Here is a 72,089-nt window from a genome sequence, read left to right on the forward strand (position 1 = left end):
ATCCAAAAGACCATTTTTCCCTCCCATTAAAACCTAAGTCTTTAATCACTGTAAGAGCATTTTGGTCATTGTTCCCAATTCCCGCTAATTCCTCGTGTGTCCCTAATAATTATCGCTTACACCCCGACACCTAGCTAATCACCAATTATTTCTCTCAATGTCAAATAGTCTCCAATATATTTCCCGAATTCCCAAAAATACCCCCAGGCTCCCCCGAGCAGGGTATAAATCCCCACCGTGACTTTTTCGCTAAACCGCTCACTAGGATCGCCTCGAGTCACAAGCTGCAAATATATCCACATAATAATGTGGTCTCAAAAATTTATCACAAATATTTATATTCATGCCCTCAACGGGCCAAAATTACAATATGCCCTTATAATCTAATCAGGGCCTACATACATACTAATACTCATAATCATTCATCTCATATATCCATATAATCATATAAGCATGCTTATCACATAATCATGTATTTAACCATTTAAATCACATATAATCCAGTTATGCCCTCCTGGCACACTAATCAAGGCCCTTAAGCCTTATTAGTAATTTTGGGTCGTTACACTATTGCTCGAGGAAAAGAGAAGGGAATTTCTATGACTTGGGATGTCCTCGGGGCCAAGGAGTTGGTGCCAGAGAACACCACTAGAGATTATGAACATCACTGGAATCTGGGAATTTTCTAGATTCCAATTGAATGCTTAGAAAGACAAAAAGTTCATCAGGTGTGCAGTAAGTCATTTTGGCCACTTCTAACACCAAAATACGCCTAAAAAGACCTATAGAAGGTTAAAATAGCCCCTCTAGTGCCACAAAAAGTCCATTCCTAAGCATGCACCTAAACTCTCAAATAAAACTCGACACAAACACAAAGCCAGTAGATACTTACTCAAGATAAAGTGTTGGTAGGTACTAAAATGAGTCCGGACTTTGAAGAATCATTTCCCGTTCACCCAGAAGTAAGAGGATTCTCCTCAACGATCCAAAATTATAGAGAAAACCCCATAATGGTTTAAGATATGGGAAGCTTAAGAAAGAAGAAAGGGTCTGTAAGTTTGGAAATTTTGAATTTCAAATGGTTAGGGTGAATCCTGAAGGGCGGTTCTCGAGTTTTTACACTCACAGAACTTAGAGTGGAAGAAACTCCACCCCAATTGTCGGATTACCTACGACATAGGTACTCGAGAATGATCCAACGCTCAGGATTCAGAAGGCATGGATCGTGATCATTAGCATTGCAAAAGGACGCCTCGGGTACGGGGTGAAGCGACACCTAGAGTACGAGTGGACGTTTTGGGTCACGGAGCTGACCCCTCTTTAATTACACAAATTGATGTGCCCAACAATAGGTAGTCAACATATGGCATGATTTTCCAGAGTGACGTTAGGGGAAGCCCAAACATCTCCCCCTGAAGACCTTTTTGAATTACTCTTCAGTCTAAGTCTCCACTGTCTGAAGACGAGTGAAGACTTGGGGGAAAAATGTTGTCTGTGTTTTCACCATCAGACACGTGTCAATTAGGAGTAATTGGTAACAAGGCAAGTTGTGAGGTTCTCGGAGTGTGAACTCTTCCAGTCAACTCAGTCCAGCCAAGACGTGGATGTCTCCAAGTGAGGTCACGCCCCGAGGCCTGTCCTCGAGGCAAGGATGTCTCTGGGTGAGGCCACGTCCCAAGAATGCCCTGAACCAATCTTTAGGTCATGGATGTCTCTTAGTGAGGCCATGTCCCGAGGTTTGTTCTCGAGGCGTGGATGTCTCCGTATGAGACCACGTCTCGAGAGGCTCTTCTTACTCACCCATCTCCCTAGTTTAGGATTCTGGTCCTCGGACCCAGAGTGGATACCAGGTGTCAGTTACTGCGGGTATGGGCCACCAGAAGATTTTCTGACAACTTTTGGTAAGCCTCGATTAGTGGAGTCGAGTTCGTACACTCGACAATCAGCATTTCCCACAACGCCGCCCGACATGAGAAAACGTGCGCCACACTCTGACAGTCATAGATGTTCCCCATAAAGCTAGTGTGTGGATTTCTGCAATGGGCCACGTGTAATCCGCCTGGGTCGTAGTGTTTATTTATTGCACCCCTTTTTGTATTAACTCAAGATTAATACGCCAGGATGGGGGAAATTGTATTAATGATATATGATTAATATTAATGACCCCAACCTCTATAAATAGGGCTGGGGTATCTCCTTGTAAGGGGTTCAGATTTTTAGAGAGAGAAAATCTGTAACTCGGTTCAATATATACGATGCCTGAACCACATAAAACCCTTGTGTTATTTTGTATTAATTTCTTTATACTCTCTGATAAGCGTACAAAATATACGCTTATTTATAACTTTTTCAGATTGATTTGGTTGTTTTTCTCAAGAGAAAGTTTCTATTTAATCTGTTTGGTGAACTTGTACAGTGTGTCGATATAATTCTGATTAGTACGAGAATTTGGATAAATATCTGTTTTAGTAGTCGAAATTGGTTAATATTTGGAGATGTGGTGCAGGCGATATATCGCTTGTAACAAGAAACACAAACCAATCTCACAATAATTCCCAAAAATCCGTCCAATGCCCAAAAGAAAACCTAAGTTCTTCAAATTTCCTCAATATATCATCAAACACATCAAAAGTCAACAATGTACCTTGAAAAGCTTGAATAGTATGAGGAAAATGGTCTTGAATCACAGCAATAGTTGGACCTTTGATGCTTGATTGAATGCTAGAGAGAGTGATTTGTTTGAGAGGAAAAATGGGATCCTTGAATGAATGCTTCGGTTCTAGAAGAGTGGGTCGAATTGGGGTTATTTTTGGGGGAAAATAACTGATATGAAGCGATCATGTGCTCCCCATGTGCCATTTTTTTTTCAAAAATTTCGAACAGGAGATATATCGCCTATATGTGGCGATATATCACCACAAGCAGTATAGTAAATGGCGTCTCTGTCCACCATGGCGATATTTCGCCTCGACCACCCCCAATATAGCGCAGCCCCATTCACTTGTGCCGATATATCGCCATTGGTAGGCGATATATCTCCTGGGCACCTGAAAAAAAAAATCCAAATTGCAAAATTCCCATCCAAATCTGTTGTCCAGGCGATATATCGCCTAAATGTAGTTTAAAAATATCAATTATTTTTTTATTTATTTTATTTTTTTAACGTTTTTCACGGTTCTATTACATTAAAAGAAATAATAAAGAAAATTAAAAATAAAAATAGAATGTCAAACGAAAACAAAAAAAATGTAAACTAACTACGAATTGTTCATAAATTTTAAAATTGAAAACAATTGAAAAGTAAAAATAATGAGATGCCTCTCAAATGCGCCGTCGTTAACGTCATTTAGCCGGACGCTTCTTTTCTTGACTTTAAGAATCCACCAGTGTAATATTGACCTTCTTCTCAATTTCGCCTCCATAGTAATGCTTCACTCGCTGTCCATTAACCTTAAACGGCGAAGAATCACCTTGTTGAATCTCCAACGCCCCGTATGGAAAGACTTTTGTAACAATGAATGGCCCCGACCATCGAGACTTTAATTTTCCCGGAAATAACTTGAGACGGGAATTAAATAACAACATCTTATCGCCCACTTGAAAAGTCCGATTGACAATATTATTGTCATGCCATTTCTTTGTCTTCTCTTTGTAGATTCTTGCATTCTCTTAGGAATCATGACGCAATTCATCTAGCTCATTCAGTTGAGCTAGCCTTAATGCTTTCGAAGCGACCAGATTGAAATTCAACTTTTTTAACGCCCACTGCGCCCTATGTTCCAGTTCAAATGGCAAGTGACAAGCTTTACCATATACAAGACGGTAGGGAGACGTACCAATTGGCGTTTTAAAAGCTGTCCGATAGGCCCATAATGTATCATCGAGCTTATTCGACCAATCCTTTCTATTAACTTGCACCGTCTTCTCTAAAATCAGCTTAATCTCACGTTTTGACACTTCCGCTTGCCCATTTGACTGGGGATGATATCCCAATGCCATCTTGTGTTTAATTCCATACTTGTCCATTAAGGAATAAAAAATCTTATTGGAAAAATGAGTCCCTTCATCACTTATAATAGCTCGAGGTGTGCCAAAACGAGAGAAAATATTCTTTTTCAGAAACTTGACTACCACCTTAGCATCATTAGTTGAAGTAGCTACTGCTTGAACCCACTTACTTACATAATCCACCGCCAACAAAATATACAAATTACCAAACGACGGTGGGTAGGGTCCCATAAAGTCAATACCCCAAACATCAAATAATCCAACCTCCAATATATTAGTGAGAGGCATTTCATGACATCTTGAGATATTACCTACCCTTTGACAACGATCACAGCGTTTCACATAGTCATATTTGTCTTTATACAAAGTAGGCCAATAAAATCCACATTCAAGGACCTTTGCAACAGTCCTTGCTCCCCCAAAATATCCACCAATAGGTGATGCGTCCGATTTTTGTGGGGCATTTGCGCGATACACAGGATTTAATGATTTTCCACAATGTCCTCTAGAATTGCGCCAACCATATCAACCGCCTCCCGATTCTGAAGAAGACAAGTGACTGTTCTGTTGTCAGGTTTTTTTATTTTTTATTTTATTTTTTTTATTATTATTTTCTTTTTCTTCTTTTCGTTAAGTTCCTTGGGATTTCATGCTACAATGAGGACACTGTTTATTTTAAGTTTGGAGGACTATTTATTTTTCTTTTGATTATTTATTTCTATTCTTAATGTTGGATGACTGTACGAAACTATTATTGACTAAGACAGGTGGGGCTTCAATGATGAATTATGCTAATTCTTTGATGTTGTTAGATTGATGTTTTGGATATGTAGACTGTGTGCTTAACCTGTCGATAATTGATCTGAGTATTGTCATTTGTTGTATTATATGTGTTTTATTTAATTTATGCTTTACACTATATAAGTTTATAAGTATTATGGGAACTGGTATGTTTGGTGGATATTGAAATAAGCTAGAACTTGCTTAGTTCATTTGTTGAGACGAAATTCTAAATGAAGTATTAAGTAGAGATGATTTAGGCAATTTTCTTTGGTAAACATTTGAGCCTTTCTAGCTAACCGATAAAAATTTATCCTTAGTTACCCTTTTTGAGCCTAAAACTTTGGTTATTGTTCTTGATTGTACTATTTGAGCCTAAATTTCCTAACTTTATTATTTTTCCTTTTCCTTTGTTATCATAAGCATATAATTTGTGGGAAAGAAGAATGGAAAATGGTGAAGTATTGGTATGATTTGAATGTAGTATGATTGTACAAAAAGGAAGAGAGAGAGAAGTTTTTGATTCTTTGAAAAAAAAAATGCACTTTGTCACACTCCTTGAAAAAAATATATATATATATGGAAAATATAAAGTTTGGGGGAGTGTGACTTGAAAAAAAAAAGTGATAAGTCTAGAAGAAAACATGATACAAAAAGAAAAGAAGAAAATGATGAAAGTGTTGTAATCTCTCTCTCATTGTATAAAAGGGTGATTTTTGGTGTGGTGAAGAGAAATTTGGTTGGTTTTGAGGTATATGCTTATGGTAATTTTGAGCCTAAATGACTATTTATCTAACTTTACCTAAGCCTAATGTTATGAGCCTATCAAAGTCCTTTTGATCTACTTGATACAGATTTTATATTAGTGGAGACAAGTTAATTGAGCAAGCTTATGGTGAATTTTGATGGGTTTGTGGTATGAATGAATGTTGATACTTGTAAAATTATGTTTTGTACGGTATTTGTTAAATGAAATGTGTATTTGCATGAATGACAATATTTGGAGAAATTATTGATATGTTGAAATTCTAGTCACATGATCTGAAGCATTGGTTGAACGATTGAAGAAGAATTGGAATTTTTGAGAAAAGTTATGCCCCTAGTCTAAGTTTAAATTTTTCTGTGAAGTTAATTCATCTAATAGTTTTTTTTAGTTTTGGATTGTTTCTTTGTTCTTTCTTTTGTTTGCTTGAGGACAAGCAACCAGTCAAGTTTGGGGGTGTGATAAGCGTACAAAATATACGCTTATTTATAACTTTTTCAGATTGATTTGGTTGTTTTTCTCAAGAGAAAGTTTCTATTTAATCTGTTTGGTGAACTTGTGCAGTGTGTCTCTATAATTCTGATTAGTACGAGAATTTGGATAAATATCTGTTTTAGTAGTCGAAATTGGTTAATATTTGGAGATGTGGTGCAGGCGATATATAGCCTGTCTTGGGTGATATATCACCACTTGAGGAATTTCAATTTTTGGCTTAGCAGAAACGACATTAGAAATTGCGTTTCTATCGAGTACATTCGGCAGGCGATATATCACAGTATTGTAGGCGATATATCGGCACAAGGGTATTTTCGGAAATTTTTATGGAAATTCGTAGGTTTTGGTTTTTTGGAAAAAGAATAAAAAGAAGATTGGAAGAAGGAGGAAAGGAGCGTTCTGACGGCAGGAGAAAGGAAACAGAGAAGAATCCATTTTTTTTTTTTTTTTTATGCTTTTGAATTTTAGATTATGTGATGAGGTTTAATATTATGAACTAAATTCTTATTTAGAGTATTTTAATGTAGTCACTGGATATTCTATTCATCTTTAATGCAATTTCTATGATTCTTTGAATTTATGTTTATCTATTGTTCTTATGTTTAATGCTTGTAATTGATTGGCCATCTTTTGCATGATTGTTGGTTTAAATTCAATATCTGAAAAGTGAGAATTGGAATAGTTTTAGGCAATAGACATAGATTTCAATTTAGAACGAAAGTATCAAATTGGTTTGTGTAGCAATTAGGATTTTGTTCTTAATGCGGTTTATGTGTAGAATTTATCATAGACATGTAGAGAATTCGCAGGTAAACTGAATATTTTATATCTTGAGAAAGAATAGAATTGCCAATAGTAAACTTGCTATAATCATAGATCAAAGAAACATACTAGTAGTATTATTGTTTGAATAGAATTGAAGGTTGATGAAATTAGAATGCTCTAATATTTCGCTTATATTAAATTTCGTTAATTAAATTTTATTTTTCTAGTTTATTGGTCGTTGTTAATTGTCATTAAAGTTTCATTAGTCAAATAGAAATAAAAGTTTGCTATTGGTAATTATTGGATCAATTCCCTGACAGAACGATACTGTATTTCCACTACTATTACTTGTTTATTCGATTGCGTATACTTGCGCAGTAAAATATCGCAACACTCTCTAATTTAGTTGATAGCGAAAAAGATAGTGAACAAAGTGCTTTATAGAGCTTAGGTCAACAACTACTCAATGAGCAAATGAGATTTGTTGACATGAGTTTTTGTCAACGAGAAGGGAATTAAGAAGCTAAAAAATAATCAAATAAGGTATTTTTATGTGGTTCTGTTGACTCGGTTTTTCGGCAATAGGAGATTTAGAAATCTGACAATAGAAAGATTAGGCTTTTCGTAAACCGAATGTATAAGAAATGGAAAAAAAAGAGTGCAAAATGCTCACACAATTTTACGTGGTTAAGTGGTTAAAATCCACCGAGCCCATGAGTAACTCTTATTGATTTGTTTAGGACTCTTGAAGAAATTGTTAAAGACAATTTCAGCAGAGTTTTTGCATACAGAAAGTCGATTCCTTTAACTGCCCATTCCTCTTGTATTTATAAAAGATTCTCATGGACAGTTTTGGGTAACCGTACATTAATATATTTAATTAACAAATTTGGGTAACTTCCCATTTACATAAATATATGATTACCTATTAAATTTATTTATGTTATATCGGGTAATAAATGTATAATAAAATATGGGCCTTTATGAGGCGTATAAAGAATCTGCAAGTCTTTTGGGATCCTTCACTGCGCGTCATGACCAGGCTGAACATTTTCTTCGAGCTGGGTGTCGTAGGACTAATCTGAACTAACACAGGTCGCGTTTAGAGTTTCATAGAAGCGATCTCGGCGATGCATATCTCGAACTAAGTTGTTGGTGCAAGAAGCAATCTGGAGACTATCTTGCTGTCGTAAGCTGTCAAGTTGACTCGAGCTGCTCACTCCAGAGTTAACAAGATGCTCTATATGTATGCTTTCTTTATACGCTTGTCTGCCAGCTGTACCCCGTGCTGAGTAATTCAACTCTTATTTTTGGGGTACAACAGGTTTAGTCGTTAATAAGACCTAGTCCGCAAGTCAATGTTATTGACTAAAAACTTGCAAAACTAAAGTTCTCTTTGATGTTATAATTTGGCAATATTTTGACTTGCTCAAGTTGTGTTGTGTCTTTACAATGAGTTTCAAGCCTTATTTATAGTAAATTGTGGATGCCTAGGGCTCTTTAATGAGAGTTGTTTACTTTGTTTTTTTTTTTCCTAATTACATGCTAATAACATGGCTTACATGAAGTAAATTAGAAAAAAAAAAAGCATTAAATGTGAAAGATACACTAGGTTTCCCTTGTTTAGCAAGTAAGTCAATCTACTCGTCTTCTTGAGTAGTCATATTTGGAGCTGATGATCAGGAGGTCTTGATTGTATGGAATACAACCACGTCTTGGGAAATGACAGACAATGTCAGGCAGTGCTTTTCCACTTCCCAAATATGATTTTGTTATTTTGACTACAATCCAAATTGTTAGTTCTACGGAGTAGACAACCACTCCTCCATGCAACCACCATGTTGTTAGTGGTAGGTGGGCACATGTGCTTTTGGGTCAGGACATGGTCCCCATGTTCTTTTTGTTTTTATCTGCATGGTCGTGACTTCTTCTATAAGCTTCTGGGACCCAATGAGCTAGTTAGGCTCCATTATGACTAGCAACCGAAACTACTACAAAATACCTTTTACGGGTCACCTTTTTTGGACACGCACCTAATTGTAAGTCCTAAAAAATGTCTTTGGACTTTTTAGGACTATCATTGAGAGTTCTTAAAAAACACATTTTAAGATTCGTAATGAGTGTCCTAAAAACATATGTGTGTCCTACAAACTTAAATAGAAAATGTAAGTGTATAATATAAGTGGTGACTTTTAAGAGCTCACTTTGGGTGTCCTAAAAGAGTATTAAGGGCTCCCAAAGCGTGCCCTAAAAACTTTTAAGTAAAAAATGATAAAAGTTTTGTATCATTTTTTAATTGGGGCTATATTAGGGAATCATATTTTTCTCATCAGCACACAAAGAAGAAGAAAACAAGGAGCAGCTGACTATTTCTCTGTCTTTCTCCCACCTACGACAATGTGAGGCCAGATTGCCGCCCTGCCGCCGTCCACCATCGACACACGCTGGACCAGGCGACGCAGAAGGTCGCTGACCTTTGACCCTCGCGAGCCCAGCCCCACACACGCCCTTCTCCTCCGCATAGATTCGTTCAAAGTCGCGGTGTATCTAAGTTTCTCAAACACTTTCAAGTGTTTTTGGACGTCATCGAGCCACCCTGACTCAAACGACCACCACCATTACATTCCTTGTGTTTTGGGCGTCAAAACACACTAAAGGATCAGACTTAATGGCCATCAGAATTGGAAGTCGACGTTTGCTGGAATCCATGGAAGTCTGAGAAATCATAGTGTAAATCTGGCTATTCTAGGTTGTTCCAAGAAGAACCACCACCACCACGACGCTCCCCGAGACTTGGGATTCGAAGCCCAGTCGTTGTCCTCCCGAACCACCACCGTGGAGTGGTGGCTCCACCGCCGACGCCGACCATTCTTTTAGGGCTCGCAATGCGAGTCCTGAAAATATTATTTTAGGGCTCGCAATGCAAGTCCTAAAAACCCTTACTTTTTAAGGCTCTCAAATAAAGGACTCGCAGAGGGCGTGCCCTAAAAATCTTTTTTGTAGTAGTGCGAGTAGCATTTGTTGCATACTTGGGGACATGGATAACTGCATGACAAGCTACTCGTTGAGGATTAAATTATCCATCTCAGATGTGACACATGTCCCTAGGCACATGCCTCCAAGACACCTCACGTGAGAGGTTTTGAAAAAATATAAGTAACAAGATTGATTATAGAAGATGAACATACTAGAAATGTATTGCCACAAAAAACAAAAAAAGATTTGAGACATAAGTGTAATAATGTTAAGAGAACATGAACGTTAGCCGCTAATTTTCCTTATTTATTTAATAAAATTGTAATAAATGATTATATTATAGATTTAGTACTACTTACAATAACAGAATACACAATTCTTAAACAATCCAATTTAATCTCATCTAATATTTAGTTCAATCCGATCTAATTTTATATACCAAATAGATCCAATTTTTAGAGTGATTTAATTAAAATATAAGAGAAAATAATTAAGATATACAATTTTGTTCAAATTTAAAAATGATTAAAAGAATTATGCCATCTCATATCTTTTCGAGTAGAGGAAAAATAACATTTTTCTTCTTTGATTTTATGTGGTGGGGAATAAAATTCCCTATAAATTGAACATGCGAGTCTCGTGGAAGCTAAAACGAACGTAAAGTCACTGTATATTAAAAAACATTTTAATTATTCATAACAAAATGTTAACAATATACTCATGGTGTGGTGGTCACTGATAACTCGAGTCTTGAGAGAGAGAGAGAGAGAGAGAGAGGGGGGTAGGGAAACTAGGGATAATGAAAGCATTGAATTGATAGCAGAATAGCAGCATGGCCACTACGTACGGAAAGTGATTAGTCCACATATATTATTACTATTTTTTAAAATATATATAAATTACCATAAAAGTAGTAAACAAATAATAAACAAAATACCAAAATTAGAAACGCTTCTTGAACTCCTTTACAAATTGAAAATTATGAAAACAAAAATAGTTAGAAAATTACACAAAATCTATCGACATATTTAAAATAGGAACAAAATGGATTTAGCTATAAAAGGAAGACCACAACTTCATTTCTCTAACAAGTCTTCTCCTTCCATTCTTTGAATGGTCTCTTTGGTTGCCTTAATCAGAATTACACAAGCTTGTGAACCATTACCTGCTGGTTTCCCAAGAAAAAAAGGTATCAAAACCCAGATATCTCTGAACTCTCTGGGTTTTCTTCAGATCCCATATGCCCTCTTGCCAATTATTATTATTATTTTTGAAATTGAATGGAGACCCCACTTGTTTATATCTTTACATGTATACATATATTCCAAGGTATATATTCCTTGCTTGCTCACATTTTTTTGTCTACATCACTTTTTTATTATTGTTATTCTTTTTAAGTTAGTACTAGCAGCATTTTGGAAAATAAACAAAGTTTCCGTACGTCTTGTGATTTGTGTTATATATATATATGTATTATCTACATGCATATAAATATATATTTATTTAGATCTTAATAATTTTTTAAATTAAAGAAAAGCAATTAATTACAGCAGAGAAAAATGGATCGGGAGAGGATAAAGATCAAGAAGATTGATAATGTGACGGCGAGGCAAGTAACGTTCTCGAAGAGGAGACGAGGGCTTTTCAAAAAAGCCAAAGAGCTCTCTGTTCTTACCGATGTTGAGGTTGCCCTAATCACATTTTCTGCTACTGGCAAGCTCTTTGAGTTTTCCACATCTAGGTTTTTTTTTTTAATTCCTATTTATTTTACTGCATTTAAAATGCATCAAAATCATGGCTTTAGATGTTAATTAATCATTTGGGAAGAAATTAAATATATTAATATACAGTGCTTTAATTTATATACAGTACTATATAGTACTTGGAGGAAAGGGGACTGGTTTAATTATCTGTACGTCTTAGCTAGTTTGTGTGTTTTTCAGTAAATTATAGTTCACTACTTTTTCTATTCACGGTAATATTACAAATAATTGTATTGAATTTATACAGCTATATTTGGAAAAAAATTCATGGTCAACAGTTATAATTAATTAAGCACAGTAATTTGCATAATTTAACTAGAAGCACTGCTAGTAATTTGGAAGCAGCCAGTAGATCACTGACACTCCTTGGGGTCATAGCTTAAGCTGCTCCTTTTATATATACTCCTCACCTTTTTAAAATATTCATGAAATTATTAGGATTTAGGATCAGAACTTCATGAAGTTTGTGGTCTTGATCGATCATAGGGTATACACCACAATACTACACAATATATATAGATACATACAGTATACATATATATATATATAGAGAGAGAGCGCATAATACTATACACACTAATTATATATATGAAAAAAGTTTGGTATAAAAAAAATATTTAATCATTATATGGTATTTTTTAGTATTTTTGGTAAATGGATAAGTTGTAATTTTATTTTTTTTACACGACAGTGTATAATGTAGTTACAGAAAATCTTATAATTTTTTAAGAAATTTTGAATAATTTAGAATGCTGAAATCATGATTCAAAAAATTTGTTGCACACAAGTATAAATATTGAAACAATTACGTGTGCAACAAACTATTTAAATTTTGATTTTGATATTCTAAATTATTTTAGAATTTTCTAAAATTTTGTGGGTAATCTTCTATAAGTAAAAAAAATTAGAATTGCACATTATCCATGTACTGAATATCCTTAAAAAATAATCACTTGGTACCTATATATATATATATACACCGATATATAGCCTACCTATGTTAGTGATAGAAAAAAGAAAAATATATCGTCTGATCATAAACTAATGGTTTGTATTGTTTAGTGTAAAAACAAAATATCATATATTATTTGGATTCGATGGCCTGTTCTACGAATTGGTTTTTAATTTATTAATTGTTCATTCATTTTCTACCCTATAAACACTTGTTCTTTTTTTTAATCTTTGTCTCTTCCAACAAGTCAAAATTTGGAAGAAAAGAAATTATAATTTTTTTCACATAATTAGAGAGGTTAATTAATGCGCTAGCCTCTCTCATGATTCTATTATTCAACTTTTACTAATAATGAATAATATAGAGATTAGCTTGTTGATATCGATTTTCTGCAAGCAGATCAAATAAATAAACTGTTTGATGTAGATTATTAATGTTAAGAAATCTATATACGAGATCAACACTTTTAGAAAACTAATGAACTTGATATTTGCTCCTTGTCCGGAACTTTGGTCCTATGCAAAAAGAATATATAAATGAATGTACTATTACTGGTAGTTAAACTATCTCTAAGTCAACTGTGCTCTAAATTCTATAATTAGGCGGTATATACAAAAATAATAATAATAACAACAACAATTTTATCCATAGCTCCCTTACCATTGATTCCAAAAACACTTATATATATATATATATAGCTAGCATACCTTTTTTGTTTAGCTTATTTTAAAAAAAAAAATCATGTTACCATTGCTTAATATATACCACACACAAATATATATACCGAATATATTAGGGAAAAAAACGATGTCTCTCTTTGCAAATTAAGCACATCTCTGTTTTTCCTTTTTAATATTTATAGCAAAAAAATTAAATGCACCATATCTCATACCTTCTTCTTCTAATTAATTAATTAATCTTTTTCTAAATATATTTTTTATATAAATATACGTAAGTATACTTATTTTTTACCATTAAAAACACTTCCATATAAATAAATAAATATATATATATATACACATTTTACAGTTATAAGTGCTGACATATATACCTTTATGTTGTCTAGTATGAATGATCTACTTGCAAGGTGTGTTTCTCATGATCAGCATAATAATCACAACAACAAACTGGGCCAAGCTCCCTTTCTTGATTTGCAGGTATTATAATATTTCATACATCACATTTTCGTCCTACTTTTTTCTCAAGTCTAATGATCCATTTTCATATATCTCCCTTTATGGAACTATTTTTTCATTTTTTCCTTATAAACTTTGATTAAAAAGTTTTTGTTAATGGAAATGGTCTGAATCCTTATGGATGCATTGTTTTTTTTCTCTATGAAGGTACGTAGGTATTAACGAGACATTCTTATGTCTTGTTTGTATCTTTGACTTTGGCTTGTCGGTTGTAATAATTTTCTCTTTCATGTACTTTGGCGTTTTGATTTTCTTTATTAATAGATTTAGTTTTGGATGTTTCATTAAAGAGCATATTTATACGTCGTTTTGCAACAGTCTTACTTCAAATAATAACAAAATAAAGAACCTATTTAGAATGACTGTGCTTGATGAAAAGATATGAAATCAACAATTCCTATAATGTAGGGTGTCTAGCTGTGATGGTCTAGAATATTATGTGATCCCTAATTATAGGAAATACTCATTGTAATTGATTTGGAATAATTTTTCTGGAATGAATTGTGTGGTCCTCACTTACTCGTGTAATGAGCTAAGGCTCAAAGTATTCTTGTACATTTTCTATATAAAGAAATGATATACCTCAGCATCGATTGAGTTGAGCAATATTCTCCTTCCAAAAATCCAAATCTTCTCTTGGTATCAGAGCAATAGAGGCCCTCGCCGCCACCATGTCCGACAAAGACGACACCACCACACCCAGCTCCGGGAGCACACCTCCAGTCTCAAAAGAGAGCACATCGGCGGTCGTTTCTTCAGGGGGTATGCACTCTGCTACCACCCAAATGGGGTCAAGCTCCAATGCTGCCACCACAATCACATCTCTAATCCCTTCAAATCTTTTCAAGAGCACTCTCAGCCAGCCTTTCATGATGAAACTGGAGAAAATAACTTCACCCTGTGGCGCACGATGGTTTCTACCATCATTTGAGGACATCGCCTAGATGGGTTCCTGAATGGCACCAGACACCCACCACTAGAGTTCATCCCTTCTAGTCTCAGCTCTGACGCATAAGAAGACACCGCCGGCAATACATAACTCATGAGCAACCCAACGTATGAAAATCGATCGTTAACGATCAGCTCCTCATGAGATGACTCTATGGCTCTATGACAAAGACCATAGCCAGGGAAGTAATGGGCTGTCATACCGCAGCAGAGTTATGGAGGTCTCTTGAGACACTCTATGGGGCTCACTCAAAGGCAAAAATGGATGAGACACGTACAAAGCTACAGACCACTAGGAAATGAGCCATGAACATGACTGACTATCTCCGACAGATGCGCACCTAGGCCGATGTGCTTGCTATAGCAAGTAGTCCATATCCTGAATCTCAACTTGTTACTAATGTTCTAAATGGTCTGGATGCAAAGTATCTCCCTATCATGGTTCAAATCAAAGCCCGCAAAAACATCACCTCGCAGGAACTCCAGGACACTTTACTGAGTTTTGACAGTCGTCTCGATCGTCTCAACCTTACTAGTAAGACCAACAAGGATTTGAGTTCTCCATCAGCCAACTTTGCTAACAAAAACTCTTCTCAACCACCACACAAACACAATACCTCTTATTCAAACTCCCCAGGAGGTCGTGGTTACTCACAGCAAGGTCCAAGGGGACATGGTTCAGACAAAAGTGGACCTGGCCGTTCACGAGGCCATGGTGGCAGAGGAAGTAACACTCGACCTACTTGTCAATTATGTGGAAAATATGGGCACTCGGCTGTTGTTTGCTACAATAGATATGATGAAACTTACATGAGGAAAAATCTGAATCAATCACAGAAACCTCCCTTTGCTTTCGTTGCTTCTCTTGAAGTGGTCGACTCTGATGCGTGGTATGCTGACACTGGAGCCAGCAACCACCTTACTTCTGATGTGAACAATTTGAACCAACAAGCTCCGTATGGTGGAAGGAACGCCTCACAGTAGGTGACGGTAATACCATTCCAGTCTCTCATATTGGCACAGGAAGTTTATACACTAAATCATATCATTCTCTTGTTTTAAATGACCTGCCACATGTCCCTAAAATTGCAAAAAACCTTATTAGTGTTTCTAAGCTTACCATTGATAATAATGTGTTTATTGAGTTTGATGCCAATTATTTTTTTGTGAAGGACAAGGCCACAAGGAGGGTGTTGCTCCAAGGGAAACTTAGGGATGTTCTCTACCAACTCAACACCAACATCAATCGGTCTTTTTCTGCTGAAAAAACAGGTTCTTCTTCGAGTCCTTTTATTGCTGCCTCTTTTCTGTCAAGTTCCAAAAATAATGTAAATTGGTCAGTGACTGATGAGTCTTTACTTTCCAAGAATGATGCATGGCACAGGCGTGTAGGACATCCATCTCCTAGAATTTTACATCAAATTCTAACTGCCACTAATGTAAAACTATTGAGAAATGAGAAGCAATTTTTTTTATGCATGCCAATATGGAAAATCTTATTCTTTACCTTTCCCATCATCAAACAACAAAGATTCTCATGTTCTAGATTTGATTCATACTGATCTTTGGGGGCCAGCACCAACTATGTCAAATACTAACTATATATTTTATATTCACTTCATTGATGATTTCAGTCGCTACACATGGCTCTACCCTCTCAAATTCAAATTTGATGCTCTTGTTGCCTTCACTCAATTCAAAACATTGGTAGAAAACCAAATCGATAGGAAAATTGAAACACTAAGGAGTGATTAGGGAGGTGAATATCAGTATTTCTCAACCATTGTCAAGAAAGTGGCATTCTCTTACAACACTCTTGTCCACACACATTTGCCCAAAATGGGTGTATTGAACGCAAACATCGCCACATAGTGGAGATGGGACTTACACTCTTGGCACAAGCTGCCATGCCACTCAAATATTGGGTGGATGCTTTCCAAACTTTTGTATACTTAATCAATCGATTGCCAACACCTATTCTTCATCATGTTTCACCCTTTGAGACTCTCTTCCACAAAAAACCAGATTATTCTCTTCTTCGTGTCTTTGGCTCTGCTTGTTTCTCGTGTCATCACCCATATCAAGAACATAAGTTCAGTTTTCGCTCCATGAAATGTGTCAATTTAGGCTACAGTGATTTTTTCAAGGGATATAAATGTTTAAGCTCCACTGGTCGTATTTATATTTATTGTAATGTGACTTTTAATGAGCAGGATTTTCCATTTAAAGCAGGTTTTCTTAATACTCATCAGCCCCCAAAACAGGTTACTCTCACTCCCACAGCTTGTTCCAAATTCTTGTGCCTCCACTCACTTTGTCCACACCTGTTTCCACTTCCAGCTCGCCTAATTTTCTAGCTCAAGTGTCTGTTACAGCAGCACCAGCCACACACGCCAGTTCTTCACCTAACAATGATCAGGTATCTTCTCTTGAACACTCACCTTTGATTACTAAAACTATTGATCATGCTACTGTGTCCAGCCCTTCTAGTATAGCCTCTAGTTGTGATGTTGCTTCTTCTCCTCATGATGACACGGCCAACAGCAGCACTCCTGCAGTTACCACCAAAGACTGCTCCTAAACCATCTCATCCAATGATCACTCTGGTAAAAGATGGAATCTATAAGCCTAAAGTGTATCTCAATCAGTCCTAATGGTCTCCTATCACCGAGGAACCTACTTGTGTTGAAGATGCCCTTGGAATTAAGGGGTGGCGTAAGGCAATGTAGGAAGAATTAAGTGCTTTACAAGCTAACAAGACCTGGTCCCTTGTTCCAAATTCTCCTTATTATAATCTTGGTGGTAACAAATGGGTGTTTAAGATAAAGAAAAATGCAGATGGTTTTCTCCAACGACTCAAAGCACGCTTGGTTGCCACGGGATTTCACCAACGTCTGGGGATAGCTTTTGGTGAAACTTTCAGCTCCGTGATTAAGGCTTCCATTGTCAGAATTGTCTTGACCATAACTGTCTCTAGAAACTGGCCAATACGACAATTGGACATCAACAATGCCTTTCTAAATGGCTATCTCAAAGAGGATGGATTCATGGTTCAACCTCGAGGTTTTGAAGACAATGATAGACCTGACTATGTGTGCAAGTTGCACAAGTCATTGTATGGTCTAAAACAGGCACCACGGGCCTGGTTCAAGAGACTAAAAAACACTCCACTGACTTGGAAGTTCACAAATTCAAGATCAGAAAATTCCTTATTTCCTTATAATCAGGACAATGTGATTTTGCTAGTACTGATCTACGTGGATGATATCATAGTTACTGGTATCAATACTAACAAACTAAATTAGTTCATAGCAGCCTTGAATAAGAGCTTTACACTCAAGGACTTGGGACCACTACACTTCTTTCTCGGTATTGAAGTATACAAAGATGAAACAGGGATCTACTTGACACAATCTAAATACATTGAAGAGATACTTGACAAGTATAGGATGAAAAATCTAAAGTCGTGCCCGACTCCCATTATAGCAGGCAAACCAATGTCTATTAATGAGGGACAAAAACTGATGAATTCTTTCATCTATAGAAGTGTAATGGGTGCTTTACAATACTTATGCCACACTCAATCAGATATAGCATATGTTGTAAATAAACTTAGCCAATTCCTACAAGCACCTTCAACAGTTCATTGGAGTGGAGTCAGGCGAGTGTTGAGATATTTAAAAGGGACAGTTGGACATGGATGCCTAGTGATCGGTTGAGTATAACAGGTTATTCAGATGTGGATTGGGCATGTTGCCCAGATGATAGAAAATCAATTACTGGTTATTGTGTCTAGTTTGGTGACTCACTTGTGTCATGGTCATCGAAGAAGCAAGCAGTGGTAGCATGATCAAGCACTGAATCCGAGTATAGAGCTTCGGCTCATGTAGCTACTGAAATTACGTGGATAGAGTCTCTACTGAAGGAACTAAAGTTTCCACTGGCAGCCAAATCAATTACATGGTGTGATAATGTGAGTGCTGGTGTATTGGCTTCTAATCCGGTGTATCATGCAAGAACGAAACATATTGAAATTAATATGCACTTTGTGAGGGACAAAGTGCTCAGGAAAGAATTACAGGTTAGATACATGCCATCATCGGATCAAGTGGTTGATTGTCTAACAAAGGGGCTGTCTCACTCAAACCTTCGAATGCTCATAGACAAACTCGGTGTGCAAATATCACCCCTCCGGTGGTGAAAAGATATGAAATCAGCAATTTCTATAATGTAGGGTACCTAGCTGTGATAGTCTAGAATATTCTGTGATCCCTGATTATAGGAAATACTCATTGTACTTGATTTGGAATAATTTTTCTGTTTTGAATTGTGTGTTCCTCACTTACACGTGTAATGAGCTAAGCTCAAAGTATTCGTGTACATTTTCTATATTAAGAAACGATATACCTCAGCATAAATATATATATATATATATATATGATAAAACAGAATTAATTGATGCGTTAGCAACAAATGTAATTTTTTTTAATTAAATTCATATACAAATAACTTGAAGGGCTTGATGGTTAATTCTATGCAATTAAGCTATACCCCTTTTATTTGTATATATGATCCATTGTTCGTATGTAGCTGGACAATGAGGCCAATCGCATGAGGTTGAGAAGGGAACTTGCACATAAGAGCCTCAAGCTAAGGTACTGCTATATATATATACTGTAGCAGTTGTATTCAAATATTTGGTAATTATGTCTTATTATATTCTTTCTATTTGAATCTAAATATATCTGTAGTAGTTGTATTCAAATATTTGGTAATTAGGTCTTATTATATTCTTTCTATTTGAATCTTAATATATATATACATGTATATTTGCCTACATGTTGACGTACGACACTTATGCAGGCATATGATGGGAGTGGATCTTGAAGGGTTAACGATGGAAGAACTAATAGACTTAGAGAACAAGCTTGAATCTGGACTTATCCGTGTGCTCGAGACTAAAGTATATATATAGTATTTATCTTAATCAATTACGTACTTCTAGCTCGAAAATTAATCATACATGGTTTTAGCTTTACATTAATCCCATGCATAATTCTCTTTCAGGAAGAGCGATTTGAGACTGAGATTGCGGCACTTGAAAGGAAGGTTTAACTTTTGTTTCCCCCGTGATATACATAGTCATGATGAGTATCAATATATCATTTATATAATGAATTGCATATTGTATATAATTTTGATTGTAATTTGTTCTTATCATCATCGTCGATGTGTTGTCCAAATCATTATTAAAGCTGGTGCGTGGTAATTTCTAATTTATCAGTATTAGTTGTTTTTATACAAAAATATTCTTGGTATTTACATGTGTATTGTCGTTCTCAAAAAAGTAAAATTAATATGCATGTAGATGGATATAATTTCTATTTTTTTTTATTTATTTTTGTTGGGGTGGTTTTCCTAACCCAATAGTTAGGTCTGGAGTGGTTCTAAAGCCTATTGTGAGCCCATTTAGGCACTTATATGGATTAAGAATGGGTCCTGGCCCATAATTGTTGGACTCCCCTGGAGCGAATTGGTTATTCTCTAAAATGCTAACTTTGCAGCTTCAAGGTGTGCCCTGCGCAACTCGAGGATTGCTTCTTCCTCATGGTGGCCTCCTCGACCCTATGTTTGTCAACTTTTGGTTAGCGAGTCAACAACTAAGGCTCTAGGAGTAAGGAACACTATGGAACAGTTTGGAGGCTTGACCCCAGGCCACCAGAGAAATAATGTTGCACACTATCAAATTGCAATAGGATAACATTCCTCATGTTCCATATGGTTCTCCTCCTTCGTCTGGTGTGCGTATTCATGCTCCTTCGGCCTCTATTCCATCACCTTTGTCTTCCACGCCTACTGGTGTAGCTTTTGCTTCTCTGCCACCCTCACGTTCTCTAATTGTGCCTCCTCTACAACCATCTTGTCCTCTGGCTCCTACTACTGCAACCCCTTTTGCTGGTGACTCTCTTCCTGAGGTGTCATCACCTAGTCTTACTTCTTCTTCAGGTATTGTTGCTCCTACTGCAGTTCATTTAGCTGAAGTTGTTTCTAATGATGTTCCTATGGCTTCTATTCAAGAGGATTCAAATGTTCACCCAATACTTACGCGGTCTAAAGCTGGGATTTTTAAGCCTAAAGTGTTTCTTACTTCGAAAAAGCCTACCTCTTTTAAGGATGCACTTCAACATCAACATTGGAAAGATGCCATGGCTGAGGAGTTCTTGGTTCTTATTCGTAATCACACTTGGACCTTAGTTGAGTTACCCCCTGACCGCAAGGCCATTGGCTGTAAGTGGGTTCTCAAGGTTAAAGAGAACCTCAACGGTTCTATTTCCAAGTATAAGGCTCGTTTGGTGGCTAAAGGTTTTCATCAACTGGCTGACTTTTAGTCATGTTGTGAAGCCTACTACGATCCGTATTGTTCTTACCTTAGTCCTTGTTCGTGGCTGGTCTATCCAACAATTGGATGTTAATAATGTCTATTTGAATGGTGATTTGAAGGAAGAGGTGTATATGGTGCAACCTCCTGGTATGGAAGATTCTCAACATCCCAATTTTATTTTTCATAAGGCACTATATGGCTTTAAACAAGCCCTTGGGCTTTGTTTGAGAAATTGTGCTTGGCTTTGTTGCGACTTGGTTTTTTTTTCTCAAAGAGTGATCACTCTCTCTTTATCAAGCACTTTATGCATTCTATTGTGATTATACTTGTGTATGTTAATGATATTTGTGTGATTGATAGTCATGATGATGAGGTTCAACAACTTATTTGTCAGCTCAACACTTGTTTTGCTGTGAAAGACTTGGGTCTTCTTAATTACTTTCTCGACATTCAAGTTACTTCTACTGCTGATGGCTTGTTTTTTACTCATACCAAGTATATCTATGATTTGCTCTGTAAAGTGAAGATGCAGTTTGTTAATAGCCTTCCCACGCCTATGACTGGTCTGAAAAACTCTATTCTAATGGGAGTGATCCAGTTCCTGATGTGCAGCTCTATCACACTATTGTTGGCGCACTCCAATATGCCACAATTACTAGACCCGAACTTGCTTACTTTGTTAATAAGGTTTGCCAATTTATGCAAACTCCTCTTGAAGCTCGTTGGAAATCCGTCAAAAGGATTCTCTTGTATCTCAAAGGTACTTTGCATCATGGTTTGCATCTTCGATGATCCCAAGACTTGGCTATCACTGGCTTTTGTGATGCTGATTGGGCTTCGGATCCCGATGATCGTCTTTCTACTATAGACTATTGTGTGTTCTTAGGTGCAAACTTAGTGTCCTAGAGCTCTAAGAAGTAGCCTACTGTGTCTCGCAGTAGCACTGAAGTTGAGTACTGTAGCCTAGCTTCTTTGACTGCTGAAATCACTTGGGTGCAGTCTCTCCTTGGAGAGCTACAAGTATCCTCTTCTCGGACTCCTCTCATTTGGTGTGATAATTTGAGCACTGTTCTTATGTCCTCTAATCCTATCTTACATGCTCACACAAAGCATATCGAGTTGGACTTCTTCTTTGTGAGAAGGTCATTCGTTGCCAAATTGAAGTTCGGCACATTTCTTCGTTTGATTAGGCTGCTGACATTCTTACCAAGGGTGTTGCTCCGGCTTGATTTCTTTGACTACGGTCCAAACTGAGTGTTGTAGCTTCCCCTCTCAGTTTGCGGGGGGATGTTAGAGTATAACGTTATTCTTTTACACCTGTTAGTTTATTAGCTTTCTATTATCCCAATTTTGCCCTGGAACACGTGGCACGACCTAATGGGTCTATGGGCTCTTTCGTAGAGATCAAAGGCCCAGCCTAAGCTCAATGGAAAAGGAGGAAAACAGGCCTAGTGGCCCAATCGTCAGTAAACCCAACACTGTTCAATGGGCGCCACCATAATGAGGGAATCGAGACCAAGGTTCGGGCCCAGCTCATCTTTCCGGTCCCGATTTAATGGCATCATCCGGGATGCGAATAAGGGTGAAGCTCAACCATCTGATTGGACTGAGACATCAGTAGATAAAACCGAGATCTAGAAAATGAACTGGGATCCTAGTAAACGAACCTGGACATTAGTAAATGAACCCGGACCTGGCATCCGGGTTGGCAGGATTGAACTTCTCTGACGTTGACACATTCCTGAGAAACATGGAGTTTGGTCTCCCCCAACTAACCTGCGAAAGAGGTTACATACGGAATGTACGCAGATATTGGGGAATCGTACTGCCACTACTCTGATGGATCCTATCCCCAGGATCTCCTTAGAAGCTCATGCGGACCAGTCTGAAGCTACATACTATTGTCAGTTGTAAAGCGTGGTTATGCCCAAGGCGACCCAATGGGCCTTGATTAATGTGTATTATTTAGCCTAGTTCTTTGTATTAAGCCTCCATTAGCGAGTGAAGATACGACCTCCCTCATAAAATCGTGACCGACACGGGAAGCAATTTGACATCGTCCACTTCACTAACTTATGTGAAAGACATGACATCATCAAAAGCTTCTTTGTGGTCGCCAGGCCTCAAGCAAACGAGCAAACAGAAGCCGTGAAAAAGATTTTGAAGGGGACATTAAAGAAAAAGCTTCAAGCCTATAAGAGCAAATGACCGGAAGAACTGCCCCGCGTCCTATGGGCGTACCAGACCATAGAAAGAAGATCTACCAAACACACTCCCTACTCAATGGTATACGTATGTGAAGCAGTCATCCTAGTGGAAATGGCAGTCCCATCTCACAGACGAGACACTTATAATCCCGTCCAGAACCACGCCTTACTCCAAGAACCCTTAGACTTCATTGAAGAGATCCGGGAAGAATCTCAGGTTCAGCTGAAGATGTATCGGGGAAAGATCGCAGGCACTTTAACTCTAAAGTTAAAAATTGAAAATTTGAAACTGGTGATCTAGTCCTTAGAAGAGTCTTCCTTGCAACCCAAGACCCGGGAGCGTGGGTTCTAGGACCGAACTGGGAAGGATCCTACGAAATCCAAAATAAAGTATGTTTGGGAATGTATCGCTTAAGGCGAATAGACGGAACATAGGTCCTAAGGGCTTGGAACGCAGAACACCTCTGCTGGTACTATCAGTAGTCGGGAGGGCTTGATTCTAGTATTAATTTTTCTTGTAAACGATGTACGCCCCATGACGATTTCTTACTTAATCAAAATGGTGTGTACAAAACATCATAAAGAAATACAAGTTTGCGTCCGTCTTCGTTCTTTTTTTGACAAGTGACCCAAGACTACAGTCTTCGATCACTTAGGGGTATGACCATCTGTATGAACAAGTCCAGGAATAAAAACAAAACAAGATGAAAAACGCAAAGTTTAGTCCTGATCTGGGCCGTATAGACTGGGGGTACCAAAACCCAACAAAACCCAACAGGACGCAAGGCTCAGGCCCAACCCTAACCTGGACATACACGGTCCGGGGGATATAAAACCCAACAGGATGCAAAGCTCAGGCCCAGTCCTAACCCGAACATACATGGTCCAGGGGGTACAAAACCCAAAAGGACACAAGGCTGAGGCCCAGTCCTAACCTAGACATACATGGTCCCGGGGGTATAAAACCCAATAAGGCGTAAGACTCAGGTCCAGTCCTAACTCGGACATACACGGTCCAGGAGTACAAAATACCTAAAAAACGGTTGACCCAGCGTGGTCTCAAGTAATCGAATCCTTATTCATGTCTCCTCTATAAGAACCATTGGAACATGATTCTTAAGTCTAAGTTGTGTAAAATTAGACTTATAAATGGCACAGACCGTTGGAACCTGACCCCTAGGTTTGAAATAAGCTAATCAACTAATCTCTAATGGTTCAAACCGTTGGGACGTGAACATCAAAATCAGGACAAATAAATATGACGATAGTTAATAACTCTCTAGCGATCCAGGCCTTTGGAACCTGAACGTCAGGATTAAAGCGAGTCAACTAATTAAGTCGTATCCAAAAGGAATATCTAACAGTCCAGGCCGTTGGAGTCCGAACTACAAAATCAGGATAAAAAAAGCTAAGTCATATTGATAAGTTTGAAACAGTCCAGGCCGTCAAGACCTGTACACGGGTCCCCGGACAGGCTAAATGCCTTCTACAACCTTTCCCGAGTGGTCCCGGCTATTGGAACCGAGACCATACATTCGACTCATGTTCATGCAAAGTGGTAAAACACTTAGTGAACTTTGGAGGAAAAATAAACGAATAAAAAAGGGAAAACGTTGTGCAAGAAATAAAATCAACATATAAAAAAAACAAACAAGAAAAATTGTCTTGGACACTTCCACATCCACAAAAGTGATACAAATATAAACAAAAAAAATAAAGAAAGAGAAGCCCTGATTACAACTTAGAGGCCCAGGCCTAGGCTTCGCTCTGGTCTGGAGCATTTAGGATAGCCTTGCCTTGTTCATCCCCAGCCAAAAGCTCTACATCGGCTTTCTCCTTGGCCTCAAACTTAGCTTTCTTTGTGGCAGGATCAGGATAAACGCGGAGGATCATGTTCTTATCCTGGAGCCAGGCCATGTAAATGGCCTCATCAAAAGTGGCCTCCAGTAGAGCCTCGGCCTGCTCCTTCTCTTGGTGAATCTCTTCATTTCGTTTTACCTCCAGCTGAAGCAAACTGTCTAGGGCTTGAACCCAGGACTTGAGAGTTACAACTTCCTCCCAGTCCTAACGAGGCTAAGCCTCAGCTGCCTCCAGAAGGGCCTTGTTTGATGCCTCTGAACCTCGAACACGAAGAAGCTCTGCCTCCAGGTTATCCACCAACCTTTTATGGTCAACTTCCTTCCTGGACAAAGTTTCTTCATGTTGGGCCTGAATCTGGGTGGCCTCCTCGCGGTCGGCTTGGAACCAGGTAGCCTCTTTGGCGAGGGCCTCCTTGGCGGCTTCCCCCTGGTTAACAGCCCCCTCCAGCGCTAACTGGACCGTCTCCAGCTTCATCGCCATCTCAGCCACCAAGTCCACATTCCTATGGCCCAACAACGCGTCCTGGAACAAATAGAAGTTAGAAAACATACAAGAAAAAAATATGTTAAAGTGAAAGATCGTATGAACATATAACTTACCGCAGTGGCTTGGTGACGTATGGCCTGGGAGATGAACAGGGCATCCTGATTGGCCAGGGTAGTATACCACTTTAATTGTAGGTTGGACATAGTCGTCCCAAGCTGGGCCAGCAGGTCCGCGGCCAGCGGAGCCGTGTCCCGCCCCAACTTAGGCCGAAATCCAGTCTCAGCCACAAATCGATCCATGATCAGTTGAGGAGCGCTGAAGGCGTCCGGACGTTCGAAAAACTCTAATTTTTTATGGAAAGTCAGGGCCCGGTACACAATGGAGATCCCAAGATCCTTGGTCAGGAACTAGGAATGAAAGGCTTCTTCCCTAATGTTCCCGAATCAATCTCAGAAAGTTCAAAATGATCCGGGACGACTCTGCACTACAGACCACCGTCCTATTTAGAACCACCCTACACGGCGGTCCCGATTCTAACAATCTTATGGTTGCATAATTAATACTAAAAAAAAGAAGAAGAAAAAAAAGAAAACCGAGGTAAAAGACCAAAGAACTTACTGTGACGTACTGGAACTGGAAGTCGTAAAGTCTCTTGCAACAGGACCAACAAGATTTTAGCCTTGAATTTATGAAGGCGATGCAGGAGTTCGTCTACTGGTTGAACCGGGATCGAACCATCTTACAGTTGTGCAGAAAAGGGCCGAGTCGGAAAGAAACGAGAGCGAAGGTGGAGCAGTCGTCGGAGAATCTCATCGGCGAACTCGAACATAAAAAAAAGCTCTCGTGTAGCTCTAATGGTTAGAAGGTGTAAAGTTGTGAATGAAACTCTAGGGGTATTTATAGGCCAAAAACACACCACTTGATCTGACGGTTCAGAATGGTTTTTCTCATCTAACGGTCCCGGATTACGCAGAGGCTTTAATTAGCCCCATCAGGTATCAGTTCGCGGATTCTCCAATTCGCGGTCTGCGTCCACCCGATCCAACGGTCCACCTTAGGAAATTTTCAAAAAAATCCTCATCCAATGGTCCCAGATGGTGCAGAGATATTAAATAGCCCACTCAATTACCCTACCAGCATCTCTTATACAGATGAGACGCCTTAGAAATCACGCTAACACCCAACTATCAACACGACAATCAAAAGATTATCTATAGATTTGTGAGGCGTGAGTGACAAAAACACACCAATTACTGGGGGACACGTATGCGAAGCGTGTGGAATTCGAAAGGACGGGGATCATCCAAATGGCCACTAAGTAAATCAACCCGCCTTCTGGGAAACAAACTGGGTTGTTGGGATTTGATCAAGGACGCTAATACAAGCCTCTTCCATGGAAGATTCACCAAGTGGCCCCCATGAAATTGAACCCATCTTCTGGGAAACAAACCAGGACGTTAGGATTGGATCAAGGAGAATGAAGCAAGTCTCCGCTGTGCAAACACAGACGAAGACTTGGGGGGTAAATGTTATCCTCGTTTTGTCGCGGAACACGTGGCACAACCTAATGGGTCTATGGGCTCTTTCATAGAGATCAAAGGCCCATCCTAAGCCCAATGGATAGGGAGGAAAAGAGGCCTAGTGGCCTAATCATCAGTAAGTCCAACATTTTTCAATGGGCGCCACCATAACAAGGGAATCGGGACCAAGGTTCGGGCCCAACTCATCTTCCCAGTCCCGATTTAATGGCATCATCCGGGATGCGAATAAGGGTGAAGCTCAACCGTCTGAATGGACTGAGACATCAGTAGATAAACCCAAGATCTGGAAAACGAACTGGGATCCTAGTAAACAAACTTGGACATTAGTAAATGAACCCGGACCTGACATCCGGGTTGGCAGGATTGAACTTTCCTGACGCTGACACATTCTCGAGAAACACGACGTTTAGTCTCCCCATCTAACCTGTAGAATAGGTTACATACGGAATGTACACAGATATTGGGGAAAAGTACTGCAACTACTCTGACGAATCCTGTCCCCAGGATCTCCTAAGAAGCTCACGTGGACTAGTCTGAAGCTACGTACTGTTGTTAGTTGTAAAGTGTGGTTATGCCCAAGCCGACCCAATGAGCCCTGATTAATGTGTATCATTTAGCCAAGTTCATTGTATTAAGCCTCCATTAGTGAGTGAACCATGATTATCTCCCTATTGGACCCAGATTAGTCCGACTTAAGCTCATTTCACCCAACTGCCTATAAATAAGACCAATTGTGCACTGTAGAAGGGATCCCTGGAATTTTTCTCTTGTAAGCCATCACCCTGCTTAAACTTGCAGAAAACTCCATTGCTAAAACTCTCTAAGATCTAATACAATAGACTCGTGGACTAAGACTCTTTAACGCCCCAACCACATAAAAACCCTTGTGTGATTATCTTTGAATCCTTTTTGTTTGCTCTCTTATCTTTCGTAATTCTAGTTTCCAAAAAACTCGATAAACACTTTCTGTTACTGAGCTGTTAGACTAAGCTCATTTGTACATATCCTATATATTGCTTTGTACAATGACTTATACGAATATACAATTACTTTCTTTTACAAAACACATTTTCTATTCTTTGATTCTCTCTCAGATCAAATTCTCAACAAGACAAACTTCAAGGATATGTTGAGAAGGCAATGTCCAAGGAGGAAATAAAAAGAAAAACAAAGATCTTGAGCACACCATTATGAGTATCTTTGGGGTACTTGACACTGGTGATACCAACAGCTTGAGGAAGACTTATGCTCAAATTTCTCAGGTTTTGATGTCGCATCACTGAGTGTAATCAATTGAATCTCAAGCCCTTTGACTTGAGGAGTAACATCACTCTCACTGAAAAAATGCCTCTAGGATCCTCCATCCGCATTTACGACTCCCTCATAGTCGTTGTACGCATCGCCCATTTTCAAATCCTTAAGATCTTGGTCAATAAGGGCAAATCTACGAATATAATATTAAAAAATGCCTTTGAATAACTCAAGCTCGAGAAAAGAGAAGTTAACCCGAACATAAACCCCAATATGGTTTTGGAAGAAAGTGCGTCCAAACCACAAAATCTATCATGCTACCTATGACATTTGGTAAGGAACCATTCTATGTGACTGAGATGGCGAACTTCCTTATTGCCAAAAAGCAGGCCGCCTATAATGTAATCATCAAAAGGTTAACACCGAATACCATCAAGAAGATAGTGTCCACCTACCACCTTGCAATGAAGTTCCCCACATAGAAAAGAGCATGAATCATATATAGAGATCATTCCCAAGCCACGACCTGGGCTCCGACTCTCAAAGCCAACAAGCTGGCAGCAATGAATTGTTTATCCTTGAGACTTGAAGACACTACGCGAATGAAACCAAGATAGGAGAGTGAGTGGCCAGATTGAGGAACTAACTTCTTACAAGCGTGACCCAGGGAAGGCAGAGCGTATGGTCTAGATAGGGTTAATCTAGAAAAATTTATGATCAAATATAAGGATGTCTTTGGTTGGTCCCATAAAAAAAATGCACGGACCAACCCAAAGGTGATTTTTTACTAGCTCAATGTGGATCCAAAGGAGAAATTGGTGATATAGAGTGAAAAAAGCTTCAACAAGGAGGTGTATGAAGCCATCAAGACTGAAATCAAAAAGTTATTGGTGGAAAGCTCTATCATAAAAGCCTTCTACCCAAATCAATGCCGTACTTGTGAAGAATGCCGATGGGAAGTGGAAGGTGTCAATTGACTATAGAAGTCATGTTCGTAGGTGTGCTCTCGAGATGAAGTTGGGCTTGGGACATATTACTTACCTTACCTCCCTCTCATTCTTTGAATAAGACTCGAATATTCTCTTATTGGTCAGATTTGTTTTCCTTGAGTTTTGGGTGTTGGCTTTTGAATTCGAATGGGCCTGGAAGGAAGCAAGTCATGTGATGTCCCATCGACTTGTACTGTCTTTATGAATTCAAAGGCCAAGTTCCTACCATGTGGACCCCAGTGTGGATCGCTATCACACATCTGACAAACCATCATTACCTCCCATAATTGAGGTGACTATTGCGCTCTCCATCAGTTCTTTAAGCCCAAAGCAACATTTTTCGTTTTCCTAGTTGATACATAGATTGAGGGAGCGGTCAAAAGGAGCCCAAAAGAGAACGCTTCATCAACCTCACATTAAACTCAAACCAAAGCCATTGAGCTTGAACTCCATCTCTAGGCCTAGTGCATCTTCATGTATTCTCGAGGCCCAATAAGCTCAATGGATCTACTCAGTTTCAACTTTCTCATCACAAAGTTGGCATGGCACAACTTTTGAAGAATTGGAGTAAGAAGGCATTAAGATTTGAATCCCTTGGAGCCTTGGAGCCAAGACCTCCCTATTGAATGTAGAGCCCTCTTTCTTAGAGTCGGGGTGAAGCAAGGTTGGAGTCTAAATACAAAGTCAATGTACTAAGCATGTTGTATGTCCATCCCCCGAGACCCACCATGCTTGGGGGACTACTGTTAGGGATGGTTTTCCAATTTCAATAGTTAAACCTAGAGTGGCTATCATGGGCCCAACCCACTATGAGCCCATTTAGGCACTTATGAATTTGGGTCGGGTCTTGTCCAATTTTTGTTGGACTCCCCTTAGGCAAGCTCATAATTTTTCAAAGTGTTGGTTCACAACCTCAAGGTACGCACTATGTAGCTCTCCTTCCTCATTGTTGCCTTATTAGCCTCGAGTTTTCCCATTGTTGCTTAGTGTCACGGGCTGACATTTTGACAGTGAAAATGCCCGTGCAGCACCTTGCCTCCTCTGATCCAAGGTTAGCCTTCCAACCATTCAAATAACAATGAACACAATTTTCTTGCGACCATGTGCCTCTGCACACTTCTGTCTCTCGAAAAACTCTCACTAAGTCATGCTCTCAAGCATCTATGAGTGCAATCATGCATCAAGGCTATCTAGCCAAGACACTCACACTGTCCATAGGTTCTCACTATGGCAAGGAAAATCCCAACACCGATGCTCACCCAGACATTCGCAAGTCAATGTAGCATGTGTGGCTAAGAGCCAACACCAAGCTGACGTGCCAACACCTCCCATCATGTCCCATTCGATACTATCCGATTAGCTCACGTCACAGACCAAGGACTCCCATACGTCCATGGTCCAATCCTCAAGGCACCATACCATCATGCATGTTGGCAGGCCCTCGAGACTGGCTGCCAGACTAGTAGCACACACTGGACCTCTGTCCTACTCAAGCATAGTGCACCCTCCAATGTTTGCATGCTAACAAGTCCCACGAATGACTTCCTGTGCCATCTCATGTCGAGATTCATGGCCATGGCGCACCACGACATCTCTCGAAGGTTTGGGCCACGTTCCATGCAAGCGGCATCCCGGCAAGCCAAGGGAACCGTACCCTTAAACCTCTGGCAGCACACTTTGACGCACTACCGGGGCGACCCGGTAATGTCCATGAGTACTCCTACTCATGGAGACATACGAGTCCCCTCGTGGTCCTCATATGCCCACCCTACTAGTCCTCCCAACTAATAGTAGCTTACTTGACGCACCTGCACCAGGGGGTGGTGGAGAGGTGACACCAGGTGCTCCCCCTACAAAGAGCCTTCTGAGCTTTTAGCCTTCTACTAGGAACATATATGATTTTTGCTTGGGAGACATATTTGGCTTCAGCTTGAAAATTCTCTGAATCTCCCAAATCTAATCATATTTTTGCGTTCATTGACCCTTCAATATGGAACCTACCAAGTCCCATCCATTTCTGGGTAATATTAAAGATATTTACGAAAATGCCACTGCGGTACAAACTAGGCATCAACATGTTCACCAGCCTGCACCCTCGCATGTGCATCTGACCGAGCACCATCCTAGCTTGTAACATGCCCTCAAGGCCGGAAATTTACACTCTCCGCCACTTCAATTTTCGATGCCCTTATCGACAGACCGCTGACCAATCTTCCTACTTTGACTCCTAAGCTCACTCCATGCTTCTTCCAAATCTTGAGTCTGCACTAGTCCCTCTACCACTGCAGAACCACAAACTTGGTGATGATCTCCCATGTCCACCCTTGGACTCGATCAAGGACCCCATGCCACCGTCGTTATTCAGAATCCTCTCATGAAGTAGTGCCGCTGCACTCGAATACTCCTTGCACACATGAACTCCTCCTAGTCCATCACGATGTCCCTCCAGTCAACCAAGTAGCCATTGCAACACTGACCCCAAAGTAAACACATACTTTGATTGAAGCTTCCCCGCCAACTGTCCAATGCATAATCTTATTGACAAGGATGAAATTAAGGTGCACCCCTCAAGGTGAGGTTCACAAACCAACCGTTCCCAATGGCACCTACGAAACATCCTTCCCTTGAAGGTGTGTCTCTCTTCAATGCAACACTCATGCCATCTGTAGCCTTTATGCAGTATCTAGTGCACCCTTACACACAGACTTTGCGAAGTAGTCTCTTCTCTCAGACTTTTGGCCCTCCGGCCTTACTGCATACCCATGGCTTGATGTGAAATGGCCACTCCTGACCATAAGCATAACTGCTCCTCTGAGCTTCTACAATGTGGTCAATGATCTGACATCATTCAAAACCACTACACTACCTTCTGGCTTGTGCTCATGCTGACTCTCAGCATCGTGCCTCAAGTTCTGCCCCCAAATCAACCTTGCCTAACTCTAGACGGCCTGTTGAATCTTGATCAACTTGATTGCACTTTACCTCACCCCTAAGGTCTGAAGTTGTCCCAATCCGCTATCTCCCTTCGACATATGTTCTCTAAATCATTTGGCTTGTGTTTCCATAAACACGTGTCCCCATAAAACACTAAGCATGTCCTATAACATGCTACAAAACCTACCCAATCATGGTCTCAGCCTAAGCCCATGCATACTTTCTATCTGCAGCTTCACTTGGTCACCAGACCTACTCACATCAGTCATGCATGTCTTCGCACTGTACAACCCATCTGTTGTTGTGTTTCCCCCTAGATTCACACACCAAAACTGAACAAGTACCCTGACCCTTCGAACATATGAATTAGTGGGCTCCCCCACTTTAACTTGGCAATAACTTCTCTTCTCGAGGTGTACCTCTCAAGGTATAGCTCGCAAGCTAACCGCTTTCTCACGTGCGGTTCCTCGTTCCATTTATCACTTTTGAAGATGATGTTGAACTAATGCCTCGGTCATTCCGATTCTTCACCCCTCGACATCTCTACGTTGCCTTAGTACCTTAGTCCTGCTGACTGTCACCTTAGGCAAACGTTGCACTGATGTTACCTTAGTACCTGAGTCCTGACGACTTTTACCCTAGGTAACTAGCTTAGTCTTTGTCTCTGAGTCTCCTTGGATTTACATTCTGAACAGCTAACGATCTCCATGATAACTCATCTCGATGCTTTTGTAATGGAACATTGGTCTGCTATTTGGATGTTTGAATCGTGAAGGTCTCTCCCCCACTTCAACTGTTGGCGTCCTCAACAACTTGCCCACACGCAAGGATGTCTGACTACCCCAACTCTTCATGCACAAAACAACTCTAGAAGTGCACCCTGCAGGATGTGACTCTCAACTCAACTACTTCTTGTAGCACCACTGTCGATTCCCTTATGCGTGCACTATCCACATAGCTATCCATCTGCTTTATACTAGCATCTCGCCCCTCCGGGCAGCTTCTCTAGGCTTCTATGGTAACTAAGTCCCAATATCAAGGCCCTCTGGCCCACATTTAAACTCAAGCACCATCTCCGGCTCCTTAAGCCTTCTTGTAGTACTAAGTTTCCTTGACGCAGCTCTCCAGCACTCCAGAAACTCTAGTACTATTCTGACCACTGTGCACGGTCTACTCAACTCTGCTAGCCTTTGATGCATATATTCCATAACTTAGCATCTCCTACAATGCCTTAGTGTTTCTCACACAAGCTAACATCCCTGTGAGCCAACACGTCCCACTCCATTGTCTCAGCGCCTCCCTTCCGGATCAAAACAAGTAAACATGCAAACACATCCAAGTACGACTATCCTCTGACAATCGCGGCCACTGCCACCTTGGTCTCCATGTGATGCCCTTTGGCACACAAGTAGCAACTGAAGCATTCCATTCTCATCTTAATCTGATTCTTCAAAGTTGTCCACTCTCGATCACTGTCATGACTAACAAGCGTCTGACGACCACTATTATGCTCCCACACTCTTGCATACAAGTTCCCTTTTCAACAATAGTGCTCCGTGCGACTTATACTATCACTCAAGCGAACCTGAACTATCAAAACAAGCATACAACCTTGAATTCTCGATCAAACCTTGTCTCGTGTCAATGAGTTCCAACTCTTTTGTAGCGCCCTTCCATAATTGCACGTGGTTTTTGTCTTTCTAGCATCACTAAACTTTCTGATTCGAAGTAACCATAACTTGTCCCCTCTCTAGGATGTCCAGTATTCCCACAAATAAGAGCAACCAAGTCTCATCTCGTCTCAGCCTACTGATCCTTTCTATGTGACTAAAAGGCTCAACGACATCTATCCAAGCATCCAAACCTTTCTATTTCTTATGCACGCCTACATCCTTTTTAGGATGGGCCAACCAGGTTCATCCCTCACTTGAGAAGAACCTGGCTCTGATACCAACTGTCATGGGATGACATTTTGACAGCGGAAATGCCCGTGTGGCACCTTGACTCCTCTGAGCCAAGGTCAGCCTTTCAACGATTCGAATAACAATGGGCACATTTTTTGCGTGACCGTGTGCCTCTGCACACTTCCGTCTCTCGAACAACTCTCACTAAGTCATGCTCTCAAGCATCTATGAGTGCAATCATGCATCAAGGCTATCTAGCCAAGACACTCACATTGTCCATAGGTTCTCACTATGGCAAGGAAAATCCCAACACCGATGCTCACCCAGACATTCGCAAGTCAAGGTAGCATGTGTGGCTAAGAGCCAACACCAAGCTGACGTGCCAACACCTCCCATCATGTCCCATTCGATACTATCCGATTAGCTCACGTCACAGACCAAGGACTCCCATACGTCCATGGTCCAATCCTCAAGGCACCATACCATCATGCATGTTAGCAGGCCCTCGAGACTGGCTGCCATACCAGTAGCACACACTGGACCTCTGTCCTACTTAAGCATAGTGCACCCTCCAATGTTTGCATGCTAACAAGTCCCACGAATGACTTCCCGTGCCATATCATGTCAAGATTCATGGCCATGGCGCACCACGACATCTCTTGAAGGTTTGGGCCATGTTCCATGCAAGCGGCATCCCGGCAAGCCAAGGGAACCGCACCCTTAAACCTCTGGTAACACACTTCGACGCACTACCGGGGCGGCCCGGTAATGTCCATGAGTACTCCTACTCATGGAGACATATGAGTCCCTTCGTGGTCCTCATATGCCCGCCGTACTTGTCCTCCCAACTAGTAGTAGCTCACTTGACGCACCTTCACCAGGGGGTGGTGGAGAGCTGACACCAGGTGCTCCCCCTACAAAGAGCCTTCTGAGCTTTTAGCCTTCTACTAGGAACATATATGATTTTTTCTTGGGAGACATATTTGGCTCTCAGCTCGCCAATTCTCCGAATCTCCCAAATCAAATCATATCATTGCATTCATTGACCCTTCAATATGGAACCTACCAAGTCTCATCCATTTCTGGGCAATATTAAAGATATTTACGAAAATGCCACTGCGGTACAAACTAGGCATCATCATGCTCACCAGCCTGCACCCTCGCGTGCGCATCTGACCGAGCACCATCCTAGCTTGTAACATGCCCTCAAGGCCGGCATGTTACACTTAGCAAGTCAATGACGAAGGCTCTAGGAGAGAGGGACACCATGGACTACTGTGAAGGCTAGCTCCCATGCATGCTTGGGAAATAGTGCAGCAGGCAATCCTTATTTTAGTCAAATCACAGCAGGGCAATATTCCCCTTATCTTGGTAAGGTGCGGTAACTCTTTTTTTCCCCTTAGGTTAACATTCATTACAAGCCTACAAGTATACTCATACCTATGATAGATCAAAAGTCGAGACTTCCTCTCGAAATCCTAAACGATCTAATGGTTAGAAGCAACTCCAATTTGGTGAAGCCCACCAACCTCATTAATATCAAGTTGAAACCTAAAAAATTGGACTTTCTCTGAACGGGGTGTTGGTTTAAGGTATGGTATAGTTGTTTTCTGCCTCCTTAGGTTGACTTAAGCAGTTCCAATTTTCCTATAAAAGGGAAACCCACTAGCCTCATTAATTTCAAGTTGAAACTTGAAAGTTAGACTTTTCTTTCTCTATATACTTCATACTCTCTTTCTAGAAAACACTCTTTCAAACACATTTTTCGTTGAATACTAATTACTTGTCTTGCCTAGAGATAAAAAACCAAAGTATTATTATGGCATGCCGCTCATATTTATTACTCAAGTTCCACGGAAGAGAAGAGATTGCTAGTTCTCATATTTGAACCTAGCCCAAACTCAAAAACAATTGCTTCTTGGATTTCTCCTTGTACTTCTCTATAGTACTCAGAATGAAATTTAGCACCAAAATATTTTATAACTATTTATTTCTACATTTATAAAATTATTATTAATTAGTTATGTGATGAACTTTATACATCTTTCAAAATTTTAACAATTTAAACTGTTTATGTTAGTACTTGGTGTTACAACTTAGTACAGAGTAGTTTGAAATATATATATCATATATAAGAGCTTGTACTCATAATTTAAGCTCTTCTGTCCTAAATTGAGTTTTCGGATAACGTTCTCCTTGTACATGCATTCCATTTGACTATAAACTATATTATATATTAAATGGAAAGTAAAATAAAATTTGGATGCTGGAAGCTGAGATGAGAGAAGAAAACTAGAAACTACAACGGAAAGTAAGCAATTAACTCTGTGTTGAATCTTTAAGCAAATATTGGTGTTTGAGATTAAATATTGATGTCTAATAGTTATTGCAGATGATGTCATACTTTAAAGGGAAGAAAGCAGTCTGTTCGAATAGTAATAATGATTTGAAGAAAGAAGGGATGTCATCTGAACAGTCTGCAACCACCAATGGCAGCAGCCACTGCTCTCTCGATGATGACTATTCGGATACATCTCTCAAATTAGGGTATGACGATCGATGACCTTTCTTTTCTTTTGTTTCTTCAAACTTCTTTTTAATCCCCTATTTTTTAGCTATATACACTTTTGCATACCTAAAACCCACTCACTCTCATTTTTTTTCTTTCCTACTCTCTCTCTCAAAAATCTCTCTGCCCCTTTCTCTCTATAGGAAACTACTTCATTTCTCCCAAATAGTTACTTCATATCTCTCAAAATCTACTTAATCTTTGAAACCCCTCTCTTTTTCTTAACCTTCCTACTTTTTCTCTCACCGCACTCTCTCTTTAGAAATCTCTCTTTGAAACATTATATATGGGCAAGCATTCTCTGATTAACTTTTCTCGTAATTTTTTTTTTACTTTTATACATATATATATATATTGGAGTTTTCTTTGTGCATATATAGGTGCGCTCTCGTCTTTTCGTCGTGTGTTAATAGTTTTAATCCCAATTTATTTTCATAATCGTGCATATTGTGTAGAGTTTTATAAATTTTCAACCGATCGGTTAGAACCGCAACCCCAAGTTTGGTGCCTCCTTCACAAGCACCTATGAATGCCCATGGCAACACACGAGGAGGGGCTGGGACAGGCTCACAGAGACAAAATGTTCTAGCAAACCCTCCTACATCATGATCAGATCGTCAGGCGCAGAGAGCTAGGAATAATGGGATAGAACAAAGGCGGGTTAATTTAGTTCGCCCTGATGGGACAAGGATTGCCTCGCCAGTTAGGTATCCCCCATCACCCATAAGACATCCGATGCCACCTCTTCCTACACGGTACATTCCTGCTTATGGAGACAGCAGAAGAAATCCTCCTTCGTCTGCCCATACCTATGTCCCACAGACACGCGTCGAAAATCCAGATCCTCGGCCTCAACCGCGAGCTGTAAGCTTCGCAAATGGAAGTTATTGGAATGAAAGTCATTGAAGTGGTAGGTCCGAGGGAGATATAAGAAATCATCTAAGTTTGGCACAAAGCCCTCGATACAGTCCACAACCTGATATGCGTGATCGCCTGAATTCACAAAGAAGAAATTCAGCTCGAGATGAGGGTGTTAGTTATACTCGTCGAGAGGGATATCCTTCTGAAGTACGTGATAATGTGAATGCCCCACAAAACCAAGCTCGAGCTTGGAGGGACAACAACCCATCAAACGTGTATGATAGGATGGGAGCTGTTGAATAGCCCCTAAATAACCTAGAGACTAGGGACCAAACCCTCGAGAGGCTAGCTCAGATGAAGGAGCAAATGAAGAAGCTTTTATCTAGAAAAGATAAAGATGATTGTGACTCAGAGGATGAGATTGAGCTTTTCGCTCCAAATATTGCGGCGGCCACATATCTGGCGGGCTTTAGAATGCCACACTTGTCAAAGTTTGACGGAGATGGGGATCTGTCTGATCACCTTGGAATGTTTAACACCACGATGATGGCCCACAATGTTGGACTCGATCTAAGGTGCATTTTATTCCCTTCAACATTGATTGGGCCAGCCAGGCAGTGGTTTAAACAGTACAAAAGACATTCAATTAGCTCGTGGAAGAAGTTTATTGTTGATTTCAAGAGAGCATTCAAGGCTTCCCAGACAGCTCGAGTAAAGGCTGATTCATTAGCTAATGTAAAGCAGTAACCTGGAGAATCATTGAAGGCATATCTAAGTAGGTTTGCCAATGTCGCTGCACAAGCTAGAGATGCTGATGATAGCTCTAAGCTCATGGCAATGAGGACGAGAATCCTTGTTGGAGGTGACCTGTGGTAAGAATTACAGAGAAAATGAGTTAATAGTGTGGATGAGTTCTTGGCACGTGCTCAAAGATGGGTTAACCTGGAAGAGGCGTGAGCTTTTGTGGCAGGAACCAGCCAAATCCCTGTCTAGCCCGTTGGAGCGGTAACGGATGTTGCACCTATGGCTCAAACCGTTGCCCAAAATAACCAAGGGGGAAATAATAAGAGGAAGGGAAATGGTGAGGGCGACCAGAGCAGAACAAAGAAAAATAAGTCCAGGGAGAAATTCAAACCTATTTCCGCAACTTATACCGACCTCACGGATACTAGAGAGCGCATCTTCTTAGCCAATTATACTCACCTTCCATGGAAGAAGGCAGAACCATTGAAAAACCAAAGAGCGAAGAGAGATCCTTCAAAATTCTGCCGATTCCACAATGATATCGGTCATAACACTGATGACTGTAGACAACTAAAGGATGAGATCAAAACTCTCATCAGGGTGGGACCTTTGGCCCAATATGCCCGAAATCGAGTGGTCCCTAGTCAACCCACTGGACAAAACACTCCATCAGCTCCAATGAATCAAGTCGGAGCTCAAGTGAATCAGGACGACCCTCCTCCAATAATAGGGGGAGATATAACCACCATTTTGGGAGGACCTCATCTGACAGGCACGAGCAAAGGTGCCCAGAAGAGGTAAATCAACAAACTGAAATCCTATAATAGAGTGGAGTTCGTCCTGGAACATCATTTATAAAAAAAACAGCGATTGAAAAAACAACCAATCATTTTTACAAAAGAAGATGCTAGCCATGTCTAGTTCCCACATAACGATCCTTTGGTCGTAACCATTCAGCTTGCCAACCGGAGAGTACGGAGGACACTAGTAGATAACGAGAGTTCTGTGAATCTACTTTTTAGGTCCACCTTGGAAAAAATGGGGTTGTTTGTAACCGAGCTGAAGGCGACCTCAATGATTCTATATGGATTTTCTGGTGAAGGGTCGGCTGCCATCGGAATGATCGAATTGGTGGTAACATTGGGAGAAGGTTCACGAACTGTCTCCAAGCTGCTTGAGTTCGTGGTAATCGATTGTCCAGCCGCATATAATGCAATTTTGGGTCGTCCTGCGTTGATGGCATTTGAATCCATAACCGCTATCCACCACCTAGCAATCAAGTTCCCGTCAGCTGCGAGAATATGCACTGTCAAAGGTGATCAACTCTATGAAGGGAAAATCACAACCCGGGCAGCAAGCTATGGCCATAAGTGCGGAGGTGAGGAGTCCCAGGAAGTGGATAACGACGTCGTCCCGCGTGATGACACTGACCCACGAATGAGCGAGGATAGGTCAGAGCTCCAAGCCATTGAGGAGCTTGAGGAAGTAAGTATAGACCCTGAAGAAGCTTCAAGAGTTGTTAAGATTGGGAAAAATATTGATGATGAAAGGAAGAAGGAGCTGATCAATTTCTTACAAGAGAATCTGGACGTCTTCGCCTGGTCATATGAGGACATGGTGGGAATAAGCTCGAGTGTGATCATGCACACTCTAAACTTGGACAAGAACATGCTTGCAAAATCCCCAAAACAAAGGCATTTGGGAACAGTCCAAGCTGAAGCACTGGAGGAAGAAGTAGCTCGACTGTTAAAGTGCGGGTTTATTCGTGAAGCAAAATACCTGATCTGGGTTGCCAATCCCGTGCTGGTCCCAAAGACAAACAGGAAATGGAGGACCTACATCAATTTCTCTGACTTGAACAAAGCTTGTCCCAAAGATTGCTTTCCACTGCCAAAGATTGATCAATTGGTAGATGTCACGGCAGGTCACGAGCTCATGTCTTTCATGAATGCATATTCTGGATATAACCAGATCGCGATGAACCCTGCGGACCAAGAGCATACTAGCTTCGTGACCCCAACTAACGTATATTGTTATAAAGTCATGCCCTTCAGGCTGAAGAATGCATGAGCTACATATCAGCGATTAGTCAACAAAATGTTTACCGATCAGAATGGGAGAAATGTTGAAGTGTATGTCGATGATATGCTTGTCAAATCCAAGGCTGTCGATAACCATGTATCCGATCTGAAAAAATGTTTTGAGATCTTAAGGAGGTATGACATGAGGCTGAATCCCCAGAAGTTTACTTTTGGAGTAGCATTGGGAAAATTTCTGGGATTCATAGTCAATACGAGGGGAATAGAGGCGAATCCTGATAAAATCATATCACTGTTAGAAATGTCCTCGCCTAGGTTGCGTAAAGAAGTTCAAAGCCTGACTGCAAAGGTGGCAGCTTTGAATCGTATTATTTCAAAATCCACTGACAAGTGCTTGCCATTCTACAACTTGCTCAGAGGAAACAAGAAATTTGAATGGACTGAGGAGTGCGAGAAAGCATTCCTCGACCTAAAAACGCACTTGGCCGAGCCCCCAGTATTGTTTAAGCCTATGTCTGGAGAATCTCTATTCCTTTATTTGGCTGTGACAAAAAATGCAGTCAGTGCCGTGTTAGTTCGAGAAGAAGACTGTGCTCAAAAACTGGTGTATTATATAAGCCAGAGTCTTCTCAGGGCTAAATCACAGTATCCACTGATAGAAAAGATCACATTCTGTCTGATATTGGCATCTAGAAAGCTCCAGCCATATTTCTAGTCCTATTCAATCTACGTCATGACAAGGCAGGTGTTGCAAAAACCTGAAACGTCGAGACATCTTTTAAAATGGGCAGTTGAACTCAGCCAGCTCGAGATATTGTATGTGCCACAGACCTCAATCAAAAGTCCAGCCCTTGCTGATTTTCTGGCTGAATGCACCCGATTTCAAGAGGAGCTTTTGAAGGAACCGGTGCAAGAGTTGCAGAAAATATTCGTAGATGGATCATCGAACGAAAATGGATCAGGAGCTGGGATCATATTAATCCCCCCTAGAAGGGCATCGATTCCATACAGCTCAAAGATTTGGATTCAAAGCATCTAACAACGAAGCCGAATATGAGGCCCTACTAGCTGGACCGAGAGTGGCAAAGGAGCTCAAAGCGAAGGTCGTCGAGTGCTATAGTGATTGTTAGCTCGTGGTTAATCAAGTGTTGGGAGAGTATCAAGCTCGAGCCACCAAGATGGCAGCTTACCTAGCTAAGGTGAAGGGGGAGCTATCCGAATTTGAGTACAGTATTGTTGAACAGATACCTTGCGAGCAGAATTCTAATGTTGACGCTTTAGCAAGGCTTGCCACCACCAAGGAAGTTGAGACCTTGAATGTAGTGCCAGTCAATTTCTTGGAGAGTCCTAGCGTGACAGGAAAAATGGTAGAGGTCAAGATGATTGACACAAGACTGACCTGGATGACCCCCATAATGGAATACCTCACAACAAGAAGGTTACCTGAGGGTAGAAAGGATGCAAGAAAAATACTATATCAAGCTCCGAGGTATGTGATAGTAGATGGGGCATTGTTCCGACGTGGTCATTCATTGCCTCTCCTACAGTGTGTTCTACCCGAGGAGGCTAAAACCATTTTGCAAGAAGTGCATGAAGGCTTTTGTGGAGATCATGCTGGGGGGCAAAACCTAGCACTGAAAATATTGAGGCAGGGTTATTTTTGGCCCACTTTAAGAAGAGACTCCATCTCGTATGTTCAGAAATGTGACAAATGCCAGCGCTTCACCATAGTTGCTCGAGCTGCTCTAGTCGAGCTAACGATGATCTCATCCCTGTGGCCATTTGCAGTGTGGGGAATCGACCTAATAAGTTCCCTACCTATGGGCAAGGGAGGATTTCGTTACGCAATGGTGGCAATCGACTATTTCATGAAGTAGGTAGAAGTTGAGCCTTTGGCAACGATCACTTCAAAGAATGTCCTGGATTTTGTGGTGAAGAATATTGTATGTCGGTTTGGGTTTCCTAAAATGATCGTGCCAGACAATGGGACACAGTTGACAGTGTTCTATTCACTAACTTCTATGAAAAATACGACATTATTAAGAGCTTCTCCTCAGTAGCGTATCCACAAGCCAATGGACAGATCGAGGCTGTGAACAAAACCCTAAAGGCGAGCCTTAAGAAGAGGTTAGACGAGGCCAAAGGAGTATGGCCCGAACAGCTCCCGCAAGTACTTTGGGCATACCGAACTTCTCACAGAACCTCCACGAGACACACTCCTTTCTCCTTAAATTTTGGAAGTGAGGTCGTCCTTCTAGTCAAAGCCATGGTAACCACTCACAGGCAAAGGACATTTAGCGAGGAACAGAATGATGAATTACTTAACTCATCTCTTGACCTGATTGATGAGAAACGAGAGGATTCGCAGTTACAGCTCGCCCATTATCAACAAAAAATCACTCGTTACTTTAATTCTAAAGTCAAGAGGCGTAGGTTCGGATTGGACGACCTGGTTCTTCGAAGGGTCTTTCTGGCAAATAAGGATCCCAAGGACGATGTCTTGGGCCCGAACTGGGAGGGACCATATCAAATCGTGGAGATTCTACATGAAGGAACCTTCAAGACAGCTCGGCTGAATGGGGAGATAGTCCCACGGACATGGAACACCATGCATTTAAAAAAGTATTATCAGTAGTACCATCATCCATGTAAGGCTTAAGTATAAAAGCCATTTGATTAAATAATATATGGATTTTTAAATAATTTTTCTTGCTAAGGTTGTATCAACTCGCGTATATAATGTTTGTAAAAGCAACCAAGAAATTTTCTACATTCTGGTTACTTGGGAGGCATATAACCCGAGGTGGGTCAGAATCGTTGGATAAGTTTAAATTACTTAAAACCCTGGATACAACTAGGTCCAAAACTTAGAAGCTTGGAAAGTTGATTATTCGATGGCTTTTTAAAAGCTCGAGATGTTAATAAACCTAGCACGAACTAAGTTTAAATTACTTAAAACTCTGGATACAACCAGGTCCAAAACTTAGAAGCTTGGAAAATTGAATATTCTATGGCTTTTTAAGAGCTCGAGAGGTCAATAAACCTAGCATGAACTCAGTTTTAATCATTTAAAACCCTGCATACAACTAGGTCCAAAACTTGGAAAGTTTGGGAAATTTTTTTAACATCAAGGGTTTTTTAAAGCTCGAATTATCAATAAATCTAACACGAACTAAGTTTAAATTATTTAAAATCCCGGATATAACCGGGTTCAAGGCCTGATTCTTAATAGGTATGATATAAATCAATACATAAAATTTGGATGTAACCGAGCTCAAAATATCTGTCCCGATCTAAAAATTGATTCCTAAATTCTCGAATGTACAATTCTAATAAACATGAGAGATAATAAAGGGTAGATAAATAGATAAAAAGTTAGATATATAAATTGAAAATAAAATTATCCCGAGGAGAAAAACCTCGAACTGAGCCCAAAGGAAATTGTTTACAAACAAATAAAAAAACCCAAAAGGAAAAAGGGTGTCACTGAGCTCCTCCAGGTCGCTCTGAGGATGTAACCTCCTCGCCATCCTGCTCGCCTGCCGCAGAAGCATCCCCCGTTTCTGACGGTTTTTTCAAAATTCAAGGTATGGATCCCACAGCTCGGGAGCCATGAAAGAAAAGTTCCCATCTTGGTTAAAGGCCTAGCAATGGTACAACATATCCTCCATGGATGAAAATGAGGACACCCTCTCTTCTTTGACTGGGGCCTCGAGCAGTTTAGCTTTGGCTCCATCAAATTCGGCCTGAAGTTGTGCATTTTGAGCCTGGAGGGCAGTCAAGGCGGTCTTCGCAGCCAGCTCGCTTTCTTGGGACGAGGCAAGAGCAGGCTTGGCCTCGTGTTTGTTTTTATGAGCAGCCGCCAAGGCAATTTTTGCGACCTACTCAGCTTCTTGAGTGGCTGTCAAGGTAGTATTGGCGGCGTTTACTTTGGCCCGGAGCTCATCATTTCTAGCCCTAGCGCGGGCTATACTACGATATTGAGCCAAGACAGACTGCAAGATAACAAGGCAAGTCAGATATATCCTTAGACGCAATGAAAAGCAAGATGTCACCAAGGAAGGATAACTTATAGTAAGGTTCATCCCCATGGATGATTCCAGGACGTTCTCCAGGCTGCCCTCCTCGATGATCCTTAGATCCCTCGAGCTGGCCTTACAGGCGTGCCCCACCATATGGCTCGCCATCTCATAAATGATGCCCCAAAAAAGCTTCAGGGATCTTTTCCAGATCCTAGGATCTACTAGAATTCGAACGGTCGGGGATGGAATGGTGGGGGCTGGAGGGTCAGCTTGTATTACTTGGTCCCGAGGAGGCGCGAATTGAGGTGGAGGAGGAACCCTAGCGATAACAGCAGACACTGGAGCTGTAAAGCTGGTGGCTTTCCCCTTAGCAGGGGATTTTGAGGCATTTCCTACTACCGGAGGGGCCTTCTTCGTAAACCTAGGCCTCTTCACAACAGGGCCCAAGCCGGTTTTCCCGGCCTGGAAGGCAGTACGGAGATCATGAGCTCTGATTTGTTCCATCTCTTCGCCTGAAATGGACGAAAGGGGATTAGTTCACAAATAAAATCAAAACCATATACAAGGCAATAAAATAAATGAAGATCTTACCCTCCGGGCTGGGGGAAAAGTTTATAATCACGACCTCTGGCCTTGGGAGTACTGGAGGAGAGGGAGAGTCTACGACTACTATTTCTGGGATCCTATGATGTTCAGGCTCAGGTTCCTCCTCGGGACTAGATTCCTCTAAATATTGTCTAAATCCAGGGGCAAAGGTACCTTGGAGCAGAGAAAACCAGGACCTACAGTTGGTCCCATACTCCTCAAAAATGGCGGACCTAAAATTTAAGGTATTATCAACAACAACTATCCCCTTTGGGTAACTAGTGTCATGATGCACCACTAGGTGGTCTACACATTGGAGCAAGGTTATGTTACAATATGGGTTGCGAGGATGACGATGGGCGAGTCGATTTGGGTTAAACCTAACTAACCTAAAATCGTCAACAATCCTATCTAGCTCCCTATAGGGGTATGGGTTACCTTGGCTGGAGGGGCCGTCTGCTGCCCCTGATGCAGTATGATTAGATCAGGTTCCTGAATAACCTTGGGAACCCACCTTTTCCGCACAAGAGGCACCTCGTCCTCTTCCTCATCCTCGCCTTCAGTGGCTGACAAGGCCTCATCTTGAGAGGATGGGAGCTCGTGGATTACCGGGAGGGTAGCCCGGGTCCTTAAGGCCAACGTCTGGCCTTCGCCAATCAATTGGCACACCAGCATCGTGACGTCATTCACGACCTGGCGGTAGTCCTTCTCGCTGAGTGGAAGCTCTGACAATGTCTTGTATTGACCCCCGAGGGTCACGGACTTCGCTGCCCTCGCAAATATGGTTGCACGAGAAATAAACTCAGTTAATACATCTACAAGGGAAATATCTTGGAAAGAATAAAATTTCATGAGCTAATATCAGAGAATAAAGAACTTACGAAGATGGTTGAAGTATCTGTGTTCACAATTCTGAAACCCATTTGACATAAAGAACAAGTCTTTATAGTCATTGGGGTGGTTGGGAAGCTCGATGACGGGAGCATAATTGGGGAATCTGGTGAGATAGTAGAACCCGTCACCTCAACCTCTCTGTTCCGGGCTAGCCTTGAGGCAGAAAAAATAGAGGTCGTATGCCGGAGTGGGGACCTCCCACTCATGCTTCAAAAATAAATATTTCAGCCCCGCCAAAAGCCTATAAGAATTTGGGGGGAGTTGAAATGGAGCTAACTTCACGAAGTTAAAAAAGTCTGCGAAGTATTGGTCCAAGGGGAGAAAGGCTCTTGCCTTCAGGTGATCGTCACTCCAAGCTGCGAAGTCGTACTAGAGAGGGGAGCAGCTCCGTTGCCCTTCAAAAGCAGGTCGGGCAATGAGAACTCTGGTCTCGATCTCAATATTGTGGCTCGGCATGATCTTTTTCACCCTCCCCTAGGTCGTGATCTTAGATACGATGTGTTCAGCCTCAAAGAAGGCGTTGGGGTCAACCACCACCGGATCAAAGTGGGGAATGGGAGACTCAGGGGCGACCTCGTTCCCCTTGTTCTTTTGGTGGCAGATGAGTTGGATGCCTTCTCCTTGGGAGGCATCAGATTGCCTAACGAACAGAACGACCAAGTTATTAGGTGACCTAAGAGGATTTAAAGGTTACGACCCAGAAGTATGGAGGGGGAATGGTTTACTTTTGATATACGAGCTGAGTTAGCCTCAGCCCCATCGCGTGATGCCATGCACTACCCTAAGTTACGTGCCTCAGTTTCCTAACAAACTCGTGATATTTAGGGATCCGTGTGTCAGAAAATCAGACCACTACTTTCCTTGGGAGGCAGTTTAGTGCAAAACCACCCAAGAAGCGTGACCCCTAAGCAACCTGGTTTGAACCCTAAAAACTTTTTGTAAGACTCTGGTTACCCCAGAACAGTTACGGTGAACGGTGAACCAAAAATTTGACCCGCTACCCGAGTCCTTTGGTTAAAAACGTGTTCTAAGTGTTATTAACAGGCTAAGGTGGAAAATCAATAAAAAGGAAATGATATATTTTATTAAATACATAAAACTATTCATGGGCCCACAAAAACATTTACAAGTTATTTACAACTCAAAATGGCCATTACTATTTCAAATTTACAAACCCGCCAACCTAAGCGGCAAAAATAGGGTAAACCCCCTAGTTCCTTTGAGAACTCCTTGGCCGTGGTGGTCAAGCGGCCGCATATGTACACATCACCACCTAAGCTCTCCACTCAAGGCTGGGTGAGCTTTTCTTTCCCTTTACATGCACCACATAGCACCCATGAGCCAAGGCCCAGCAAGAAAACACAATAAAGCATGTTATAATATCAACAATGATCATAACAAGCATACATGACTATCATTCCAAACAAATAGGTGACAGTCACAAAAGTCAATAAGTTGAGTATAGCTCCCTCTAGCCCTGTGACGATAGGATCACTGGGGCTTAACAGACAAGTGAACTTTTATTAGTTCAAACATGATAGGTGCATGGTGACTAGTCACCAACATAACCTTCCTCATGACCGTAGAGTCATAACCTTGGAACATCGTTCCCTAGCCATGTGACAAACGGTCACCTGGGCCTTAGGCCCTGGCACTAGTAACTAGTCTTAGACTAGGCAAGCACTTATAAGTTCATCGACCTTAGGGTCGGTCCAGCGTTAATGCCTTAGAGCCATTCAACGCTGATATCGATTAGATCTAATCTTCATTCGGCCATGCATTCAGGACACTTATGCCGTTTCTGACTCTTAGGTCAGTGTCCCTGACTAGTCAGTGCCATATACAAGTAAACAACATTCACTAGCATTTAATATGCAATCCATGTCCACATTTATCAATCAACATGCCTCAATAACAATCATGCATGTCATATATACACAGGGTGCAGTTTTCTTACCTCAGGTTCGAGCGAGAAATATAATAAGAACAACCCCTCAGAACGATCAACCTTTTGGTTCCTTAGCGGTTACCTGGTCATAACCAATTATGGGATTCCATCAATAAAATGAATAACAAAGGATTCCCAAACCAAAACCTAGCCTCCGAGACATCGAATCCTACTAAACCGGGTAGTAGGATCGATCCCGAGGCCTAAGGCTAGAATCCCCAAGCCAAAAACCCATTTCTGGCCAAAATGCCACTAAGGGTCGCGGCCCGCCCCTCAAACAGAGGCGGCCTCCTACAACACCCCTCAAGGGTCGCGGCCCTCCTTGGCCATGCCGCGGCCCAACCTTCAGTTCAGCCAATACTCTGGTTTTTCCTCCCTTGCGATTTTCCTTGGAACTAACCTTTCAAACCAAGCCAAAACACCACCCAAACATCCAATACAACCCCTAAACTTGATCTATATCACACCCTTATCAAAACCCAAGTTAAACCCCAACCAAAACTTCCATTAATTCCAACTATCCACAACAAAATCACAAGCTGAAACTAACAACCAAAACAGAGCAAACCAGGGAACTAGTGGCTAGAAACTTACCTCAAACTCAGGTTGTGATGCTCTTCAATGGTGGAACACTCTCCCAAACTTCCAAGACTTACTTCCAAAACTTGAATGCTCAACAAGTGCTCAAAAAATCACAAAGGAAATGGAGGAGGAGGAGATACGGGAAAGCTTCAAGAACTTGCTCTGTTTTCCCTCTATTTCACAGCCGAACATAGTTTATACCAATCCTAGGGGTGAAAAGACCATTATACCCCTAGGTCAATTAAGGGTTTCTAAGGGCTCCCAACGGCAAAATTGTCCTTTCCAACCTATCTCATTAATCATAATTAACGCTCTCCAATTCCCGCTATTCTCAACAGTCTCAAACACCAATAATTTATATCCCGTTACCCTTTAACTCCCGGTAACAATCTAATCATTAAAATCACCCCAAGACTCATCCCGAGCCCCGAACTTAAACCTGTTATGACTAGACCACTAATCAATATTCCAAGATCGTCTCATGCCGAATAGCTCAAACAAACCCACATTATAAATGTGGTCTCAGTAATATATCACCGACATGCATACAAATATACAATTATACCCTCAACAGGACAAATTATCATCACACCCTTGTAATTAAATGTGGACCAACATGCATGCATTTAACATCATATTATAATATAATTCACATATACATGCATTCTATCAATTAATGGCATAATTAAGCAAGTATGGCCCTCCCGGCCTACTATTCCCGCCATTAAAACACATCGGAGAATTCGGGGCATTACACTTTTCATCTCATATATCCCGAATGGGTATTTTCTAAATTCACCATGTAGATTACCCAAGTTTACCCAGAAATTACCCAGTTTTATGAATGTCGTAGTACTAAAGATATTTAAGGACCTACCCATTGAACCTAAGTTGAGGCCTATTTGCTAAAAACATTCAGGAAATAGCCTAATATTGACTACAGTGAATAGTGCGGATGAGCATGGTGAAGAAAAAAAAAGACCAGTAAAAAAAAATTTCAAACCAAGATATAAGAGGTACTTACAATATGTTCTTTGAAGGCAAGACGTAAGATTTTGCAAAGGGAAGTTCTTGGAAAATTCCTGAGTAATGGGGTGCAATGAATGATTTTTGGAGATTTCTGAGAAAGAAGAGGGATTTAGAAATGCAGAAGAGGAAAATTTTCAAATGAAAGGTGGTGAAATATGAAAATTGCCTATCCTATTTATACGTAAACTACATAAATTAATTTGGGCCATTCGATTTGGTTAGTACAAGATCCAAGGGCCATGGTTAAATAAACAAAACGGCAGAAAAAAGGTGACAAGACAATTATTGCAGTCCTCGAAACCCGAGCAGATGCCAATTGCAGTACACCACGTGTCCAATACTCGAGTAGTGGGCAAGCATGGTTTTGTGTAACAGAAGACTAACAGCCCCTACTATGTAGGTCAGAAAATGATGACATCATACACGACCAGGAGCTTGGGGGGGAAATTTTGTACCCTAGTTTTAGCTCGAGTCATTCACTCAGTTCGGGTACAGCTGGCAAATAAATTTACGGAGAAATAACCAAGGGAAACTACTTATTATCCACGTAAGCAACTTCAGTTTCACATGGGCACATGTGGTGTTAGGCGTCCTGGGTTTAACCCGAGCTACAAACACGAAGGTTGTGAAGTGTGAGCTCATAAGATTCAAACGGAATTCGAAATACAAGCTTGGAGGAGATGTTCAACTCATGGTGTCTCTGATATATTGCGCACCCGCGGACCCCCAAAGACTCAGGTAATTTTACACGATTATTTATGACCAGCCTGTCATATTTAATGTCCCAGATATTAGGAGATCATTTATTTTGTGATAAAATCATATCCAGTATAAATGGGAAATATATGTATTAAATGTAATAAATATGTAAATCCGTGAATGACTCATGCGGTTACCCAAACCTGTCAATGGAATTTCTCTATAAATACTGAGAACATTGGACAGGAAAAAGGACCAATTATTTTGTAATATTGAAATTCTGCCAAATTAGAGAGAGAAACACCAATAATATAGAATCGTGGACTATGTGGATTTTAACCATTGAACCACGTAAAAGATTTGTGTTCTTGTGAATTCATTTCATTTTTTTATTACGGATTATTACTAAGCACTAATCTACCTTATTATTTCTTCATACACTATTGGCGAAAAACTGCGTCAACAAGATTATATTTTGTAAAAACTATACATAGCACTATAAATTTTAAAAAATTTAAAAACTATGAAATTTTACAAAAATTACAAATATACGGATAACATAATGTAACCGTTTCAAAACTGTGTAACTGCTTATTACGGTTGCATTTGGTAAATTGTTTGTTTAAAAATTTTTTAAACTAAAAAATAATAATATATTTTTGTTTTATGTTTTTTTTTAATTTTTATAAAATAAAAATGTGTTTGGTAACTATTTTTCGTTTTCTGTTTTTTAAAAATAAAAATAAAAATGTGTTTGGTAACTTTTTTTTTTATTTTTTGTTTAAAAAATAAAATATAAAAAACATGTTTGGTATTTTTTTAAATGGTTTATTTTTTATTTTCATTTTCTAAACTAAAAATAAAAATATTTTTTTTGACCACTATTTATTATTTTAAAATAAAAAATAAGAAAATTATAGTAAAAAAATATCATATTAAAAATATCTAAGTAATCTCAAATTTCAAAACTTAATATCTATTCATGAGATAACACAAAATCAATAAAGTCTACATAGTAAAATAAAAATGTATGAACTGATAATTGTCCAAACTTAAAGTAAAATATTAAACGAGTCATAACAATCAACTAATGTATTTACTCAATCTCACTACCGTCGACTAGATCTCCATATATGATCAGAAATTTCATCATGAACATGAGTCATTTCACGTATATGAGTTCTAGAAATACTGAACTCTACACTATCAATCAAAGTTCCATCCATGCTTTGTAAAGTAGTGGCCTGTACTTCAGAATTTCCTTCACCTCCATCGAAATATACACCTACTTCTGCATTTGTCCTTATAAAATTGTGAATCCAACAGCAAGCAATGACAATGTACTTTTGTATTCTTAGATCATATGAAGGCATTTTCTTTATGATTGGAAAGCGAGCCTTCAACACACTGAAATACCGCTCAATGACATTTCTCAAGGAAGAGTGTCGATAATTGAAAAGCTCTTTTTTTTTTCCTATGGGATTAAGATCTGTGTACTGGCCCAAATGATACATTTCCCCTCGATATGGCGAAAGAAAACCAGGCATGTTTTTATAGCCAGAATCAACAAGATAATATTTTCCTGATCCAACGATAATTCATGTTAGTTTTTACTTATAGATATTTAATATAAAATAATGTCAATCAACACAATAAGTTTGATAAATACTTACCTTGGGGCGGCATTGGAAATCCATAATCTGGGTTTGTGGCAAATTCTAGAAGAATTCCTGCATCATTAGCTGATTCTTCCCATCCAGGGAAAACGTATGTGAACTTCATGTCAAATGAACATACACACATAACGTTCTGAGTTGTATCCACTTTCCGACCTCGATATGGTATTTGTTCATCAATTGGAACATGCGCAGAAATATGAGTCCCATCTATAGCTCCAACACAATTCTAAAATACAAAATAAATTATTAGATTTTTTTTATTGAATATTGAAAGAAAGGAAAAAAAAATTCAAATTTTTGTACCTAAAAAAATGGATAGTATCTTGGATCGAATCGAATTTGTGGAGGAGTTACATCAAATGAAGGTGGAGTAATTAGTTCTTTGGATAGACGACATATTTCCTTCAAAACCTTCCTAAAATAATGAGATGTGGTTGAGGTGGAGTGCTGAAATCGTTCAGCAACCACACAATGTTGTTCATTATGGCCAATCACAAATAAGAACATAGCCACTTGTTATTCAACAGACAGATATCGTGAGTTCTTCAATAAAAAAATTTCCTTTAGAACACCACAAAATAGTTTGAAGACATCTTTGTTCATTCTGAACAAATCATAACACCTACTCCAATGGTCATGCAACACTTCCATAACGTATTCATGGCCTGAAATAGCTGAATTTCTACAAGGTTGCTTAGATAAATAGAATTGATTATATTCCTCGCAAGCCAAATATAGCAAAATCTCTCCAAACTCATCATCTGAATCATCCAGTAAATTATCCTTGTTGAACCGAGCAATGTTTAAAGACATTTTATCCTAGCAGTAGAAAAAACTTCTAAATTTTACATTCAATATATAAAAATATATAAACACTCAAAGTCAAAGTCAAACCATAAAAAAAATAAGCAAAACAAGTCATCGAGTCAATAGCTAAACAAGTTCATACAGTCAATAGATAACAAGCCATCCAATCAATAGCTAAACAAAGTCATCCAGTCAATAGCTTAACAAACTCATCCAGTCAATAGCTAAACAAAACTAAAGTTAATAGCTAAACAAAGTCATCTTGTTCATAACTAAACAAAGTCTAAACTTTTCACTTCAAATTCAGCAACAAATCTATTCTTCTATGCTCTGGCATCTTTAGAAACAATGCTCTGAACACCTCGTTCTCAAACTTCTCAATAGCTTTTGCGTATACTTCTCCACTAATTCCATCAATTTGATTAAGAGCTTCAACACTCTCATCTAATAAGTAATGTGATGCAGATGTTGCCATTGATCTCCATATCAATTCTGCCTTTTGCTTTGCAGTTTCATTATATGTTGCCAGTGCATCTGCCAAAGCTAATGTGAACTTTGCTCTTTTTACTGATCGACAGTTTAAAGTGGATATTGATTTACCTTTTCTTTTGTTACCATTCTCATCAAAACCACTTTCTTCATTCCTAGTAGAAGGACTTATCGACGTTTCATTATCATCATTATTATCTCCATCATTAGAAGGACTTCGAGTTGAAGGATGAGCATTGGAACCAGTTACAGTAGTATCACCAAAGATAGTGCACAATTTCTCATAAAAATTACAACCTTTCTTTCTAAATCTTTTAGCAGACTTGTTAACCTACATAAAATAAAATTATATTGATAAAATATACCAATACCTATTAAAATAAAAAAAGCATAAAATCCATTTTAAATCATTTTTACCCGAATAAGTTTATCTTAAACTTCATTAATCACACTAACTTCTCTAGTCATTGCACTGTATCCCATACCAGTCTCTTTTAGTAAAGACTTAAAATCTTATGCTTTTGCTTTAATTAATTGTATTTTTTCCTTAGTTGCATATCACTATAATTTATTTTTGCTCGTGCACAAAGCTCTTCCTTTATATATTTTCATGATTGATTTGTAAATGTTGTAGTATTCTTATTTCCCTTTAAAACTTCTTCTTCCATAAGTTCGATGAAAATTTCTTCATGCCTTTGAGTCCAAACAGAAGCCTCATCATTGTTCTCAATAATAAGAACTTCACTATCAATATCTGCCATCTAGGTAAGACCTAAGGATTCAATAAGAATTCTAAATGAAAATACAATACTATTCCTAAAGAAACAACCATTTTAAGAACAACAATAAGAAACAAGATTTATGTCATATATTTGTTATCCCAAAACAACACCAAAAACTAACCAAATCATGAACAAACTAGATAAAATATTTAAAATAAATACAACAAAAAAAAAATCATAATATAAATAACATTACATAGGCATGTTTAAAACATAATTTAACAGATTAATTTTTCCAAATAGATTTCATTCATAACATTAGTAGAATTGAAAAGTTGATTTAGTTATTATTACCAAGAAAGTAATTCCAATAATAGCAATGAAGAGTATCCATATATTCATCAAATTAACAAAATAATACAATGTCATATGAAATAAAAACACACACCAAAAAACATAAAAGGTTTACATATTATATATGTATATATATATTCTATCATGATGTAGATCATTTCTTAATTGAACTGTCATTGCAGGGTAAGATATATAATAATAACTCTCAATGAGTTCAATTTCGACTTTGTTATTCAAGTTTCTATGCTCTATGCTCTATGCTCTAACATAGTCAGAAAACTTTGCTGAGTAATAGGTACTAATGCATCTCAACCTATCTGTCTTGGAACTAATGCTAATAAAACTATACTCACCTTAAGTGCATAAACACAGAGATCGTCTCAACAACAAATTTCTGTTAGCTGAACCAAAGTTTAGATTACAACATATATCAGGGAAGTCTAGATACTGAGACATCAACTCCACATTTCATAATTGACGAATATAAAATTTTCATTGTAAACATAACAAGAAAATACTATATTTCAATTAGACAATTACTACTACCAAGTTCTAACTGGAGTTTAGAAACCATTCTATCTTGGCTTCTAAGAAGTTCTATGTCATCCTGGGACTTGTAGTTGCTGCAATGCTTATCTCAAGTATTGCTTGTTCCATTTATTATCATAGAAGAAAAAAATAGACCAAGAACCAAGGTAATACTAATCATTAGAGTGCAAATCCTCTCATGTGCTATCAACTTTAGATACCAAATCAAAATCTTTTGGGATTTTTCTAGTTATAATTTAGTGACTAACTTCAAGTGATGTTTTAAAATAGGGAACGAAATGAAAATTACACAATATAATGGCTTCTTTATGGTCACTCCATTAACAAAGCACCATATATATGATTGTATGGAAAGAGCTTCTCACCAAGACAATAGAGAAAAAATATCTAGTTCAATTTAAGAGGCCTACAAGAATAATTTCACTACATTATGTAAGCATGAAAGTTTACATTGCATATTTCAAATAAGTAGTCTTTTGAGTTGATGGTAGGACACTCTGACAAAAAAAAAAGTTGGATATTAGAAACACACGCAAAACACAAAGATTTGAAAAACTCATGTATAGTTTTATAGTAGGTCCAGAGCTAGCTAGCAAGCCAACAACTCAACATATCTTCCCTCAATGCATTCCTCCAAAATGGAAAGATTTAAATTTCTGTTAGAAACATACCTCAATGTTTAGATAAGCTATCTAAATATCAAAAACTATAGTCATTTAGATAGCAGAAATGATGCTCGAAGCTTTGAACACCAAATAAGATTCACTGAAGGCTGATAACTAGTTTTGAAACTTTTAAATCGAGATTTCACAAGCTTAATGATATATTTGACAACATTTTGATCTATAGTTTTACCTTTTTGTGGGATATGAAACAAAAGTTATGTATGTAATGAAAAAAAAAAAAGAGTACAAGAAAGATAAGGTATCCTATAAAAGACAGAGGAGCAAACATACAAACTAAGGACAAAAAATAAGTGCAAAAATGAAACTAGACACTGCTAAACAAAGTATTCGATAGGAACTTCAATGTTTTTCCAGCAAACAGTAATTAAAGAAAGTAGAAAGCCCTTTTAATCCTTTGTCACTTAAGCCCAAGGATAAGCTAGAAATTAAATTTTTATCAAAAAGTTTGATAGCAATTTTTTCTCCAACAATTGGTCTTATTGACTAGCATTCTTTCATCCTAGTTATGTAATGCATAACTTCATTATTCGCACAATGCTTGTATAGTTCTTACTAAATTAAACATGTTTGAGAAATTACATTGGTTGCAAACACCTATCAAAAACCTAAAACACAGAATGTCCTTGGGGCTTTCAATACAATCAAATAGAAAATGAACAGAGTAGTTGCTAAGAGTAAAATTTAAGAAAAAGAGCCGGTTGTTTGAAAAATACTAGGATATAATAAATTGTATTACACCCAGAGTAAAAAAAAGTCAAGGAACATTTTATATTCCAGCTAAGGAAAACAACTTTCTTCTTTCAAATATTAAGAGAAACTCCGAATGACTCATGATGTATGTATTGTATGGCACCATAGATTCTTTTATCTTGAGACCCCATAAAAGTATACATCAACTAAATATTGAGTATCTAATTGTGAAATACAAGATACCAACAAAGTTGCAAGCAAGTACAAATCATTGACCTGGTGACTCCAAAAAGTAAAATCAGTTTTACTATTGCAGACTATGATTTCAAATATTATGATGCTTGTCAATATCAATAGTACGAAATGATTCTTAAACATTACTAATGTTTCATAGACTCTAGCCTTTGGTCGGTTTCCAAACTCATAGAGTAACTTCTCTCCCTAAATATCTAGAAGCTGAGTATCATAAGCAATCTTTTGACTTCTGATTTAAATTCAGAGTTAAAGAGATTTAATTTTATATTAAGGTTAACAATGAATTAAATTGGCCTAATTCTAGCACATGGCTTGCCGTTTCTATCAATTAACATTCAATAATAACTCCCATTGAGTTCCATTTCAGCTTTGTTATTCAAGCTTTTATGCTCTATGCTCTAACACAGTCAGAAAACCACACTGAGTAATAGGTACTAATGCATCTCAACCAATCTGTCTTAGAACTAATGCTAATAAAACTATACTCACCTTAAGTGCATAAATACAAAGATTGTCTCAACAACAAATTTCTCTTAGCTGAACCAAGCAAGTTTAGATTACAACAATCAGCCTTATTGCCCTCAATGAACCCACATAAAACCCACAACACAAAACAAATAACCAATAGCAAAAACAACTAAACTAATTCGAAAGAGCTACCATCTTAACAATTGATCAAAACCCATACAATCAATATCATATCTTTTCACAAAAATCAAATGAAAGAAAGCCATGATCATGAGGCAAAACAATCAAAACCCATATCAGAAAAATACTTAATATGTAGCACAAAACCTAATCCCTAAAAAATAATAAATAGATTCATACCTTACTAGAAAAATCCAACCCCTAAGAATCTGATTTAGTCAGTACGCCATTTTTATATGGATCCAAGAACCTTTACAATGCAAATACAAGATATCAAATATTAGAGAGAAAAGATTCTTATTGAGAAGTAGATTGAGAAAAAAAATAGGCCGTTCATATGATGGAGAGGATAAAATGATACCTGAAGTAGCCATAAAAGCTAATAGCAAGTAATAGTAGAGTAGATAACAATGGAGTCTCTGAGGAGAACATGAAAACTATAGTCTGCGATGCGAAGGTTGGAGAGGAAAACCGTTTAAAAAAAATATGATAGTATAAAAAGTTATTTTCAAAATTTTATTAAAAGTTTTAAAAAATAAGAAATCAAATTGAACTTACCGAACGTGTTTTTGCATTATATTTCCATTTTTTTATTTAAAAAAATATAAAATTACTTTTTTAATAATTACAGAACAGGTCCTACAATTTTGTAAATATTATTTATAAAAATGTAACATATGAATACAAATTGGTAAGCTTTGGTGATAAAAAAACTGCATTGTAAACTTTGTATTTACAATTATACTCTTTCATATTTTTGTAAAATTTTCGGGATTCCATATTTTTAGTATTTATTTTTTAATCTCAAGTATTTTTGTAAACTTCACTTATATTTTAGTATTATAAACTAGAAAAGTACAAATAGGTTCGGAAAATGACATTCTTTATATAATATAAAATATATAATGCTCTTACTCCCAATAGGAGCATTCCACGGTGGGATTTTTTTACACATAATCTTGTGGTCTGAAAGAGTTAATATGTCTAATATATACGTGTGGGTGTTAAATCTAAGGTTATGACTTTGGAATTGAATATTTAGGGAGGTTCTGCATAACAGCAAAAGCGTCCAAAAGTTTATCTAAGCATGTTTACTTCATTAAAAGAAATTTATTTGCGTTTTTGATAGTGATCTCATTTCTCAGGCTGTGATGAAGATGAAGTTATACTGTTCAGGCCCAAACTAATATGGTCGTGGCAATAGTGTAGTGGAACATATGAAATTAATTAACTTCTTAAATTTTAATTTTTTAGGTTAGTTTTTATAAAAGTGGATGTTGTTTGGAAGATGCTGAATTAGTCTCCTATATATGTGTATCTTGTACGGATGAAGCCCACCTTCACTAATTAAATTTGAGTTTATAACTATTTACTTTATGTTTTATAGGAATATATATTTAGTACTTATATTTTTAATAATATTTATTTGGTACCTTAAACTAAATTTTGAACCATAAAATTTTGTTAATATAATCAAATTATCTTAAATTATATGCATTTAAGTAATTAAATTTGAATTTATAATTTATATAAATGATTACAGTTTGATAATATTGATAAAATTTTATTAATCAAAATTCATTTCATGATATCATATATGTATGAGTATTATTAAAAATGTAATGTAGAGATTAATTAAGTATTTCGATAAAACACAAGATACCAAATAACTATTTATACTTAAATTTGTTACAAAACATGTATCATAAATGGGTATCTAGCTAATTATAATTATATTTTATATATTTTAATGATAATTGACCCCTTTTTTTTTAAAGAAAAACAAATATTAACACTAACCCACGGTAAAGACTAAAGTTAACTTTATCAAATATCTTAAAAGGTGCGTAATTATACCCTAAAATATTTACACCCGTAAACTAACTACATCCTATTTTATTTATTAAAATGTTATTTTTTTATATTTACACCATCTCTATTTCTAAAATCAGGTCTACACTCCATTAATTTTTACCCCATGTTTCCCAAAGTTTTACATCTCAAAAGTATTTTTTTTCATCGAACTTCTTTATTTTTGTGTGATTCTTTTGACATATTTATGTTTTAAAAATGGGAAAAATTGAATTTATTACCTTTATATTTCTTTACCGATTGTATCTAGTTTAAATTGCAAGTGTATACTACCATATGAGTATTAATGTATTTGAGAATTGGTATCTGGTTTCACAACTAACCCCCGATTATTAATTGATTTTACAACCATAAACTTAATAATTGTACTTGATAACTAGTTTCACAGTCACACATTGGATAGCATGAAAACTTGTTTATAGATTGTTGGAAATGGGTATAGAAACTGAAATTTAGACTAATTTATAAACTTAGTAACTCGATCATTTTATAACTATAAATATAAGTATAACATAAACAAATTAAATTCAAATGTCACATAAACAAATTATTTACGTAAAACAGTATGTCATTTTGCATTTCTAATTATCAAAAATTACAGAACCATCCTTAAATTAAAGGAAGCTTTACATATATGCCTATGAGTTATAAAAAAGTTTAAAATACACGGTACCTAATTATTTATTTCTAATTAAAGTATGGATCAGACTTATTGATTGCTGCCTAACAACTCTGAGGTAAAAAGGTGGTCTGTGGTGGGAGAGAGGTGGGTCCTATTTCATCTGGTAGAGGGGTCCGTTAAGGAGACTCTATATCCTCAAATTTATTTATTATATGTGCAGAGGGTCTATCAGCTTTGATTAAGCAGTTTGAGGCGAAAGGTGTTGGAGTTTTATGCCTTAATTAAAACTCAATTTCTTTGCAATTTCATTTTATTATCAATAAAAGAATAAAAATTATTTTTTGACTTGATAAATTACTTTGCTCACATGTTTTATTTTCATGATTATTTGTTTAATATAAACTTCTATTAAATCTCGAGTATATAGCTAATCATATTTATAGTGACGTAATCATAGTGGAATATAAATATAATTATATGTTCAAAATAAGTTAGTCCTAAGATTAGTCACTGCACAGGATTTACACTGATTTGTCAATCTACGATATGATCTATTTACACATTATGGTGTTATGTTCTTTCCAGAACATTAGCAAAGTAGATAAGATCGGATGTATTTGTTACATCAAACTGAACCGATATTGACAGTTGATAAGATAAGTAAATATACTGTTATTATCTATTCTAGTCATATCATATAGTTGACCATATGTCAATTCAATCTCAATTCTGAGTGGCTAGTATTCTAACTGATTGTATTATTCAAGTTTTTTGACTTGTTTGTTACTAGCTTAGCCTACAGACTAGCTCATACTTACATCTCGGGAACTCGGTAGTATGGTTGAGTGGGGGTGTTAATCATAGATATGAACATCTATAGTTTATGATGAAGAAGTGAAACGATTGTTTCCTTTTAGTTTGGTTCAAGGTGTTAAATGATAGATATCTCATTTCAGTAATTAAATTAGTCTACTGAAATATCATTTACAAGGAACTAAGTGTTTTAAGGATAAAATACAATGAAGGGTAAAACAGTATTTTAGTCCCATCTCATTGTAGACCATCTATAGAGGATTGAGTGACAATTATGGTTGTAACAATGGATAAATAATAGCGTATCTATATATGTTATTCAAGAGTGCAATTCTTAGTCTATAGTAGAGTCACGAGGAATTAATAAGTTAGTAAATTTATTTGTTAGATTTATGATAACTTATTGGAGCTTGATTTCATAGGCCCATGGTCCCCATTATACTTTGGATAAAATCATCTAGATAGTCTCAATTAATTGATTTAATTATCAATTATAATTATCAAAGTTGACCAGGTCAATTTTGGATAATTTCACAGAGTTATGTAATTTAGATAAGAAAAGAGAAATTAAGACAGATTTATTAATTAAGATAAATTGGTATCTAAATTAATAAATAAGTTTAAATCAAGGTTCAAATTATAAATAATTAATTTGATAAAGGATTTAAATAATTGTTTAATTAATTAAATCATTAAAAAATAATGCAGGCCTTGATTTTAAGTCCAATGTGTTTATAATCAAATGGGAAATTTCACGGGCCTAAAGCTCATGATAATTTCGAACTAGGGCTTCAAATTGGCTATTATTTTAATAATTTTTTAATTAAATTAAATGAATTAATTGAGTCTATAAAATGAGTGCTTAGAGAGAAGTCAAAAACACAAGTTAACAAGTTCACAAGTCATAAGTCAAATTTTCTGATAGGTTTTAGATTCTTTCTAAACACAAGTTCTTCTCTAAGCCTCTTTGTTATTTTCTCTTCTTCTCTCTGTATCTATCTCATGTGTTGAGAATTTCCCACTCTAGTCTAGGTGATTCTAAGGATACTTTGGAAGACTGTGAAGATTATAGAAGAATGGTTCAGTTTCTTGATAATACTCTGCGACATAAAGGATACAAGAGTTAGAGAAACTAAAGGAAATACTCTTTCATTCTGCTACGTATACTGTAAGTATTCTTATCATTGTTTCTCTTTGAATTTAATTTTAGAAACATGTTCAAGGTTATCTTATATTAATTTTTTTAATATTAGATTTACATGAAAATAAATAAAGATCCTGTATAAGTTTTCCTAACAAAAGGGTGGTTACATGGGTGTAAGGTTGCGAGAGGAGCTCCCATGGTTTCCCATATGTTTTTTTGCAGACGATAGCTACTTGTATTGCAAGGCTACTGAGAGTGAGGTGTGGAATGTTTTGAACTTATTGAGGATTTTTGAAAGAGCTTTAGGGCAGCAGGTGAACCTAGCCAAATCGTTAGTTTTCTTTAGTGCAAACACAAACCATGATGTGTGCCAACAACTGTGCTCTCCAATGGGGATACAAGAGGTCGATGCACATAGCAAGTATCTGGGATTACCAAGTACCATGGGAAGAAATAGATATACTTTTCTTGGGTTACTGAAGGAGAGGATTAGAAACATAAAACAAATTTGGGATGGAAAGTTGTTATCAAGGGCAAGGGAGGAGGTTCTGCTGAAGACTGTTGTTCAAGCTCTTCCTAATTATGCAATGAATGTCTTTCTTCTCACATTGGAGGTGTGAAAGGATGTTGAGAGAATCATGAGTAAATTTTGGTGGAGTTCATTGTCTAACAGTCGGAGAGGCATCAGTTGGATGAGTTGGAAAAGAATGAGCTATCATAAGCATTGTGGTGGAATGGAATTCCAAAATTTGAGGGATTTTAATCTCGCTCTATTGGGGAAGCAAGGTTGGAGATTTGTTAGAAAGAGAGAACTCGTTGGTTGAAAGGGTTTTCAAGGCTCGTTATTTTCCGAGAGGGACGTTCCCCAACGCTTCTTTGGGCTCTAATCCAAGTTTTATTTGGCGTAGCATTTGGGAGTCCCAAGCGTTAGTTGCCCAAGGGGCTCAGTGGAGCATAGGTAGTGGTAACAGTGTTTCAATTCTGCATGAACCTTGGCTACCAGATGTGAGTAATCCTTGTGTTATTTCTGACCATCCTTAGTTGGTCAATAAAAAGGTGTAGCCTTTTCAGAATTGATAGAAGAGAGTGGGATATGGATGTCATTTCTGACTTGTTTGAGAGGAGGGACATTGAGCTAATCTTGAGCATTTCTTTCATTGATTATTCTGAGCAGGATACTTGGGCTAGAGCTAATCATCAGGTTGTTATTCTGTCGAATCTGCTTATAAGCTACTCCAAAGAACGCATGGTAGATGGGCAGCTTCAGAAAATTCTGGCTACTGAAGGAATTTGTGGAATTTGAAGATTCCTCCAAAGACAAAAAAAACCTTCTTTGGCATGTGATTGTTGGTTGTCTCCCTACTAGTATGCAGCTGCAATCAAGGTACGTGGAAGTGCCTCTTATTTGCTCTGTTTGTAACTCAGGGGTGGAATCTACCATACATGCTTTGGTGACTTGTAGATTTGCACAGGGATGTTGAGCTAGAGCTAAGGCAGGGGTCCTAACTGATTTATACATTGAGTTTGTTGACTGGATGGAAGCTCTTTTTTTTGAAGGAAATTCAGAGGCGATAGATGAAGCAAGAATTTTGTGTTTGGAGATTTAGAAAGCTAGAAACAATCTAGTTTGGAATTAGAAAAGATCTTCAGCTGAAGAGTTAGTTGTAATGACCCAAATTTGCTAATAAGGCTTAGGGCCTAGATTAGCGTGCCTGGAGGGCAATAGGTGAACTATGGATATAATATGTGAATTTACGTGAATATGTGATAGAGATGCATGTTTGGTTGAATTAAATACGCATGTGGGCCCCGTTTGGATATTAGGGGTATATCTGTGATTTTAGCCCGTTGAGGGTATAAATGTGATATGTTTGTGATATATATCTGTGTCGCATGATCCGAGATAGTCCTAGGGAGCAGTTAGCCAGAAAGTCACAACGGGGTTGAGAATCCGACTCAGGGCGAGTCGAGGGGTATTCAGGGTATTAGATGTATTATGGGGTTATCGGGTTATGGAAATAAATATTTGGAGATATATTTGAGGTTAGCATGTCTAGGAGGGAATATTGGAGAAATTTACCATTTTTCCCTCAGGGACGTTTTTGGCACCCCGAGCCTTGAGGTAACCTTAAAGCTTATGTTAAATAAAACAAAGCCTAGGAAGTTTTTAGAAACTTAGAAACCGACTCTTTCTCCCTCTCTTGAAGCTGTCCTCTCTTCATCTTTCTCTAAGGCATATCAAGGGAAAACTTGGTGAAGCTAACTTGAAGCTAAGGAATTCAGCTAGGATTTAAGGGAGCTTGAAGCTTGGAGCTTAGGAAGTTGGTTCAGAGATTCAATCCAGCAGGGTAAGCTTTAAATTATAAGGATTAAGTTTGGAATTTCTGCTAGTTTTCATAGAGTATGCATGGTTTGGATTCTAGGACAAGTTTTGATTGTTTGATGGGTGTGGGAATTGGTTCTTGAGGTTGTTGGTATGTTTAGGTTACATAAATATAAGTTCTAGGTTTGATTCTGAGGTTGGAGGTGATTTTGGAGGTGTTGGCTCGAAGGATACGCAGAGAAAAATGGTGTTTTTCTGGGTTTGGAGGCGAGGGCCGCGACCCTAGGAGGGGCATGCCGCGACCTGTGTGCATGCGAGGCCTTGGGAGGCCATGGTGCTCGAGGCGCGCCGTGGTGCTTGGCCAAGTGCACTGCGACCCGTGCATGTTTCAGGGAGGTGCTAGCCTCTGTTTTGAGGCTAGCCGCAACGCTTGTGGGGTTGGGCCGCGAACCTAGTTCAAGTTGCAGGGTGACATGAGGGTTTGGACTTGGGAACCTATTCGCTAAGGCTCGAGATGGATTTTATCACTCGGATTGATAGGATTCAAGGTCTCGGAGAATAGAATTGTAACTCAAAGCTATTTAATGGATTAGAACTTGATGGATAAATATTGTTAATGTGTTGTGACTAGGGTTTCGGTGAGGCTCAGTTTAGGGGACTGTGCTCGGGATATCGGTGCTTGGAAAGCTCGGGACTCAGGTAAGAAACCCACTGTTCCAATAGAGCTTGTATGCAGGGCAGATCCCTATATGATTGTATTGCAGGGCGTAGCCCTTTGATTGAATTTCTTCATGTTTAGTATATGCTTTATTATGCTATGATTGCAAATGTGTGAATGTTCGGCAAGAGCCGGGAGCGGCACAGGCCAAGGTCAACAAGGTCGAGAACGGCAAGGGGCCAGGAACGGCGTTAGGCACGTGGAGTGCAAGGCCGAGTGCGGCAAGGGGCCGGGAGCAGTGTTGAGCACGTGGAGTGCGAGTTGCCAGGGCGAGACCCTAAAGGATACCTCGGATTTCCTCACGGTGTGGACCGCGAACCCAGGGCCTGGTAAAGCGCCTGGGACGGCATGGTCGTATGTGTTTTGCCTATTGATGGCCTGTTTATATGCTGAGTGTTTGTTATGCATATGTTTTATGCTTGTATGGGTTTTCTTGCTGGGATTCGGCTCACGGGTTCTCTGTGGTTCAGGTAAGGGCAAGGGGAAAGTCGACCAACCATGAGTACGGAGAGCGTGAAGCGGCGCGTACTTGTTTGGCCTGCCTAGCTGCCACAACCACTGGTTTCGAGAGATGATTATATTAAAACCTAGATTTTGTCGTCTAGTCGACTTGGTCTGTACTTATATGTTGTAAATATTTCTAAACAGTATTTTGGGATCCCAAGTGTCGAACACATTATGTTTTGTCGTAATTGAAATTATTTTCGAAGTTTATTTCTCTGTTTATGATTTAATTACACTTTTGACCTAAACCTCGATTAGCGAGTTGAAAGCACATTTTAAACTCACATAGTAACGACTCTAAGGAAGTAGGGCGTTACAACTTGGTATCAGAGCGAGCTAAGGTTTATGGTTCTGGAGATTGACCGAACATCTACGCTCGTTGTCAGTGACAAGCTTGACTCAGGGTTGGTTGGTATGATTGACTAATATGCTTGAATATGTGCTTGAATGCCCTGTTTGCCTGCTTATTTTATATAGAGCATGATGAATGAGTTAACACATGCATGATGCCAGGGCATGGCCCGTTGTGTGTTATATGCTATCTGTATGTTATGTGAATTACTGTCTGTGGTTGGTTGATGTGTTTGGGAGGTGGTTTTGGATGTTGTTATCATGCCTGATGAGCGGCGTCATTGGTTCCAGGCATGTTTGTTGAGATGCCTCGACAGTCATCTAGACTCCGCGGCAGTAGGGCCGAGGATGACAACCAGGGTTAAGACCCTTTACCGGCCCCATAGAATTGGCAAGAGATGTTTGCTGAGATGGAAGCAAGACTGCAACGAGTAGAGGAAGAGCTTTGACAGTTGAGGCAGCAGGCCTCACCTCAGGTCACTGGGCTGACAATTCAGCAGGTTGTGGCACCAGTGCCGGTTCAATCTGTTATGGAGAACAAGTGGGAACCTTTGTATGAGAGATTCAGGAAACAACATCCTCCCACCTTTGAAGGTGGATCGGACCCACTGCGGGCAGAGCAGTGGATAAATATGATTTCCTAAATTCTGGATTTTATGAGGGTTCGGGGAAATGAGAGGGTAGCTTGTGCTAGCTACATGTTCAGAGAGGATGCCCGAATCTGGTGGGACGTGGTAGTTCAGAGAAGGAACGTAATAGTTATGACTTGGGAAGAGTTCAGAAACTTATTCAATGAGAAGTATTATAGTGTGGCAGTTCGAGCTACGAAGGTTGACGAGTTCATCAACCTAACTCAGAATCAGTTGACCGTGAGTGAGTATGCCTTGAGATTTGGCAGATTGGCGAAGTTTACGCCAGATTTAGTGCCGACTGATGCGACAAGAAGGGACAGGTTCATACGGGGTTTGAATGTTATGATTGCTCGTGATGTGAAGATTACCTTGGATCCAGAGACTACTACTTATGCTCAGGTTGTAGACAAGGCCCTTACAGTTGAGGGGGTCGAGGATCAAATCTGGAAGGAAAGCGCTGTTAAGCGCGATGCCAGGAGGATAGTGCCTCCTTTTATTGGATCCAGTCGAGGTGGTGGCTCTAGTGAGCAGAAGAGGAAGGCCCCAAATTCCTTTGTTCCTCCCAGTTCAGATAGGAGGGCACGGGGTGCTTCTATTGGCCGTCAGGGTGGAAGTGACAACTGGAGGAGTTTTCCAATGTGTCCGCAGTGCAGGCGACGACACCAGGGTGAGTGCAAGATTAGGGCCTGCTTTGTCTTTGGGAGTGCCAGTCATCTGAAGAGGGATTGCCCTCAAGTCAAGAAAGAGGAGCTGAAGCAGAGTGATAGTCTTGCTCCTGCCAGGGTATTTACTTTGACTCAGACTGAGGCGGAGGCTAGCCCCTCGGTTGTGACAGGTCAGATTTCTAGTGCTGGATCTTCTTATACTGCATTGTTTGATTCGGGAGCTACTCACTCGTTTATGTCTGCTAGAGTGATAGATCAGCTGTGTAGACCTAGTGTGTTGTATGCTAGGGTTTTCAGACTTTATTACCGACTGGGGAACTGGTAGTCTCTAGGAGATGGATTAGAGCCTTACCAGTAGAGGTAGATGGTAGGGAGTTGTTTGCTGATCTGATTAAGCTTGCGATGGATGACTTCGACATGATCCTAGGGATGGATTGGCTATCGAAGTATGGGGCGACAATTGACTGCAAGCGCAGGATGGTGACTTTTGAACCAGAAGGGGAGGTACCCTTTGTATTTGTGGGGACAGCTAGTGGATCGCGGTTACCTATTGTTGACTGTCTTTTTAGCCAACGACGTGAGAACGTCAATAACGACAAGCCTTCAAGAGAATATAAACAACACAGGCGGTATAATAAAGAAAATAAAGAACACACAAGAGATTTTTATAGTGGTTCAGCCCCGATTGTCGGTAATAGCCTAATCCACTTAGAGTTGTGATTTATAGACCTATACTCAAGATCAGATGGACTGAGCCAACTGAGTTTCTTCAGTACAGATTGTGAAAAATACAAGAATTCTCTCTTATTTCAGCACTTTCTCTCTCTAGAATAGACAAACCCAATTTTCTCTCTCTAGAAAGAAGAAGCAGAAGAAGCCCCTCTCTCATCCCATAAACTCTCTATTTATAGGCCTGGGATCCTCAACTGATATCCCCTTATGATAGGGATATTTTATTATATTTATTACATTTAAACATTCAAAATTCGAAATGTAACAAACCCCCAATTTGTGGGAAGAATGAGAGATTCCCGCGTATGTTGTTGGAGTTGTGTTGACTTAGTCTCCTCTAGCTAGTTGGTCCACCTCCTACTCACTACCCATGCAAGTGCTGGTTGAACATGCATGGTGGTAGGATATGCATGGTGGTAGGACATGTTTTTGTGGGTTGAACGTGCATGGTGGTAGGACATGCACTTCTCTCCTCTAACATGGCACTCTCCTCTAGCATGCCATGTTCCTCCTTGAACCAATCTCCTTGGCTTCTCCTTGGACCAAGGTGGTCCGAGGCAACCTCCTTGGCACCTCACCTTGGACAACATTGGGGCAACCTCCTTGGTGCCTCACCTTGGACAACATTGAGGCAACCTCCTCCATAACATCTCACCTTGGACAAGGTCAAGGCATTCTCCTTTAGCATCTCCCAAACATGTCCGATCGAACATTGTATAGGCTCTCCTTATCAAAATCTAAGTCTCCTTCCTCTTGCATGAGACTCCTCCTCCTTAGCTACTTACCTTGGACACGTTCGAGCCAACACTTAGAAAACCTTGGGAGGCTTACCTCCTACACACCCTTGGGGTCTCCTAGGACCACATCCTCCTTGGGGTCTCCTAGGACCACATCCTCCTTGGGGTCTCCTAGGACCACTTTTTCCTTGGGGTCTCTTAAGACCACCTTCTTGAGTTCTCCTAGGACCACATCCTCCTTGGGGTCTCCTAGGACCATTCCCCTTAACTCTCCTAGAATGCATTCCCCTTAGTCTCCTAGGATGCATCTTCCTATTTTTTGGGTATAACACCTATGATTTCAGCATTGAAGGCTAGAGACTTGATGCAGGAAGGTTGCATAGGATTCCTGGTGAGCATTGTGGATACCTCTAAGGTGGTGTCGGTTGGACCGGGAGAGACTAGATTGGTGTGTGAATTCCCGGATTTGTTTCCGGCAGATTTGCCAGGATTGCTGCCGCAGCGGGAGATTGATTTTGTTATAAAGTTGGTACCAGGGGCAGAGCTAGTATCTAGGACACCTTATAGAATGGCTACAGCAGAGCTAAAGGAGTAGAAGATTCAGTTGCAAGAGTTACTTGATTTGGGGTTCATCAGACCGAGTTTCTCGCCATGGGGTGCTCCAGTGTTGTTTGTCAAGAAGAAAGATGGATCTCTTAGGATGTGTATTGATTACAGGGAGCTGAATAAGTTAACCATTAAGAACAAGTATCCATTGCCTAGGATCGACGATATATTTGATCAGTTACAGGGAAGAACAGTGTTTTCCAAGATAGACCTCCGATCAGGTTACCATCAGTTAAGGATTAAAGAGCAGGACATACCAAAGACTGCTTTCCGAACGAGGAATGAACATTATCAATTTCTGGTTATGTCCTTTGGATTAACCAAGGCCTCAGCAGCTTTTATGAATATGATGAATAGGGTTTTCAAGGATTATTTGGATAAGTTTGTGATTATGTTCATTGACGACATCTTGGTGTACTCTCAGTCAAAGACAGAGCACGAGCAGCATCTGCGGTTGGTTTTACTGCGATTAAGGGAGCATAAGTTATATGCTAAGTTCAGTAAGTGTGAGTTCTGGTTACCACAAGTTACATTTCTGGGCCATATCGTCAGTAAGGAGGGGATTCTGGTTTATCCAAGTAAGATTGAGGCAGTTAAAGATTGGCCTAGACCGAGCAATGTTCTTGAAGTGAGGAGTTTTTTGGGTTTAGCGGGATATTATCGGTGGTTGGTTGAGGGGTTCTCCAGAATAGCTACGCCTTTGACAGAACTGACAAAGAAGAAGATAAGGTATGTCTGGACGGACAGATGTGAGAACAGTTTCAAGGAGTTGAAGCGGCGACTGATCATCGTGCCAGTGTTAAGTTTGCCGACAGATAATGAAAAGTTTGTGGTTTATTGTGATGCATCAAGACAGGGTTTGGGGTGTGTGTTGATGCAAGCTCGTAAGGTGATAGCCTATGCATCGAGACAGTTAAAGGAGTATGAGCAGAGATATCCCACGCATGATTTGGAGTTGGCAGCGGTGGTGTTTGCACTTAAGATTTGGAGACATTACCTTTATGGTGAGAAGTGCAAGATATACACCGACCATAAGAGTTTGAAGTATTTCTTTACTCAGAAGGACCTGAATATGCGCCAGAGGCGGTGGCCGGAGTTGATTAAGTATTATGATTGTGATATCCTATACCATCTTGGGAAGGCTAATGTAGTGGCTGATGCACTGAGTCGGAAAGGCCCAGGACAGTTGTTTAGCTCGAGATAGATATCTGATAAGCTAGCCGAGGAGATGACTAGAGCAGGTATAGAGTTGGTGGTTGGTCGGTTGGCCAACATCACTCTTCAGTCTACACTCCTTGAGAGGATCAAGGAGGCGTAGGGGAAAGATTCCCAGTTGAGAGGTCACAGAGAGAATGTCTTAGTCAGAGCAACTAAGGACTTTACTATTTCAGAGATGGGGTTACTAAAGTACAAGGGTCGGATCTGCGTTCCGATGGATTCTGGTATCCGACGGGAGATCTTAGATGAATCGCATACCACTCCCTATTCCTTGCACCCGGGTACGACGAAGATGTACCAGGATTTGAGAGTTTTGTATTGGTGGTCGGGCATGAAGAGGGATGTGGTGGACTATGTGGCCAAGTGCTTAACTTGTCAGCAGGTCAAGGCTGAGCATCAGAAGCCAGCGGGGTTGCTGCAGCCTTTGGGGATCCCAGAATGGAAGTGAGAGGATATTACTATGGACTTCGTGGTTGGTTTGCCGAGGACCATGGGACAGCATGACTCGGTGTGGGTGATTGTGGATAGATATACTAAGTCCGCGCACTTTTTGCCTGTTAGGACGACTTATACTGTAACGACCCGAATTTGTTAATCAGGCTTAGGGCCTTGATTAGTGTGCCTGGAGGGCAATAAGTGGTTTAATATTCTTATATGTGAATTTATGTGTATATATGATTATGATGCATGTTTAATTGAGTTAAATGTGCATGTGGGCCCCGTCTGGATATTGGGGGCATAAATGTGATAAATGAAATATATGTGGTATATGTGTGATATGTTTGTACAGCACGATCCGAGACAGTCCTGGGGAGCGGTTAGCCAGGGAGTCACAACGGGGTTGAAATTCGGACTTGGGGCGAGTAGAGGGGTAATTCGGGTATTAGTAATTCGGGTATTAGTTGAGTTACGGGATTATCGGGACATAGAAATAAATATTTGGAGATATATTTGAGGATTGAATGTCTAGGCGGGAATATCTGGGGAATTTACCATTTTTGCCCTCGGGGACGTTTTGGTACCCCGAGCCTTGAGGTAACCTTTAGACTTAAGTTATATAAAACAAATAAATGTGTGGAATTGTTTAGAAACCTTGAGAAACCGACCATACTCTTCCAAGAACTGAAGTTAGCCTTTTGCTCTCCTTTCTCTTACATTCTCTAAGGTGGAACTCAAGAAGGAACTCAAAAGAATTGGCTAGAATTAAGGGGATTTCAGCTGGGATGATTTAGGAGCTTGAAGCTTTGGGATTGAAGATCATAATTCTGGGACTAAGCTCAGCAAGGTAAGCTCTAAACACTAAGGTTTAGTCTTTAATTTTCTGCTGGTTTTAGAGGTTTGCATGTAGTTAAGCTTGCTTAATCTTTGGGTGTTTTAGCTATGCTTTGGAGCACACTTTGATGAGGTTTTGATGTTGTTTATGTGCTGGAGTAATTATGTTGAATATCTAGGAGTCTTAGCTTGGTTTTGGTGGAAATTGGTTTGAAGAAAGGATGAAAAAACTAATGGAAAATCTGGGTTTACTGTTAGTGCCGCGGCCCTAGGAGGGGTGTGCCGCGGCCCGCATGCGCGCACAGCCGTGGGAGGCTGAAGGAGTTCGGGCGCCCCGCGGCCCGCGTGGTGGACAGTGGAGAGCTAGCCTCTATTTTGAGGCTAGCCGCGACTCTAGAGGGTGGGGCCGCGACCCTTAGTGTCAGTGAGGATTTTAATGATATTTTTGACTTGGGAACTTAAAGGGTAAGGCTCGGGATGGATTTTATCATTCGGATTGATAGAATTCAAGGTCTCAGAGGTTAGGGTTATGGTTTGAGGTTATTCATTGGATTAGAACTTGATGACTGAATATTGGTGATGTGTTGTGACTAGGGATTTTGACGAGGCTCCAGTGTGAGGACTGTGCTCGGGACATCGGTGCTCAGAAAGCTCGGAACTCAGGTAAGAGAACCCTTGTTCCCATAGAGCTTGTGTGCAGGGCTGAGCCCAACGTGCTTGAATGAGCTGATGTGCAGGGCTGAGCCCAGTGTGATTGAATGGAGGGCCGAGCCCAATATGTTAGAACTGCGGGCCGTAGCCCTTTATCTGATTATGCTAGAATTTTATG

At 39.4% G+C, this 72,089-nt stretch overlaps 1 protein-coding gene and 1 pseudogene across 1 annotated transcript; one reads left to right on the forward strand and one right to left on the reverse strand.

Moving 5' to 3' along the window:
* Positions 1 to 10,747: 10,747 nt before the first annotated feature.
* Positions 10,748 to 36,763, forward strand: LOC133805786 (MADS-box protein AGL24-like; annotated as a pseudogene).
* A 14,518-nt stretch (positions 36,764 to 51,281) lies between these two features.
* Positions 51,282 to 52,664, reverse strand: LOC133805787 (uncharacterized). Its single transcript, XM_062243941.1, has 3 exons — positions 52,478 to 52,664; positions 51,846 to 52,058; positions 51,282 to 51,754 (listed from the first exon to the last, which is right to left on the reverse strand). Exons 1-3 carry the CDS (start codon positions 52,662 to 52,664, stop codon positions 51,282 to 51,284), a joined length of 873 nt encoding a protein of 290 aa, XP_062099925.1.
* Positions 52,665 to 72,089: the final 19,425 nt, after the last annotated feature.

This window comes from Humulus lupulus, chromosome X (genome assembly GCF_963169125.1).
Source record: "Humulus lupulus chromosome X, drHumLupu1.1, whole genome shotgun sequence".
NCBI lineage: Eukaryota > Viridiplantae > Streptophyta > Magnoliopsida > Rosales > Cannabaceae > Humulus > Humulus lupulus.

Excerpts from the sequence above, each read along its gene's own strand:
- LOC133805787 (XM_062243941.1), bottom strand. The coding sequence starts at position 52,664 with ATGTCTTTAAACATTGCTCGGTTCAACAAGGATAATTTACTGGATGAT. Across the intron at positions 52,059-52,477 it reads AGTGTTGCATGACCATTGGA|ATGGGACTCATATTTCTGCG; the intron begins GTAGGTGTTATG and ends TTGGAGCTATAG. Across the intron at positions 51,755-51,845 it reads ATTTCCAATGCCGCCCCAAG|GAAAATATTATCTTGTTGAT; the intron begins GTAAGTATTTAT and ends TCGTTGGATCAG.